The 69922-nt window shown below is 40.3% G+C and overlaps 4 protein-coding genes, 1 long non-coding RNA gene and 1 pseudogene across 27 annotated transcripts in view; 3 read left to right on the forward strand and 3 right to left on the reverse strand.

Moving 5' to 3' along the window:
* Positions 1-963: 963 nt before the first annotated feature.
* On the reverse strand, positions 964-6669 carry LOC113605253 (uncharacterized). 2 transcript variants are annotated; one of them, XR_003427126.1, is made up of 3 exons: positions 6382-6669; positions 4948-5023; positions 964-994 (listed from the first exon to the last, which is right to left on the reverse strand). It is a non-coding gene; the product is annotated as an uncharacterized LOC113605253 (long non-coding RNA). The 2 variants fall into 2 exon arrangements; XR_003427125.1 differs by lacking the exon at positions 964-994 and having other exon boundaries at positions 4898-5023.
* Positions 6670-6854: 185 nt separating this feature from the next.
* On the forward strand, positions 6855-37488 carry RBM39 (RNA binding motif protein 39). Of its 13 annotated transcripts, XM_027078429.1 has the most exons (19): positions 6997-7353; positions 7974-8037; positions 8264-8336; positions 9779-9828; positions 13137-13208; positions 14482-14676; positions 17282-17347; positions 17443-17496; positions 20804-20921; positions 21430-21582; positions 23967-24104; positions 26382-26447; positions 28587-28791; positions 29333-29410; positions 33128-33178; positions 35245-35326; positions 35813-35918; positions 36357-36435; positions 36524-37488. In XM_027078429.1, exons 9-19 carry the CDS (start codon positions 20859-20861, stop codon positions 36622-36624), a joined length of 1122 nt encoding a protein of 373 aa, XP_026934230.1. In that variant the 5' UTR covers positions 6997-7353; positions 7974-8037; positions 8264-8336; positions 9779-9828; positions 13137-13208; positions 14482-14676; positions 17282-17347; positions 17443-17496; positions 20804-20858; the 3' UTR covers positions 36625-37488. The 13 variants fall into 13 exon arrangements, with proteins under 13 accessions (XP_026934219.1, XP_026934221.1, XP_026934220.1 ...); XM_027078427.1 differs by lacking the exon at positions 13137-13208; XM_027078428.1 differs by lacking the exon at positions 8264-8336.
* On the reverse strand, positions 24527-25662 carry LOC113605017 (60S acidic ribosomal protein P1 pseudogene; annotated as a pseudogene).
* Positions 37489-39591: 2103 nt separating the features above from the next.
* ROMO1 (reactive oxygen species modulator 1) lies at positions 39592-41213 on the reverse strand. The gene is made up of 3 exons (XM_027078433.1): positions 41097-41213; positions 40779-40909; positions 39592-39785 (listed from the first exon to the last, which is right to left on the reverse strand). The coding sequence occupies exons 2-3, from the start codon at positions 40907-40909 to the stop codon at positions 39677-39679; spliced, it is 240 nt and encodes a 79-aa protein (XP_026934234.1). The 5' UTR covers positions 41097-41213; the 3' UTR covers positions 39592-39676.
* On the forward strand, positions 41137-57044 carry NFS1 (NFS1 cysteine desulfurase). The gene is made up of 13 exons (XM_027078432.1): positions 41137-41354; positions 41971-42080; positions 42796-42912; positions 43898-43981; positions 47056-47208; positions 49399-49492; positions 50180-50314; positions 52839-52996; positions 53404-53509; positions 53589-53670; positions 54307-54390; positions 54805-54894; positions 56298-57044. Exons 1-13 carry the CDS (start codon positions 41255-41257, stop codon positions 56359-56361), a joined length of 1377 nt encoding a protein of 458 aa, XP_026934233.1. The 5' UTR covers positions 41137-41254; the 3' UTR covers positions 56362-57044.
* A 4702-nt stretch (positions 57045-61746) lies between these two features.
* The window catches only part of LOC113605258 (RNA-binding protein 12), a 38588-nt gene continuing 30412 nt past the window's right edge, over positions 61747-69922 (forward strand). For 2 of the 10 annotated variants that reach the window (XM_027078444.1, XM_027078443.1), the window contains exons 1-2: positions 61825-61936; positions 67290-67374. The gene's annotated coding sequence lies outside the window, so the exon portion shown is untranslated. Of the gene's footprint in view, positions 61937-67289; positions 67375-69922 lie in introns of all 10 variants that reach the window. The other 8 variants (XM_027078438.1, XM_027078439.1, XM_027078437.1 and 5 more) reach the window with 8 other exon arrangements.

A 69922-nucleotide genomic window follows, 5' to 3' on the forward strand; every position in this document is an offset into this window, starting at 1 on the left:
CTTTTACAACCACTGCACGCAAGTCATGTTCATATTGCACATATTCCAACTCTGATGCTTCATTTCTATCTTGAGTTAGGACCTGGTTATTTGGAGATGTTTGTGCAAGTCATGTCTCTTTGGGCCTCCTCCAGAAAATGATTGTTAAGGAACATCTTTTCCTGCTCCAAAACAAAAAATTCTTTTTGAGTCTGTTAGAAACACACTTTCAGAGATGCTGCCTTTCTGGGCTATTCATTTTCATTCACTCGTATCACAGAATCACATGCTTTTCATTCAAAATCACTGTGGGTTGATGCTTCTTTTGTTTTTCATCCGTCATTTTCAAGGTATATCTCCATCTTGTGATGCCTTGTCAGCAGGATCTTCCTCTCCATTGCTAAATTTGCTTAAATTCGAAAACTTCTGCAATGTTATGTTTGATTACATTTCTTTTTGCTTCCGTTAGCAGATGTTTTAAAACAATACTCTGCCTCCTAATTTGCAGTGTTTTATCCACGTCTCTTGTTGTCAAATCAGAATATTTTGGAATAAAATATATTGCTTTCTCTGGTCCTCTAAGCTTGCTTATGCCATTCCTTCACTTTAAGTAAAATTAATATTACCCAATTTGTATGCATTTGTCAAAACTCATATATTGGTAAAATTAAGATTTTTGCATTTCACTGTATGTAAAATTTACCTCATTAAAGAAAAAAAAAGAATTGTGAACTAGTAAACTCAGTTTAAAATATGCAATGCTGAAGAGTTTAGGGATGATGTGTACTGATGTCTGTAATTTTGAAAAGAATTAAAAAATTAAGCTGGGGCTTCCCTGGTGGCGCAGTGGTTGAGGGTTTGCCTGCCGATGCAGGGGACGTGGGTTCGTGCCCCGGTCCGGGAGGACCCTGCGTGCTGCGGAGCGGCTGGGGCCGTGAGCCATGGCTGCTGAGCCTGCGCGTCCGGAGCCTGTGCTCCGCGGCTGGAGAGGCCATGACGGTGAGAGGCCCGCGCACTGCAAAAAAAAAAAAAAAAAAAAAAAAAACAATTAAGCTGGATAGAAGGATGGAAAGAGGGATAGGTAGATGAATAGATACGTGGTAAAGCAAATATTGAAAAATGTTAAATTTAAAATAATTGGTAGGCATACATTCTATTCTCTCAACCTCTCTGTTTTATAATTTTCATAGTAAAATGTAAAAAAAAAGCAAACCTCAACTGCTCTGATGACCTATGTCAATCAGCTCTTTGCAGAAAATTCTGTGATCACTTCCACCAGTCTGATCCCATCGATTTATTTCATCCAATTCAAGTAAACAAACAAAATTTAGAGGAATAAATGGGATAATGTATAAAAATGGTTTATACACTGTGAAGAGCTATATAAACATGCTATTATTAGTTCTATGACAGTCAAGGCACTGAGCTTGCATAAAATCTTAATACAAAACACTATCTTGAACATAATTTTGTTCCTTCAAGAGTTCTCTAACTAATCTAGAAACTTTTGAAGGAAAGAGACTGTTTTTTATTTATTTGGTACTCGCAAATTGTCCACTGAGTGCCAAAAATTCAGAGGGTACTAAATAAACAGAGAATGAATCAGTAAATGGTACATTTCACAGATCGAACTCTAAAAGAAGAGGGGAGGGGCAAGATAGGATTAGGGTATTAAGAGGTACAAACTATTATGTATAAAATAAATAAGCTACAAGGATATATTGTACAGAACAGGAAATATAGCCAACATGTTATAATAACTGTAAATGGAGTATAATCTATAAAAATTTTGAATCAATATGTAGAACATGTGGAACTAATATAATACTATCAATCAACTATACCTCAATCCAAAAAAACCCCACAAACCTCTAAAAGAGTATTTTATTTATTTATTTTTATTTTAATATTTTAAAAATATTTTCTAATTTTAATTATGCTTTATTATTTGACCTACATGCTATTTATGATTGTATTAATTTTAAATACTTTTTTTTTTAAACCCCACATTTGTTTATTTATTTTTTTGGCTGTGTTGGGTCTTCGTTTCTGTGCGAGGGCTTTCTCTAGCTGTGGCAAGCAGGGGCCACTCTTCATCGCAGTACACGGGCCTCTCACTGCCCTCTCACGCGGGCAGATAAAAGAGTACTTTAAATTTTAAGTTATATTTTATTGAATTTCTGTCATTTTTATTTTCAATCTAAAATAGTGTTTTGCGGGACTTCCCTGGTGGCGCAGTGGTTAAGAATCCGCCTGCCAATGCATGGGACACGGGTTCTATCCCTGGTCCGAGAAGATTCCACATGTCGCGGAACAACTAAGCCCGTGCACCACAACTACTGAGCCCACGAGCCACAACTACTGAAGCCCGCACGCCTACAGCCCATGCTCCACAAGAGAAGCCACTGCAACGAAAAGGCCACACACCGCAACAAAGAGTAGCCCCTGCTTGCCACAACGAGAGAAAGCCCATGCTCATCAACAAAGACCCAATGCAGCCAAAAATAAATGAATAAATAAATAAACAAATAAATAAATAAATACATTTTGCAGGAGTTCCCTGGTGGCCTAGTAGTTAGGATTCCGGGCTTTCACTGCCATGGCCCAGGTTCAGTCCCTGGTTGGGAGACAGATCCTGCAAGCCACATGGCACAGCCAAAAAATAAATGAAATAGCGTTTATTTATTTATTTATTTTTGGCTGCGTTGGGTCTTCGTTGCTCCGTTATTTCTCTAGATGCGGTGAGTGGGGGCTACTCTTTATTATGGTGCGCGGGCTTCTCGTTGCGGTGGCTTCTCTTGTTGCGGAGCACAGGCTCTAGGCGCGGGCTTCAGTGGTTGCGGCACACGCGCTCGTAGTTGTGGCTTGCGGGCTCTAGAGCACAGGCTCAGTAGTTGCGGCACACGGGCTTAGTTGCTCCGCAGCATGTGGCATCTTCCCAGACCGGTGCTCAAACTCGTGTCCCCTGCATTGGCAGGCAGATTCTTAGCCACTGAGCCACCAGGGAAGCCCCTTGCACAATCCTTCTGTTCATCGGATGGACGGGGGGACAAATAAGTGGCTGGTGATGTAACCCTGCAACGGCTCATCTTTTAATGACTAACCATTTACAAATTTATGCAAATTCCTTTTGGATATGTCACTACAATGACACTGACATTATGGCCAGTAGACAGGCAAGTATTTGAAACAAATGCCAAATTCAATCTCTAAGTAGATTTATTAGAAAATCAAGCACAAAGTGGGGGTGGGGGGAGGGGCATGATTTGATCTGCTCAAATCAGGCAAAAGTCATATGGGTGGCAAAATTACCTCCATCAGTATGAAACGGGATAGAGTTTCTCATTGTTATGGAAACTTAAGGCGGGGCGGGGTGGGGGGAAATCTCATTGTGCCCTCAGTGGCTCGAGAATTGCTGGAATCTGTCTGGGAAACCATGCAAACACAGTGTTTGGTCCAGGTCAGAAACTTGGCCAATCAGGAACCTTGGTCCGCTAAGATAATATCTGAATTCTCTTGGAATGTTAAACTCAAAAATAGTAAAACCCTTCTATGTCCTTTTTATACAGGTAAGTTTAAAGTCTTAAAACTTTCATATTAAGGTTAAGAATAGTTTGTATGTATCTGTATTTAAATTGTAATGTTTAGGGCTTCCCTGGTGGCACAGTGGTTGAGAGTCCGCCTGCCGATGCAGGGGGCACGGGTTCGTGCCCCGGTCCGGGAGGATCCCGCGTGCTGCGGAGCGGCTGGGCCAGTGAGCCATGGCTGCTGAGCCTGCGCGTCCGGTGCGAAAGGGGAGGGGCAAGAAGGGGAAAGGCCCCGTGAAACCCAAAAAAAAAAAAAAAAAAAAAAAAAAAAATTGTAATGTTTAGGAGCTTCCCTGGTGGCGCAGTGGTTAGGAATCCACCTGCCCATTCAGGGAACACGGGTTCGATCCCTGGTCCTGGAAGATCCCACATGTCGCGGAGCAGCTAAGCCCGTGTGCCACAACTGCTGAGCCTGCACTCTAGAGCCCATGCTCTGCAGCAAGAGTAGCCACCGCAATGAAGAGTAGCCACCGCAGTGAAGAGTAGCTCCTGCTCACCGCAACTAGAGAAAGCCCGCACACAGCAACGAAGACCCAACCCAGCCAAAAATAAATAAATTAAAAAAAACTGTAATGTTTAAGGGAACTTGGCATACTAGAAATTCAAATAAAAAATGTGTGATTGAGTAATTGACTTGAGATTTGTGATTTTAATTGGAAAGGTATGAGACTACATTAGAATAGTTTAAGAAGTTTTAAAACTCACTTTGTGATTTTAATTTTTTAGATTTAGAAGAATTGTTTACATACTTCGGAAAGTTTTAAAATACTAAAAAATAATACATCATGTTAAATTGATAGCATACTAAATTTGAAGAAACTTGCCTAACATAAATGGGACTGAGTTTTTGAAGGGAGTTTAGTCCATTCAACTGGAATTTAACTCAATATTAACAGAAAAAGTGAAGATGATTCTAAAATTTTATTTAGTTAGATTCATAAATAAAACAAATTTTCTAAGTCAGTCTTAAAGACTCAAGGAAAACTGGATAAAATGCACTTACTATATAAGTTGAATATTAGTTTTTAAAATGCAAGTGTGAAAAATAGCATCCCCTGTCCATAAAAATCATACGTGGACATTAAAAAACTCACATTGGCAAAGTATATTTAATTTTCAGCCAAATTCTCAAAATTATCTGTTACCTCCCTTATCCCTGGCACTTAGTTATGCTGTGGTCTCCTCTTCATAAGTTTTAAGATAGAATGATATTCTTGGTGCTGGTGATGATTTAACCCAATGAACATCACTGCAAATGACTCGAGAACAAAATGATGAAAGGGCAATGAGTCCATGAGCCAGACAGAGCGAGAGAGGTTTTGCAAAGAGAATGAAAAGCATATTATGTTTTTAATATTTTCTTTTAAATATATAAAAATACTTTTGTTTTAGAGACTGAGTTTTCCAGCAGATGTTTCTTGATTGTGTGCTCACTTGCCAGGTTCACTCTGATATTCCTGGAACAGAAAACAATTTAAGGGATATTCAATACTCAAGTGACTTAGAGCTTAAATCCTTTCTCTTCTCAAATAAGAAGTCTAGAGGTTAAGGTCGAATTCTGTCATGTTCCCAAACAAAGAAAAAAATTAAGAAGGGGCTACCACCTATGCTTTAATATTGGCACAATTAACAAGTCACAACACTTAAAGGGAAAAGAAAGGCAAAGGCTAGTTTGTCTTTTCTGATATATTATGCGTCAATATAATGTGGTGATTTTCAACATTTAAAAAACGGACTTTCCTGGTGGCGCAGTGGTTAAGACTGTGCTCCCAATGCAGGGGGCCCGGGTTTGATCTCTGGCCCGGGAACTAGATCCCACATGCATGCCGCAACTAAGAAGCCCACATGCCTCAACTAAGAAGCCGGCAAGCTGCAACTAAGCAGCCCGCCTGCCGCAACTAAGACCCGATGCAACTAACTAAATAAATATTAAAAATAATAAAATAAAAAATGAAAAGAGGATCTGAGTTTTTAGGAAAAGAAGGGAATATTACTAATTATGCAAAATCTATTAACCCTCTTAAAGAAACACCTGAGTGGAAAGTTAATCCGAAATGGAAAGCCTCTCTATACTTTCCTCTAAATAATTTTGTTTAGAAATAACAGAAGTTAACTGTTTTGAGGATTAAATATTTGCCAGGCATTTTACAGCTATTACCTCATTCAATCCTCACTATACTATTAGGCTTTCATTCATTCATTCATTTATTACGTGTCCACCCGGCTGGGTATGTGGCTAAGCGCTGAGAATTCACTAGTGAGCATTATCGGCCTATGTCAAGATCAAGAAGTTAAGTAATTATACTATACTCTTCACAGGAGGAAAGGGAGGGTAGGCTCTGAGAGGTTAATTTACTTGCCCACGGTCACACAGTGCTGAAGCACTCATTTCAAATCTTTTGAAATCTTTGCCCTCAATCTTTGAGGGCATTTCAAATCTTTGCCCTCAATCATTAAGCTGTCAACAGACTTCAAGATTTTCTCCCTTAAAAAAAAAAAAAAGATTTTCTTCCTCAAGATTTGTTGCTTTTAAGTTATCTTTCCAAGTTTTTTCAAGCATTTTTATCTTAGAATTAAAAGTCTTATAGTCAATGATCTCTCTGCCCTCAGCTTTTTCACCGTGTAGACCAAAGAACAAGCGGTGAATGTACACTCTAACTGCCAGGCATCTGGGAGACTTCAGGGGCGAGAAGCCAAGTTCCAGGGGGATGGGGGACATTTTTGAAGAAACAATAGCAACCCCGACACAAGGCCAGACTATAAATTCGAGGGTCACAAAGCTGGTCCACTGTCAAGAGAAGCAGTGTTTTTTCACCTTCACTTTGCCTTTTTCCACTACTTCCAAGGCTGTTTTGAAGCTCGACAGTCGCCGCAGTGCCTAGTCCACCGGCTCCACAAAGCCGAGAAATCTAATTTTTTATTCTACACCCTTAGCTCCCTACGCCTGTACGTCTCTTTTCGACTTCTCTCTCACATGCTTTTCACTCCATCTTCACCCCGGCGGATAATCTATACATGAGCGTCTTCGTTTTATTCTATCGCCATATGGACTAGGTTGCTTTATGGCGACCTTGACAGACATCTAGACGGGAGGCTCGCGGGAGGGGTGGAAAGCCGTCAACGCTGAGGGAGAAACCTTCTGATAGTCGCTGGGAGGTGCCACGAGGGGGCGGTGACCACCATGCTCCACTCAACGGTGAGTTTTTTAGAAGATTGACAGGAAACGTACCAACCGTCTTTGCGCTAGCAACTTGAGCGATCTCGCGAGATGTAGACGCCAATCTGGAGGGGGGAGTCAAAAGCGCCTCTCTGAGTGGGGGATGGGAATATCCGTGGCGCAATCATTGCGCGAGATTAGGCCACGGTCGCTGGGCCCTATGGCTAGATCTCGCGATATTTCCGCTGCTCCGGACTGAAACTAAGAGCAGCTTCTCGCGAGAGCCCGTGCTGAGGGCTCTGTGAGGCCCCGTGTGTTTGTGTGTGTGTATCTCTGTTGGTGAATGTTAGTACAGGGAAGCCGCGGCCGCCATTTCAGAGAGCTTGCCGACGCTGTCGCCGGGGTGGATCCTCTGCTGCCGAAGCCGCCTTCCTGAACTCCCGCGCGGGCTCCTCTAATCCCATTGTTTCTTTTAGATTCTCTTGGGCCTATCCGCCCTCGGAGCCCGAAATTTGGGCCGGGTGGTACTGCGGCCTGGGCCTAGCGGCTTAACAGTAGCAACAGCGGCGGCAGTAGCAACCCCCCTCTTTCCGAATACGAGCACCGCTGGGGCCCCGAAAGCCCGCACAGGTAAGGAGGCGTCGCGGACCCCCGTATTTGCAGGGCTTTTCTGAGGTGTGGTTCTTTTCTGGGTTGAGGGGCACTCCTTAGGCGGTCTTAAGCGACGGGGTGGGGGGGGCAGGCTTTCGAGAAATGGGCTTCATTTCGAAGACCGCGCCCTTCTTTTTCGATCGGGTAGATTTCAGGGTTTTCGGGTGGCATGGGCTCCAGAGAGGCCTCGGGCAGATGGCGACCTGTCCCTTCGAGGCCTGCGACGACCGCGACCTCCCAACATGGCGCCAGCCGAATGCTGTCTTGGCACCGAACTCCTCCCAACCGAGGGAGTTTCCCTTTGCCCCTAAAATGGCAGCGCGGGTTTTTGCGCGGAAAGAGGAGCTTTCGTTCGATGCTCTCGGGTTGTTTTTTGAGGCATTACAGGCTTTTTAAAAATCGGATACTTAATCTGCTTTAGCGTGTTCGGTCTTGGGGACATTTCAGGTTTAATTGTCAAGCCTACTAAAGTGCGTCGTCCCACCTTAGTCGTTTTGTGGGGCGTCTCGGAAGTTTTGGAATATGTCCGGTAAGAAGGAAATTTAGCAAAATTTAAAATTGTTTACTCATTGAATTTTTCATTCTTATTCTTTACCTAGGCGTTCAGAGAAAATGGCAGACGATATTGATATTGAAGCAATGCTTGAGGCTCCTTACAAGAAGGTGAGAAAAAACAAGTCGGTGAGGTTTATCTATTTCTTAATTTAGCATTATTCACGAAACTACTGCTGAAATGTAAACTAACCTCCCCGGAGCCCTCTTGATTTATCTTATCAGAGATGCATTAAGTGTAACTTACAAAAGTAAATATATGCTATTGATGTAATAATATTGTGCAGTAGTTTCACTTCAGCGTGATGAATAAATGCCCATCTATCTCTCTTTGTAGACTTGCCTAACGATATCTCACCTCTACTCCCATGAATTCACCTTTGATTCCAGTGTGAACTGTCAATCATAAGGTAGTAATTGAGTGACTTATCGCTGTACCGTGGTCCCCTAGGTAAAATGACTCAACTAAGAATTACCAGCTCCAGTTTGGTATAGCAAAAAGGTGAATGTAGTGGTTTGGGAAAGCAGCAGGGGTCCAAGAATAACACAGCTTAACCAGTCTGTGGCAAGCAAATCTTTAAATAAGACAAGTCTTACAAGAAGAAATGGGTGAGATTTAAAAATTTATCCTATACATGAGACTGGTAATAGTCAATATTAAAACAGGCAGGTGATGATCTGCTCAGTTAAAAATTACCAAAATTCTTGGATCCCTGAATAAAACAAATTCTTAAAGCAAAAGAGGCAATATCACAACTTGAGTCACTTGATGACTGTTTTAACTGTTCTCCATATTGTTTTATTTTTAATTAGTCCCTGTCATATTTCACACACAAAACTACAAAGGAGTTATTTTGACTAATAATACAGTCTTTGACCCATTTCAGTATCACAATAAAAGTGTCTTTTCATTCTTTCACCAGTTGGTGGTGAAAATAGCAGTATGCATGCGTTATCACTGATGTCACAAACTGTAAGCTTTGTAAATTAGCACTTATACTCCTATAACTGATGTGATCAAACTTTAAAATAAACATTGCGCTAAACCTTTTAAAAATAATACATTTGTTTTTGGAGTGTATAGCTCGACCATGTGGTACCAATTTGGATGAATTCTTTAAAGCTTTGAATAGTGTATGTAGTTTTGTAATGCTTAGACTCTTGAAGCGCTACTTTCTATTTTAATGTTAAGATTCTGTCTTAGTTTAACATGGATGTAATTCCATGTAAACAGGTATGGAAGTAGGACTGGTCGATTATTAATTGACTTTCTTGGGTTCTTGGGAGTCAACATTACTAAAGCAGTGTGAATCCCTGTTTGCTTCAGGGCGAGATGTGTGACAGAGGTGGCATCAAGCTCTTACAGTCCCAACCCTCCAACGGAAATGGGCGAAGATCTCAGGAATGGCATCGGTCACAGGAAATCGATAGTGGCTGGCTGCTAGCATGGCCACATGGGGCTTAGGCAGAAATAGAGCCATGGTACTGACCAAAGGGGCCATAGCACATGGAATAAAACGCAACAGGACTTCATTCATGTTTTATAGAAATTCTATTTAACCACTTCAACACTGTAAATCTGGATAACTTACTATCTAACTATGTAAGAAAATAAAATTTGACGTGTTAATATGCATTTTTATTTTTGTATCTTGATGACTTAATTTGTAAGCAACAAAGTGGTTAAACACATATCCATCTAAATTTTTTTATAGCCTTCCATGTTAAACTGTAAATAAGTAATTAGTTTTAAAATTGTTTTGTATTTTCTTATTCCTATTCCCTTTACCCTTTGACAACTTGAAATGTTACCACTTCGTCCTCATGATGTTCTTCTATCAACCCTGCTTAGGATGAGAACAAGTTGAGCAGTGCCAACGGCCATGAAGAACGTAGCAAAAAGTAAGTTTTAAGAAGGGACTTGGGTTGGGGGGAGCTATATGTGATTGATTTTTTAAGTTGTATTCCTGTGGCTAAAGCATCAAACCCAAGGTTCTCTCCTGAAGGGTTTCTTTGCCTTTTTTAGAAAAGTAGGTTCTTTACTTTCTGGGATGAGACACTATTTGAGGATGTAAAACTGTGGACTCTTCCCTTAATTTCAGGAATTGGTGTCAGGAACTTTTTGGACACCTTCCCCTCCAAGTCCATCCATGACAATCTGCATAAGAGTTCTAGTGTTAGAGCTTGTCTTTTGTCTTAAATTTATTAACTTTGGTTTAATATTATTTTATCAATGTTATCAGTAAAACTGTTATATCCACTGAAGATAGTTAGAAAGAAGAAGGTAATAACCAGGCTGTGGAGAAGTATTGTTTGTCCTAAATTACTGAAAGAGTCAGAGCTGTGAATTATTTATGCTCCTTGATGCTCCTAAAGGTTCTTTTTGTAGTAATGTTATAGCACACTTAAGTACTTCTTAATGTTCCTCTTACATGGCTTTCGTCCTCTTAAGCTTTTTAAACTCTGACAGACTTAATAGTGAGAATGGAGTTTCAAAAAGCTATGAATATTTATGCGTGTCATTTAGGTTAAAGAAGTAACCCTTAATAGGAACTCTGATACAGACTAGTACAGAGTATGGTATACAAGAAGTCTAAATAGGTGTGCTTTATAAAATTTGATCCTGTTCTTGGAGTTTTCCTTCAGCTCTAAAATCATTTGAGTCTTAACATCACGTGCTCTGTATTATAAGCATTAAGACGTTTTATTAGCCTTCGTGATGTCATATTCAAACGTTCTGTCATGTTTATGACCCCATAATGCATAATGAAAAGTGATGTAGAATAAGCCACTTATTTGGTTCTTTTTGGTGCTTCCTTCTAAGAGCTCTAAGTGCTTCATAATATACTACCTCAATATCCTCACAAGGTAGGATAGGTTTGTAAGGTAGGTTAATATAATTTCATAAAATAGATGAGGACATAGACTGGATTGTCCAGGTTTTGCTACACCGATATTCTTACCCCTAGAATATTGTAATGGATCAAAATGATGCAATTTGTAGGACATGTCCTATATTTATTCTGTTTGGGTGGGAGTCTGTTATAGCTCCTCACTAATCATGTTAGGGGTATTGGGTTGGGTTTAGTCTTGAATTGTTATGATTTGAGGCAGTCAACCAATCTTTGCGTGGTGTAATGTCCTCTGATTTTAGACCTTTTACCAAAGTAAGTTTCCTAATTAATCGTTGTGATTTGCAATTCTGTAATCAAAAGAAAACCCAGGAAGGGGTAACCATATAAATTGAAATTATTCAGTCTCTAGATATCAGGCCAAGTGGATGGATAAAGATCTCACTCTTAAGTGCCAAAAGAATGAGGACCTACACTATAGGGCACATGCCTTCTTTGTTGTACCATTCTTACATGTCATTTCTTGCTACTAATACCATCTCCAGTTTATATTTGTTAATCATCCTACAACTAAGCTCATTAAGACTACCAGTCTTTTACAAGGAAGTTTAGCATTAAGCTCTCAATGACTGGTGCTTACTTAGTGGTGTTTATATATATAATGTAAAGAGTCCAGTGGGACTAAATAGAAGAATGGACAATTTAATTGGCCATAGGATTCTTTGTTTAAGGGAAGAACCTTTTCAAAACTACAGCTATCATCTAGTTTCTTTTTAAATGTACATATTATTTCTCTTGTCAGACTTCTCATTCTCCTCATTCTCAGTTAAAGCTGATAAAATAAATGACTCCCTTGGTCAGTCAGTAACTGTTCACCCATTTTTTTTCTGAAGGGAATTAATCTTTCAAATTAATTTAAAAGTTACCTAGAAAATAATTTTTGTATTTAGGCATAAATTATAAAACAAGCAGAATGTTCTTGTGTATTAGTTTTTAGTATAAATTAGGTCTCTTAACCAAAGGAACGTGCCATGTGCATTTTTCATCCTAAAACTTCATTGTTTTTTTAAAAGCCATTGAGTATTGGGATGTAGTTTTAAGGTAGTAAGAAAATGCACATTATGAGAAATTGAGAGTTGACTAGTACATGTTTTCTTTTAAAAAATAGTAATTCTCAGTACATACACTCAATTGATTTCAGGTAATAGTAAAAGGAACTAAGTTTAATATTAACGCAAATTGGTTGTCTATTAGCCTTCTTTCTGAAAAGCTATACTCCTGAGCTTGGCAAGACCTCAAAGTATGCCTTTTTAAGTACCCGCGCTTGCCTTCATGGGAGTATTATTTGTTAGTATAACCAGTTTTGCAAAGTCGCAACCAGCATCCATTCAGTTAAGCTCTTTTGGAATTTCTCAAAAAAGGATAAAAAACAATAAATGACACAGTTGAAATATATTGGCTACTGTGGTGTGGATTATCTATAAATTTTGGAATAAATGACTTTTCTATTTTTTTTCTTATTTTCCAGAGTACTTTGCATTTAAAATTTAGATCTTCTTACATGGAAGAGGTCAAATCCAGTTATAGCAAAACACCTTTACAGCAGAGGCCATATAACCAAAAAGTCCAAAGGCCCAGCCCAGTGGACCATTTACTTCAATGATGTTCAGTACAAAATTCCACTGCCACTAAAGACTTTGGAAAGTCCCTTTTAAGTTGTAACAGGATTTGACTATTAGTGTGGATTTTGATAACCCTTCTTTAGTTAACTTAATAAATGTTCTTTGAAGCTTCATCTTGTTATAGAGAAGTACACTGCTTTCTTGCACCCTTAAATTTTTGTCTGGGCTTTATAAAGAGGATTATATTTCTGAATGTCTTAGTATGTTGCTGTCTTTTTACCTGTCTGGGGTTGCCTTCAGATGTGGGTGGGGACTCATTTATAAAAAGTCCTAGGAAGACCTTAAGTTGAAATTAGCTCTCCAATTTTTGAGTCCTTTCCTTTGGCGCAATAAACTTTGGGCCTAAAAAGAGGTAATTTGGGAGGTTGGCTGCCTCTCTGCAATGGGCCATTATAAGCAGAGCAAAATTTTATTTGTCCTTTTTGTGGGGGATGGAGTTTTTACTTTGTCCCCTAATTGATAATATTTAGGATTTTTGATTATAGCTATCTCAGAATTCTTTAGTCTAAGAGATAGTTGCAGGTTTTTAGGCAACCAAGTTGGAATGTTATCTGTTGCCCTTCTGGGCATTGCTTTGATGACTTCTGTATAAGTAATGAGTGTAGCCTAATTTTCTGTCATGTGCTACCTAGCATATACATTTCTGACAGTCAGGTGGATTATCTTGAAATTTTAGACAAAGTTTCTGCCTCCTTGGAAAGCTCTACATCTCCTTGTGATTGGAGTGTGGGTTTCAAGATTCCAGAAGGTGGGTGTCTTCATTTTCTATTTTCAATGCACTCTAAGATGACCTGCTTACAGGTTCTCTGAGGCAGACTTCAATTGCTCTTGTGCTAACTTTGCTTTGATAAGGACTAAACAGTTAATTCAATTTCCAAATGATGTAGTTGTCAAAATGTTTCATAATCTTTTAGCCACTACAAAATGACATTTAAGTGGATAAGTTTAATTTGAAATGTCTTTCAATTTATATTGAAATATCTGAAGGCACCTCTAAAATTTGGGTGATGACAGAGGTACAGATTATAAAAATTATGGAATTGAGTGGGTGGTATGCTGTGAGGAATACAGAAATGAACAGGAAGATACATGACTGACTGGCTTTTTTACCTTTCAGAGCTTGAGAATTTATAAAGATTTATAAAGGTGTTGATTCTTCCTTTTGGTTGTACCCTACAGGCTTGTATAAACTGGCATAAAGATGGCATATTTCAATATCTGGTGTACTCATTGTAACTTGAAAAAGAAAGTATCTGAAGTGGTCACATTGAAGTCTGGGAGTGTCAGATTGCATTTTACGGCATTAGTTTTATTGTCCTTTGTCATTATTTGCAATAATTTTGCCCATAAAAACCGAAATAGTGATGCCTGTATGGCCCTTTGAAAGTATGTAATATTAATATGTGCAAATTGGGTCAAAATTGGCTTACTTAAGAGAAATTAGTGTATTTAATGGCAACTTTTTTATATGATCCAACACTAATACTTAAAGTATTCTATTATAACTTTGATTCTATTACTGTATGTTTTGGATTACAGTTATACTTAGTTGGCCAGATATGATAGAACTTTTAAATAAAGTTCACGGGACTTCCCTGGTACTCCAGTGGTTTGTGACTCTGTGCTGCCACTGCAGGGGGCATGGGGTTCGATCCTTGGTCAGGGTTAAGATATATCCTGCATGCTGTGCAGCATGGCCAAAAAAAAAAAAAATTTAAAAGTTCAGGTTTTGATTTATACCTACCAATAAGTTCTCTCCTTGTTAAAGCTTTAGCTGACTCTCAAGAAAGGTCATTATAGTCCCTCTCACTCAAATGATTCATTGTCAACTGGCTGCTGATTTTCAGTAGTAGAAGGCAAAGCTGGGGTGTTGTTTGCCTTACCTAGGAATTATTTTTCCATAAGTGATTATGTGTCATTGTATGATAGTAAAAATAGCAAAATATATCTGACCATAAAAGGAAGTATATTTTTTGCATATTCTTAAATCAGCAAGATAATGGTGACTTTTTTTTTCTCAGGAGGAAAAAAAGCAAGAGCAGAAGTCGTAGTCATGAACGAAAAAGAAGCAAAAGTAAGGAACGGAAGCGCAGTAGAGATAGAGAAAGGAAAAAGAGCAAAAGCCGTGAAAGGAAGCGGAGTAGAAGCAAAGAAAGGAGACGGAGCCGTTCAAGAAGTCGAGATCGCAGATTCAGAGGCCGTTACAGAAGTCCTTAGTATGTAACTATAATTATGATCATATTGGTTTGAGAGATTTTTCTGGGTCTACAGATAGCAGCGTAACAGGAGTGACTTGAATTGTGGAATTTTATTTTTCAATATGATTAGTTAAAAAGTATTAAATAAGGATTTTGGCATTGAAAAGTCCAGTAGAAATGCATTGTGTGGACAGATACATGTTTGTTTTACTAGGCATGCAGAACATTTTCTGTTACTCCATCTAAAAATATTACTGTGTGCCAATTCAAACTAAAGCACTAAAGTGCTTTTAAAAAAAAGATTTGATATTGTAGTGCCAAATATGTGAAAGCTTAAAGGTTTGTGAGCTATCACAGTATCCTTTACTGAACATAAAGTTTTTAAAGCTCAGATGGATACAAATTGCAAATATGTATAGTCAGTCAAATACATAGTTAACAATCTTGTCTGTGTGGCTGTTTTCAGCTGAAATGACAGACCAGTTGTGAATTTAGTGCATGCTTCTTGATAATGATCACACATCTTTGTATTTAAGGTGTTTTAATAGTAAGAACGCACTAAAACTGCTTTTGAAGGTTGAATCACTATGGAAATTCTGATGTGGTTAAACATGTTGGAAATGTTTTCGTTAATAGTAATTTTTAAAAAGCTAAAATGTATTAATGACTTTGGAAAGAGCCTTCTTGCAACTCTTTAAGCAGTTCAGTCTAACAATCCCTAGTGATTTATGATGGTCTTTCCTGTTAGTAAATATACTGTTGTAAACTGTGGGATACGTTAAAATTAACAGTTTTAACGTTAAAACTTGAATGGATTAAGATTGAATTCAAAGACAACAGTCCTGAATCAGAGCCTTGGCTCTTTAAATTGGTTAAACACTCTAAGAAACATTCTTAAGCTTTAGTTTTCTCATCTTTTAAGAAGGAGGTAACCACTGACAGGCTATTGAGTCTTCAATGAGAAGAGAATGTAAATTAGAGCACCCACAATACTGTTATTGATGAAATGTTTTGTTATTATTTGAAGCCAATAAAGTTAGTAATACTTGGAGTTCTGATTCAGGTTTTTCAATAAAAAGGATTCCACTCCTTGTTCTCTAAGGTCCTCTTAGCTGACTATTTTATAAACTTTTTAACAGCTTAAAAAGGACCACAATGTTATTTTACGTCTGAGTGCTTTATTAGAAAATATTTTGCTTTTTGTCCAATTGATCAAAATTTACTGCATTCTTTTTTACCAGAATGAACTAAATAGGGGGGAAGGATTGCTTTAATAAATTCTGAATATTATTATCTCTGATCAGTGATGAATACTTCAAGTCAGCCTGTGATTCTGGTCTGACTTAAACTCACTTGGTTCTTATGTTTGGTTTCAGGTGATTTTTAACTACCAAGGCAGTAACTGAAACTTTTATAATTGAAGGGGAAAGGAAATAGCTTATAGACTCTTATTTGTCCAGTAAATATATATTCTTAATGATCACTTTTAGTGTGCTTTGCAAAGGACCCATTTAATACAATTTTATTTGGAACTGCTTGGGTGTTATACGTGCACGTAGAGTCCATGAAAACAAATCCAAATGTGGATTGAAGACCACTATATATTTTCATTTTGCTACCCATCTGGTAAAGGATAGCAGGATGAGCACTAAGGGACATCTGATCTGACCTTTTAACTTAGTTTGGTCTTTCAAAATAAAAGGGCCATAAACTACTGGGCCATTTTAGAATATTGTAGACTACAGAATAAAGCTTTTTAAAAAGTTACTGTTGTGATCTTTTTCGAAAACACTCCTTTAATAATATCAAGTCCCGAAAAAAGAATTTTCCTGAGGGATTGATGAACTTCCTTCCTTCACATCTTTACCATGGACTATTTTGTCGAAAAGAACTGAGGTGTGTGACATGCTACATATGCTTATATGCAGTCTTGGAGACTTACTGTTAAATGAAAAAGTTGGGAGTTTCATGATTATGGAAAGAATTAGTTCCTTTATATTTTAAAAGAAACTCCTCAAGGGAATTCCCTGGTTAGGACTCTGCGTTTTCACTGCCTGGGGCCTGGGTTCAGTCCCTGGTTGAGGAACTAAGATCCCACAAGCCATGCGGTGTGGCCTGAAAAAATAAAAATAAAAAAAGAGTTCCTCAAACAAGAAGACATACATGAATATTGTATATGTATGTATATATGAGCACATGTATATTCCTTAGGAAGGATCTGCAAAGATGCACACCAAATTGTTAATTATAGTTAGTCCTGGTGTGAGGGAAGTTCAGGATAATTTTCACTTTGTGTCTTTTTTTTCCCCCTAAATCTCAGGAACGTATTCATAAATATGTAGTTCAAGAGAACTAGACTGAAAATTGAGCATTTTCAGAATATTAAAAATCTTGAGGCTGTAACCTTTGGTCTTGGCACCTCTCAGTGGTCCAGGATGGATAACTGTAAGAGCAGTTTGCCTGGGATAGAGTTAAGAGAAGAAAAAGTCTCTTTATTTCCTCTTCATAATTGAGGTGGAAAACAAGCAGCCTAAACAATGTTAAACTTGCTGGAGAGCGCATGAACGCGATCTTAGCAAGACCCTAACCCTGTAACTAGTGTAATTTTGTGTTTCCTTTTTAGCTCCGGACCAAAATTTAACAGTGCCATCCGAGGAAAGATTGGGTTGCCTCATAGCATCAAATTAAGGTTTTTAAACATACTTCTGAATTGTTTAAATTGTTTTTCAAGGAACTAACGTGGTGTACTTGTTTGGGTAACTTTTGAAACTTTTTAACTTGCAGCAGACGACGCTCCCGAAGCAAAAGTCCATTCAGAAAAGACAAGAGCCCAGTGAGGTAACTGTTGTCCCTATTTCTTTTGTTTTGTACTTTTAGCTTTTATAAAGTTTTTACAACTTATGTTACTGCTAAATTTAATGACAAATAGTAATTTGGATCATATTAAATCTTGATTCATTTTGCAGTTATAGTATTATTAATTTTTAAAAGATTTATTTAGTTTTGGCTGAGTTGGGTCTTCATTGCTGCACGCGGGCTTTCTCTGGTGGGGACAAGCGGGGGCTACTCTTCGTTGTGGTGCACGGGCTTCTCATCACGGTGGCCTCTCGTTGCGGAGCACGGCCTCTAGGCGTGAGGGCTTCAGTAGTTGTGGCTCACGGGCTCTAGAGCGCAGGCTCAGTAGTTGTGGCGCACGGGCTTAGTTGCTCTGCAGCATGTGGGATCTTCCCAGACCAGGGCTCAAACCCATGTCCCCTGCATTGGCAGGCGGATTCTTAACCACTGCGCCACCAGGGAAGTCCAATTCTAGTGTTATTATTACTATTTTTCTTTTTTTTCTTTTTTCTTTTTTTTTTTTTTTTGCGGTACGCGGGCCTCTCACTGTTGTGGCCTCTCCCGTTGCGGAGCACAGGCTCCGGATGCGCAGGCTCAGCGGCCATGGCTCACGGGCCTGGCCGCTCGGCGGCATGTGGGATCTTCCCGGACCAGGGCACGAACCCGTGTCCCCTGCATCGGCAGGCAGACTCTCAACCACTGCGCCACTAGGGAAGCCCCCAATTCTAGTATTATTAATGTGAATTTCTAAGTTTTCAATAACTTGCATGTGAGAAGAACAGAGCAGAAATTTCCACTTTAATGTGTAGATGTTACATGTGCTTTTATTTCCCTTTTATAGTAGCTAAAAATTTTTTTTAACATCTTTATTGGAGTATAATTGCTTTACAGTGGTGTGTTAGTTTCTGCTTTATAACAAAGTGAATCAGTTATGCGTATACATACGTTCCCATATCTCTTCCCTTTTGCGTCTCCCACACTCCCTATCCCACCCCTCTATGTGGTCACAAAGCACCGAGCTGAACTCCCTGTGCCATGCAGCTGCTTCCCACTAGCTAGCTATTTTATGTTTGGTAGTGTATATATGTCCATGCCACTCTCTCACTTTGTCACAGCTTACCCTTCCCCCTCCCCATATCCTCAAGTCCATTCTTTAGTAGGTCTGTGTCTTTATTCCCGTCTTACCCTTAGGTTCTTTGTGACCTTTTTTTTTTCCTTAGATTCCATATATATGTGTTAGCATACGGTATTTGTTTTTCTTTTTCTGACTTCACTCTGTATGACAGACTCTAGGTCCATCCACCTCACTACAAATAACTCAATTTCGTTTCTTTTTATGGCTGAGTATATTCTCTTGTATGTATGTGCCACATCTTCTTTATCCATTAATCTGATGATGGACGCTTAGGTTGTTTCCATCTCCTGGCTATTGTAAATAGAGCTGCAATGAACATTGTGGTACATGACTCCTTTTGAATTACGGTTTTCTCAAGGTATATGCCCAGTAGTGGGATTGTTGGGTCGTATGGTAGTTATATTTGTAGTTTTTTAAGGAACCTCCATACTGTTTTTCATAGTGGCTGTATCAATTTACGTTCCCACCAGCAGTGCAAGAGTGTTCCCTTTTCTCCACACCCTCTCCAGCATTTATTGTTTCTAGATTTTTTGATGATGGCCATTCTGACTGGTGTGAGGTGATATCTCATTGTAGTTTTGATTTGCATTTCTCTAATGATTAATGATGTTGAGCATTCTTTCATGTGTTGGCAGTGTGTCTAAAATTTTTTAATGGTAGCTGTAGAAAACTTTAGCCTTGACTCACCTTTGGAGTTAATAAATTTTAAGTTATTGAAATAACTTCTTGTGGGAAAGTAGTTGAAATAGTCATGAGTTTTATCATTTGGCTCCATTAACTTGAGAAAAGTATTTAATTTCCAAAATCGTAACCGAGTTGACTTGATTTCAAGTAGTAATATTATGTTTTTGAGTGTTTCTGTGAGGTATTTTACTCTTAAAAAAAGATAAGACTGATCTATCCAGTCTACCATTTTGGTTCAAGGAATGTTTTGTTAACATGATAGCATTGTTTTTTTGTTCTGGCTTCCCTTAAAAGGTACCTTTTAACTTTTGAGTCTATCTTCTTGTTTGACGTATTCTAACCCTAGGATTTAGTGATAGCCTTAATGTTCTTAAAGGCGCTCTTCGTAACAGATACTGAGTTTTTGTTTAATATTTAGTTTTCTTTCATGGGAAAACTCCCGTTTAGTTCTCATTCTTTGGATATAGTCAGCTTTGTACCGCTGTGTTACGGTAATAGGTTTAAAATTACTTGCAGATTTCTCAAGGGGATGTAACGTGAGTTTTGTAAAGTTCTTCCGGAGAATGTCCAGAACATGGTTAAGGAAGAGCATGTTTATGCTTACATTTTTAAGGATTTACTTAGAACCTTAATCTTAGTAGAATTATTTATAATAATGTCAGTAGACAATGTTATTTTTCCTTGACGTTCATTAAGTTAAATTTATCTCTTGTGCTTTTTTACTTTTCTCACATATTTGGGCACTTTTAGTTTCCTCTGTAAATTTAGAAGTGTACACCATCTATTTGTAAGCATGAGTAGATTAAATCCCACTATTGTTATTCGGCTAGATAATCTCTTGCTTTTCATTTTTGACTTGCTAATTGTTCCTGTCTCTGTATTCTACAACCATCAAGTATTTTTTCGGGTATTGAATTTGTAGAGTCTTAGTAAGACTGATCTAATTCTGATAAACAGCTGCCTCAGTATTCCATGTATCTATCTCAGTTTGTGAAAAAAAATTCTTAGAGTCAAATAGTTTTCATCATTTGGGGTTTTACTCTCAAGTTTGTCATTTGTGATTATGAAACTTAATTTTATTTTATGATTTCCTTTTGGGGAGACATCCTTTCTACTAATTTGGACCAGTCCAACATTAGTGTGGACTCAGGGGTTATTACTTGTGACTGTCATTAAACTCTCAGGCTTCTGATTGGCCCTTTATTATCCTGGAGAGAGTACCATTTGTAAGATTGAGAGGCCAGTGGACTTTGGTCCTGATAATGTAAGATACTATCAGAAGAAACATTTAGAAATTATCATCATATTGAAGGCATTGAGTCACACTGAATTATTTTATGGACATTTTATATACATCATAGTTAAAATGGGCTTGGGAGTAATGACAAACTGGTTTCAGGAAAGTTTATTCTGTTTACTGAAAATGTGCATTAAGAGTTATTTTAAAAGAATAAATTATAAAGTTAATTCTATATTCTTTACCCCTGTTAGGGAGCCTATTGATAATCTGACTCCTGAGGAAAGAGATGCAAGGACCGTTTTCTGTATGCAGCTGGCAGCAAGAATTCGGCCAAGGGATTTGGAAGAGTTTTTCTCCACAGTAGGAAAGGTAATCTAAGCCTATTTACAGAGCTAATTTAAGTAGAAACTGCAAACAACATTTTAGCAATTGTCAGTGTGACAGATAAAATTAGAAAACATCTAAATACATTTTTTTGTTTGGTGGAATTTAGTTAGGGAATTTTTTTTTTTTTTTTTTTGGCTGCATCGGGTCTTAATTGCGGCATGCAAACTTAGTTGCGGCATGTGGGATCTAGTTCCCTGACCAGGAATCTAACCTGGCCCCCTGCATTGGAAGTGGAGAATCTTAGCCACTGAACGAAGTCCAGGGAATTTATTTTTGATACCATTTCTTTTTGCCTCACTTGGAAGTTAATAGTGTTGGAATTGATGTATGTTGATAAATGAATTGGGCCTACAAATTTACCTATTTAAAAAAATCTTTTTAATGGCTTGCTTTGCAATATCATTGATGTGCCTCTTTTGTCTTTTGAAATTATTATACTTACTGCGAATGGTTGCACAAACAGAACCTAAAGTGTGTGTTTTCTTTTTAGGTTCGAGATGTGAGGATGATTTCTGATAGAAATTCAAGACGTTCCAAAGGAATTGCTTATGTGGAATTTGTCGATGTTAGCTCAGTGCCTCTAGCAATAGGATTAACTGGCCAGCGGGTTTTAGGAGTGCCAATCATAGTACAGGCGTCACAGGTAACTTTTTTCTTGGTTAAGAATTTGATCATTGGTAGTGTTAGAAACTTGTTTCTTAGAGTTGTGTTGTAACGCCTTGAGCCTTACACAATCACCACTTCCTACCATAAGTCAGATGTTCTCAGGGTAGCTTTTTAAAAAAAAAATTTGCCTTGATTTCTTTGATAATTGTGTGTTCTTAATAACATCCTGTTCCATTTTAATGTAAGTTGTAAATACTTATTTCATGGAAAAGACTTGGGAACTTGTTCTAGAATTTTACTGATTTGTGATGACTTCTTATTTGGGGATAGAAGCATCTAAGAACATGTTTTCCCCTTCCGATCTTTTAAATGGAATGGTTTTGACATTTTTAGTAAATTTAATATTTTCACTGTTTTAAAATACATACTTGCGAAAGATTTTATATAATGTTAAGAATAGTTTGAACAGCTAGCTGTTAGTTCTAGCATTTCTTGAAAGTAAGATGTTTCAGACTAATTTGGAGAATGTTTTTTAAGATAATCCAAATTACAATTTAATTCCTCTTTGCTGATGCTCCACAATAAATGAGTGTTGCCTTTGTAAAAATGAAATTAGTGTTAATATTTTAGTTCATTTAGGTATGGAAAAATTGGGATATATCATTCTACTGAGTATATATATATATATTTTTTTGTGGTACGCAGGCCTCTCACTGTTGTGGCCTCTCCCGTTGCGGAGCACAGCTCCAGACGCGCAGGCTCAGCGGCCATGGCTCATGGGCCCAGCCGCTCCGCGGCATGTGGGATCTTCCCGGACCGGGGCACGAACCCGTGTCCCCTGCATCGGCTCTCAACCACTGCGCCACCAGGGAAGCCCCTTTATTGAGTATATTAACGTGAAAGTAGTTTTTTGATTTTTCATCAGTACCTTTTTGTACTAAGAAACAAGTTGATTTCTGTGACTACCTGATAACTTAGATTTTTTAAATGGAGAATATAGGATTTAAAGAATTTATTTTTGGCCTTGCTGAGCGGCTTGTGGGATCTTAGTTCCCCCCCAAGGGGTTGAACCCGGGCCATGGCAGTGGCAAAAGCGCCGAGTTCTAACCACTGGACTGCCAGGGAATTCCTGAGGATTTAAAGAATATTTTTTGAGCGATACAAAATAACAGTTGTTATGTTCGTGCCTTTTCAAACCCCTGAAACAAATACTCCTTACAACTGCTGAAAAATCTGGTTACTCATCAAGCTTTTACATCATTTTGTAGTTAGGCACAAAATTTGTAACCAGATCTTAAGTGAAATTCCAGTTTCACTGTTAAGCTGTAACTGTGGTCAGATTACTACCTTCTATCTCTAAAAGACGATGGTAGGTCCTACATAGTGTTTTAGCAGTATGTAATATTGGGTACTTATCATTTGATCATATGTCACAGTAAGAAAAGAATTGTTAGGAAGCAGGCTGGGGGGAATCATTGCTCAATTCATTTCCCATGATGGAGGACAAACCTAGTAGTGTGTACGTTGGCCTGGCAAAGGGCTCAGAAGAATCACATTGATAAATGAGATTTTGAATTCATTTAACTTTAACCTCCTATTATGCCCCAGTTTGTTAAAGGAGTTTGTGTTAGAGTATAAATTGAGAACTGTTTCCTTTGAGAAGTACTTGGTATGGGAAAAAATGACTGCTGAACTGAATGGTTTACTTGGTTTGATTTATATTGATGTTAATCCTTTTAAGATGGACAGCCAGTTGGTGTACTGTACGTTGAGTAACAGTGATATTGAGAGCACATGAATAATGAGTGTATTTAACACTTCCAGGAGATAATCTTGTATTTCCACATTTGGCATATCTGTTACCAGGATGCTGCTTTAGACTGGCATAATGTAGGGTTTTTTTTAATTTTTTAAAAAATTTTATTATTTAATTTTGGCTGCATTGGGTCTTTGTTGCTGTGTGCAGGCTTTCTCTAGTTGCGGTGAGCGGAGGCTACTCTTGGTTGTGGTGCGCGGGCTTCTCATTGCGGTGGGTTCTCTTGTTGCGGAGCACAGGCTCTAGGTGCTCCGGCTTCAGCAGTTGTGGCACGTGGGCTCAGTAGTTATGGCTCGCAGGCTCTAGAGCAGTGGCTCAGTAGTTGTGGCGCATGGGCTTAGCTGCTCCGTGGCATGTGGGATCTTCCTGGACCAGGGCTCGAACCCGTGTTCCCTGCATTGGCAGGCGGATTCTTAACCACTGCGCCACCAGGGAAGTCCCCAATATTCTTTTATGTATGACTTACACTTAGCATAATTTGATATCAGTTGTCATTAAGCAAACCTAAGGTATGAGTGGGATTTGCTACTCTGCTCAAAATGGTATTTATTCATTCTTAAGTGGATGTGTGATGTGCCTTATGTGTTGTCTTAACTAACTTGTAGGCAGAAAAAAACAGAGCTGCAGCGATGGCAAACAATCTACAAAAGGGAAGTGCTGGACCTATGAGGCTCTATGTGGGCTCGTTACACTTTAACATAACTGAAGATATGCTTCGGGGGATCTTTGAGCCTTTTGGAAGGGTAAGTCCCAAGTTTTTTAGTGGATCCTAAATCTTGAAACAAATGTAACTGCACAGTAATTTATTTGCTTTGTCATGTTTCTAAGAGATTAATGTTAGGATTGGAGTGGTTCTATAAAGTTTTTGAGACAACTTAGATCAAGATAGTTTCCCTGAAGATAGCATTTGAAGACAGAATCTGTCAACATTTGTAATGCTACAGTGAAATGCATAGTATTAGCTTCAATTATTAAAAAATCGACCTGAATGATAAAATGTACTGTGCATTGGAGCAAGAGATTTTTTTTTCTTGGTTTGTTTCTTAGGATAGTATTTCTTACTGAAAATTTAAGGGTATATAAGCTTCTCTGTACTTAATATGTAAGGAATTAGAATTAGACTGTTTATGCCCATTTAGTCCTCTTTTTTTTTTTTTTTTTTTTTAAGAACTCAGCTTTTTATTGAACGTGCTACTAAAGAGGTTTAGTCAAAAAGACCAAAGCTCATGTCATCATCAGACTCTTCAGATTTCTCTTTCTTTGCTTCCACTTTCTTCTCAGCTGGGGCAGCAGTGGTGGAGGGGGCAGGACCTCCTGCTGGTGTAGCACCAGCTGCTGGGGCAGGTCCACCTGCCCCCACATTGCAGATGAGGCTCCTGATGTTGACATTGGCCAAAGCCTTTGCAAACAAGCCTGGCCAGAAAGGTTCAACATTTACATCGGCTGCTTTAATGAGGGCATTGATCTTATCCTCCGTGACTGTCACCTCATCGTCGTGTAGGATGAGGGCCGAGTAGATGTAGGCGAGCTCCGAGACGGTGCGGGCGAGGGCTAGGCAGGGTCTGCCGGGCACGGTGCTAGTTGCTGGATGAAGTGAGGGCCTCACCCCAACGCGGCCTTAGCTTCCTCGGAAGGACTGAGCACCTTAGCGGAAGCTGAGGAAAAGGTTTTTCTTTTTTTTTTTTTTTATTGAGATAAAATTGACACAGCATTGTCTAAGCTTAAGGTGTACAACATAGTGATTAAACTTACATGCATCATGAAATTATTACAGTAGGTTTAGTGAACATCTGTCATCTCATACAGATACATTAAAGAAATAGATAACAAATTTTTTTCCTTTGTGACGAGAACGTTTAGGATTTACTCTTGAGCCTTAATTTATGGTATACAGCAGTGTGGTGATACACTACATCCCTAGTACTGATTTATAACTGGAAGTTTGTACCTTTAGACTACTTTCATCTAACTCTTCCCTCCGCCCTCCACCCCCGACCCCTCACCTCTCTGTTAGCCACAAATCTGATCTTTTTTTCCATGAGTCTGTTTTTGAAGTACAGTTGAATTGCAACACTAATAGTTCCTGGTACACAACATAGTAATTTGATTTTTTTATGCATTTTTTTCAAAAGAATCACCAGGGTAAGTCTAATTCTCCTCATTTTAGAAGAGATGTTAGAATAAATGTTACTAGTAGGCTGTGCTCTGGTTTAAAAAATTCATTGTGTGGCCATGAATAAAAAGCTTGGTTCCTGTCGTACCTTGTCCACTACTTAATCTTTATGGCCCTTGGATACACATTTCGTTGTTTTCTTTCACTACCCCACTCAACCCCTTTGTTAAACTGTTTTATGTGTCAATAATGATAAAGTTGGGGTGTTGTATTTTGTGGGTGCTTTATATTTATTGGAAATATACACATATTAATGGTGCACAAATCATAATTGTATGAGTTGGTCAGTCATTACAAAATGAATACGTTCTTGAAACAACCAGAACATGAAATATAATATGTGGGTGCTGTTTTTTAATTGTTCATGCTTCCTTTGTATGACCGAGTTTGTTGGGATATTGTGATGTAGTAAATACAGTTCCCTCAGTTAAGGTGAACAATCATTGCTTTGTAGCATATTCACAGTGTTGTGCAACCATCAACCACATCCCATTGTTCTTAGTTATTCCAACATTTCAGGCAATTTATTGTGTCTGGCATAATTGAGAATTAACATTTGGTGTATTTTAGCAAAGGGGAAGAAAAAAGATTGATTTAGTTTTTAACATTGTATTCTGCAAAGGATTTAAGATTTTTAGTGGGTTTTGATGCAAAAGACTTCCCAGTGCATAACTTCGTGTTTAGGAAGTTCCTCGGCCTCTAGAAAGATTTTTTGGGTATGAGGGATTGTGATATGTTTTCTATTATGTTTTAGGGGGAGCCATTTTAAAATCATGTTTCAAGGGGTAAAATACTTTTGCACCCCTTTTTCATTTATATAAATAATAATTGTGGTTTTCATTTTTAGATTGAAAGTATCCAGCTCATGATGGACAGTGAAACAGGTCGATCCAAGGGTTATGGATTTATTACGGTAAGCAATTAACCATGATTAACATGACTTAAAAGTTTTTGATTTGAATAGCGTAGTGTAAAGCTTTATTGGTTATTGATAGTGGGGAAGGAGGTAAGGTTAATATTTTCAAGTGGTTTAACTTATTTTGCTGTTAGTAGCCAATTCTTAGTAGCTAAAGGTGTCCACCAAATGTGAAACTTAAAGCAGTTTGCTATCATTCTGTTTATGGTCAGTTTGGTTAGCCAACTGTTCATGTAATTGAAGTCATTCACTCCTTTAGGATTTCTTCAGTCTCTTTTGTGACACAGGATGTTAGTTGCATAAAGGTCTCTTGGAATTCTCTTACTTTTTATATGGACACGTCGGACAACCATGACCAGGATTGCCTTATTAAAAGTGTTTGTAGCTGACCGTTGAAGCCCAGTGCCTGAATAGGGTATGAAGTGGCAGCTTGGAATAATTGTGAATAATTGTGAATGGAGGTGCCCTTTTAAAAGTAAATATTAATGTTCATGATGCAATCCAGTTACATGAGAACAGTTTTTCAAATTATTTTTTAACCTTGGAAAGTGCTGGAAACACATTTTTAGTTTAAAATACAGATAGTTGTCACCATTGCTGCCATTATACACAAAAAAATTTTAAAAATATAGAGATCCCAGATTTTATCAAGAAATTACAATTGTGTCTTATAACCAAATTTAGATAAAATTGAAACCTATTCTGTAGTGATAATACGTTCCACCGTTCAGTGGGATTTTATCTACCTCAGTGTGTGTTGGTGAAAAGAAAAAAGTTATAAAACACCAACATGCTAATTTGTTACTAGTAACATTAGCATGATCTCCCCTTCCCCCCAAAAAAAGGTGTTCAAGGGATTTTACATGCAACTTACAAATATTTTCTCCTACTGTCTAAAGTATTTAGTGTTCTATGTTCTAGATTTAGTGCTTGAATATTTGCTCACTGGCCATATTTTCACTAGAACACTACTAAACGTCATGTAAACAATGAAGACATTTTGCAGAGCATTTTAATTTTTTAACATAAATCAAGTATGAACTATTTCCTATGATTTACTGATTTGTATGCAAAGCTAGATTATGTAGGGACTTTCCTGGTGGTCCAGTGGCTAAGACTCCGAGCTCCCAATGCAGGGGCCCCAGGGTTTGATCCCTGGTCAGGGAACTAGAGCCCACATGCCACAACTAAGAGTGCGCATACTACAACGAAGCTCCTGCATGTGGCAACGAAGATCCCGCCTACCACAACTAAGGCTTGGTGCAGTCAAATAAATAAAGAAATATATTTTTTAAAGCAAGATCATGTAAATCTACATGGTTCTGTTGTGTGTGTAAATGTTTTTATATTTTGTAACTACTATCTGTAATTGTTCCCATCTCAATAATGGAAAAAAATTATTTTTAAACAATTCAACATTCTGATGAAAGATGAAGCTGTGGAATTAGAATATAGCCCGTTCTTCCATTATATTAAAACCAGATTGTGTGAATTAAAGTTTTATTGTGTCTGCATCCTGAAATTAAGACTAATACTTAACTGGCAATAAAACAATGACTCAGAATTTTGTATTAAAAATTAAGTTTTGTATTAAAAACCTGAGTTGAACTTTTTTTCTTTTTCTTTTTTATTTATTTATTTTGACTGCATTGTGGTATGTGGGATCTTAGTTCCCTGACCAGGGATGGAACCCATGCCCCTGCAGTGGAAGTGCAGAGTCTTAACCACTGGACCACGAGGGAAGCCCGAGTTGAACTTTTAATTTTCCTGAATAGTGTACTTTTAAGAGAGAAAAGAAGCAACATTTTAATTTATTCCAGCATATTAAAAAGGGTTTTGATGTTTGAAAAACATCACATTTTGTTTTCACATTTTGTTACTGAGATTCTTTATTCCCAAAGACAGGTGTCATTACTTGATAATGTCTTGCCCTTTAAACCACCACATTAATAAATCTAATATGCGTAAACGTTGGTGGTCTGATAATTTAGGTTATATTACTTATAGCTTGAACTTGTTACTTTATCATCCTTGCAGATGTAATTATTGAATATACTAGCTTTAATAAGTAAGGGTTTCTTTACCTTGCATATGTAAATAATTGCTGGACTTTTTATCCCCCTCTCAATTGTATAGTTTTCTGATTCAGAATGTGCCAAGAAAGCTTTGGAACAACTTAATGGATTTGAGCTAGCAGGAAGGCCGATGAAAGTTGGTCATGTTACTGAACGTACTGATGCTTCCAGTGCTAGCTCATTTTTGGACAGTGATGAACTGGAAAGGACCGGAATTGACTTGGGAACAACTGGTCGTCTCCAGTTAATGGCTAGACTCGCAGAGGGTAAGTTTATCCTAGTGTTGTGAATGATTTGTTGATACCGTAATGAGAAAGGTAACCATGCAGACAAATAAATGGAAAATTATTTTTTCTTATTTTGGTGTTGACTGTTATCCTTGGGCGGCACATGTGGTTTCATAGGTGAAATTCATTGCCTTAATTATAATGGAATCTACTTTATGATGGTGCTTTTTGAGTACCACAGCATATGTTACAGGATTTCTTTTGCTTTCTATTATATCCTCATACTTCAGAATAAATTTATTTGCAGTGCTTAATACTATGTCCTGCCTGTACAGTTGGCCTCCCATATCTGTGAGTTCTGCATCTGAGTACGGAGGGCAGACTGTATCACGCCACTTTATATGAGGGACTTGAGCATTTGTGGATTTTGATACCCGAGGAGATCCTGGGAAATCTCACCTGCCCTGCTACCAAAGACCACTGTAATTTGTTTTAATGAAGTGACTTCCGTATTAAGCAACCAGAAAACTAGGATTTTCCCACTCTTAAAGCAGGGACGTTAAGACCTATTCTTTTACAGGTACAGGCTTGCAGATCCCACCAGCAGCACAGCAGGCTTTGCAAATGAGTGGCTCTCTGGCATTTGGTGCTGTGGCAGGTAGGAATTGAATCTTTTCTATTTGAAATCATTGTTTTTTCACCTAATTCGAAAATTTGCCAAATTTTTGCATTTAAAAGGACTTACTGAGAATTCAATTCATCAAGTACTTTTAACTTACAGATTTCAAGAGTTCATGTAAGGAAGTGGTGATACAGGACATAATTATCCACTCATAATAAACTGTCAGGGTATTTTTGAACCCTGCATACCAATTTTTAGTTGAAATTGCTGTTGTATTTTGGGTTTGTTTTGATTGATTGATTGATTGATTTTTTTGGCTGCATCAGGTCTTAGTTGCGACATACGGGATCTTTTGTTGCAGCACGTGGGCTCCTCTCTAGTTGTGGCATGCGGGTTTTCTCTCTAGTTGTGGTGTGCAGGTGTCAGGGTGTGTGGGCTCTGTAGCTTGCAGCATGCGAGCTCAGTAGTTGAGGCGCGTGGGCTTAGTTGCCACGTGGCATGTGGGATCTTAGTTCCCTGACTAGGGATCTTACCCGTGTCCCCTGCACTATAAGGCGGATTCTTTTATCATTGGACCACCAGGGAAGTCCCTGTAAGTTGTTAAGTCTCTTTAAATCTGTCACTTGTATTGAAGACCAAAAAGTTTATATTGTTTCAAAGGAAAAATAGTTTCTGTAATGTTTTTGTTTGGAAAGCTACCAGAGGCCTTTGAATCAAGCTTTATTTAAAATAATTACAGTGTTAAGAGTGCAGAGAATACTGCTTTCCTAATTAGAACATACTACAGTTGATCCTTGAACAACATGCGTTTGAACTGCAAGGGTTTTACTTACACATGGATTTTTTTCAGTTGTAAATACCACATGGTTAAATCCATGAATTTGGAAGGACTAAGGATATAGAGGGTCTACTATAAGTTACATATGGGTTTTCAACTGCTCAGATGGTTGGTGTCCCTAATCCCCAAGTTGTTCAAAGGTCAACTGTAATTTGAGATTTTGAGTTATAGAATGAAGTGCCTGGAGAGGTGAGGAAAAGAGGGAGAGAATTGATAGTTTCTTACGATTATGTAACAATGGGTTTAGTTTATGAATCACATTGTTTTCTTCTCTTTTGTGGCTCAGGTACTTGAAATTAACCCAAATCTATGAGCTAGGATAGTATTAAATTTTGAGATGTTGAAGTCTTGCTTTTAGAATATCTGAGAAGAACCGTTTGTAGTTTGTACTTTAGATGACAAGAAACACTAACCCAAGAAAGTATGGCAATATAAGATCATGGTACTGCATCTGAATATATAAAAAGTTCTGTGTGGTTGCTTCATGATTTCCTTTTCAATTGAAAAGCCATTAATAGAGAGGATCGTTTCTGCATCTGCATTCTTTATAGGGGGCACTTCTGTGTTTTCCTTTTTTTAGTGACTATTCGAAAGTTTGTGAGTACTTTAGGGTCTTGTGCTTCCTTTCAAACCGATATATTTTGAAATCTGATAGGTAGTTCTTTAAAATTACTGACAATCATGTTAGTGTATTCATATGAGAAGGAGAGTTATAACTATTAATGCATTTCTGTATTTATGAATAAATTATTGTTTTGATTTAAACAAGTATTAGACATTTAATTTCTTTGCAGTGAACACGTAGTCATAGAATGTCACGTACTGTAATTGAAGATACTAAAGGAAACCCATCACTTCAGAAATATATCCTAGTCTCTGGTTTGACAGTTAACTATTTTACCTGAAAACTGTATCCGTGTGTTGCTTCCCATTGTTCAGGTCATTTTTTCAATAATTTAGAAAAATGCTAGAGTGTTTACCATATTCTAGATATTTCACTAGAGGCTGGTGCCTTTAGGGATTTAATACAAATACATATGATTCATTTCTAAACAATCTTCTGTTATATCCTGGCTGCTGTATCAAATGTGTTGATTTGGTTTGTAAACAATATCTTCGCCTATAGTTTTTCAGTGTTAGACATTATTACTTCCCTAAGCCATTATTTCTCTTACGATGAATGAAGAATGACTGTACTTCCCTGGGCACACTTAACTGGGTAGTTTATATTAAGGCTGAAAATTCTAAATGTCCATGGATTGCTTAAAATAGCCATTTAGTTAATTATTTGTTATATTCCCCCTTTTTAGTGTTGATAGATGATTTTAAAGTTTCGTACTGTTTTCTTAAAACTTCCAGTAAATTGCTATTACTACTGAATTACTAATCAGCACTCTATTTTAAGGTAAATATTTACATAACTGGGTATTTTTCTTCTGTCGTTAAAACCTTACACATTCCTTGTTAAAATAAGATGAATCACTGGTGTTGATGTCAATATTTGAGGCCCTTGTTGCCGAAGTTCTTAAAAGTTGTTTTTTGAAACCAAGAGTGGCCTATCACTATATCCACATGTCTTTATTCTGGAAGTTTAACGGGTCTTTTCTAAGATAAGTTAGTTCTTATCTGTATGAAACCCATGCTTTGTTTCCTAACTTGTTACAAATGACCTGAAGAACCATTTTTGAAATTTTGATTTATATACACTTAATATAGCATGGATTTCTGATACCTATACATTTTTTCCCATTTTAGGGAAAAAAAGACAAATTGCTTTATAATTTAAAGTTTATTGACAATGTTCCTATGGTCATATCTTCAAGTTCCTTCAGTATACACCAGTTACATTTCTTCAGCTCCCTGGGATGCCAGTTTTGAGCACCTAGGACCCAGGTATTCTTACATCCCCATGTGACTTGGGCTGCAGATCCCTTTTCATTTTTGCCTATGTTTTATGATCATTTTCTATACGCAACAAGAAGCCCAAATGGTAATAAAGTATTGCAGTTGAATCACGTGTTACTGAAAATTAGGTTACTGAATTCAAACAATTTCTATGTTGTATATATATCTATAACTTTTAAACTGCAAGATACCTTTGGATACTGTGACATTTTCTTCACGTTTCACACTTGCTGCTGCTTTCACTTGATGGCAGCTTTCTCTTAATTGGCCTTCTCATGTAGAATTTTAATGATTATATGAGAAAATATATTGGTAGAAATCACCATTCTGTTTATTTTTAATACAGACTAGATGGTTAGATTTTTCTTGTACTACATATAGTAAATCTGATGAGATTTCATTCCTGCCTCATTAAATTTCCAGAATAGGCCAGGAAATCAGACCTAATAAAACTACCACCTTCTGGGCTGGACATGACAACTTAAAAGAACTTAAATAATATATACATATGGTTAGAATGGGGTTTTTCACTACTTAATCGGTAGATTATTGAAAGTGTTTGACGTGTACTGTTGCAGTATTTACTCTTTCACCATAAACTTCTAAAGTTTAAAATGCTTACTGACACTGATAGAACAATAAATAGTTGAATATCCCAAGTACTTGGAATTGAATTCTCAAGATCAGGGTTTTCATGCATTTTTCTGACCGGTGTGCTTCCCTTTCCCCATTTCCCATTATTCCCATGTGAAGAGTAGTATAGTGGAATGCCTTTGAGATGTGGAAGAGTTCTAGGAATAGGAATAGAGAGGCATAAGTTTCCTAGGATAGGAGGAAAGAAAAAGGCCCCACAGCCTTGTCAATGAGGAATGGGGAAGGAGGTTTGGCTGCCAGGTTTTACTATAAGTTCATTTTGATAAACCCTGCTACCATAGTCCTCTTTTATTAATGCTTTCCTGACATTTACCCTGTTAGTTGAGGCTCTTCATTGTTCCTGCACTGAGCTGTAGAATTCTCTTTTGTTATAGATTTGCAAACAAGACTTTCCCAACAGACTGAAGGTGAGTTGAGTTTTTTATTTGTTTTTGAAGTGGATGTTAATGTAGCAGGACATAGTTGTGTATATATATTTTATCATAATTATTACTGTAGTTTGTATTTTGGGCCCAGTTTTGTCAGAATGACATACAGTGTCATTAACAGTAAGCCAGAAGGCCTAATCCAAGTCATTACAATTACATGAATAAAGATGATAAATGTCCATGCTTTTTTTGCTATAGCTTGCTTAGAATTATTTTCAACTTTGTATGCCTATCTTTGTGTTCTGATTGTACATTTTATATAGATGTCAGAAAATGAAACTTGTCATTTTGGTAGACAAATCTTTTAGAACATGGAGTCTGTGAACTTAATATAAGGTTAGGAAAAACTAACTCCAGTGATTTGTGTAAGCAGTACCAAGCAATGAGATTATCCAGAACTAAATTGCATGCAGATTTCAGAGATTGTGAAACAATTTATAAAATAGGCTATTTTCTTAGTTTTCAATTATCAAGTAAATCTCTGCCACTTAATATAGCATTTTGTTGCAGTAATTTGGTATCTTATAGGATATACTTAAAGTCGTTTAGGTAAATGATTCTGTATGAAAAAGGTCTTTTCTTGTTCCTTGATAGTCAGGAATTAAATGTGTATCTTAATTTTTTCAGCAAAAGAGACAATTGTACTCAATCTTTTTTTTTTCCTAACAGATTTTTAAAAGTAGAACTGGTGGATTTTCCTCTTAGTTATATTTCTATGCTGAATTCATTGTGTTCTGCATTCATCTAGGTTGAGCTGGAATATTTCCATGATATATTTTCTAATATTTTTCAGTATTCATAGCATACAGTGACCTTCTAGTGTTTTTTCCAAGCATACTTCATTCCATTTGTTTATGATAAAGGTACACAGTGGGCTTCATTTTTTTATTGTAATATAAGCACACTTGCATCTTTAACTTTCTTCAGTAGAATTTGACGTTAGTTATCTTAGCATTTTTATTTTCATACAAAGTTTTATGAAAGACAAATACTTGTTTATTGAAGTAAACTATAAAGAAGCAAAAAGTACTTGTTACTCTATCAGAAACTATCTTTTTTATGATGTATTTCATGCACAGCCCTAGTTTTTATTCAGTGGAATGTTTCTTATACTTACTCAGGTTATTGTTCATTTTAATTACCATAATTTCTAATGCACTGTTTTATCCATAGCTTTGTTTATTATTGTTATGTATTGGAATGAAATTTGGTCAAATATTATGATTACGGTGAGTTCTGTAACAGCTACTGGTAATGTTTTCTAAGTCACATAAAAGCAATGGAGCAACTGTCTTGGAAAATGCACTTCAAACTTAAAACCAACATTGGTTTAAATTTGCTCCTAAGTATTAGTGTCCAGTAGTTTTTTATTTTTAACAATGACTATTATAGATACATATTACTCTTTTTAGTGTTTTCTCCTGCTAGAACAGACCTAATCATTTAAAAAATATTAATTTGATGTTGTAGGTTTTACAGTCCTAAGATGTTAAATCTTAAATACTTGGATGGTTTTATGTATATTATTTTTAAAACTTCATCCTTTTATAATGTTTATATATTTAAAAGAAAATATGTAACTATATATTCATAGGCAGAAACATAAGAAATAAAACATGGTATAGATTTAGTTGGCATTTTAATATTGTATTTGCATCATCCCCTGCTTCTCAGGGTATTAACTCCAGCAGTCCTACGAAATCAGTCTTGTTTTTATTTTCTTGTTTGTATTATTGATATTTGTCTAATTGAATGAATTTTCACTACATTTAAGGTTTAACTTCCCTTCTAAAAACAAAAGTCCCAACTTAGGATCAGCTGTCTCAAATACTAAGTTGCCTTAGCTTTCTGGCAGCTAAAATGGGGTATTGTTATATACACTGATGTTTGATAGCATTATTGAATATGGTGAATTAGTGAAGTGACTGACTACCCTAGTTTCACCCTGTGGGTCCAGTGGTTATATTGGGCTTTGTTTTATTCATAGGGATATTCTGATGCATTTTCCATGAAACTGATTTCTCCCTTTCTCTTTTTTTTTTTAGCTTCAGCATTAGCTGCAGCTGCCTCTGTTCAACCTCTTGCAACACAGTGTTTCCAACTCTCTAACATGTTTAACCCTCAAACGTAAGTAATATACTTTGGTCAAGTTCAAAAGGGTATGCTGTGAAATCTTTAATGTTTAACTTGTCTAAGTTAACATTTAGCATGTTTTCAACATATTTCATAGTTCAAACACTGCCACAATTTTGATCCTTTTAGTATAATTATTTTTCTGCACATTATGAATTATTTCCCTTGAATGTGTTTGTAAGATTGGAATTCATTTGAAAACTTTGTAGATTTTATGTTTTCCATTTATATCTAGTAGTTTTCTGTGAAGTTTGTATCAGTATTTATTTGTATCACCAGTATACAAATATACTTTTCTTAGTCCTATGAAATGGTGATAAACTTGGTATAAGTATCTTTGAAAGATGTCAATTAACCACTTAAATGTTAAGCAAATGATTTTTAAAATAACACACTTAAGATTTTTTAGACAGATTGGAATATATGTGTATCATTTTATAAGTTTGAGTAGTGTCTCATAGATTTAATACTTTGTTACAGAGAAGAAGAAGTTGGATGGGATACAGAGATTAAAGATGATGTGATTGAAGAATGTAATAAACATGGAGGAGTTATTCATATTTATGTTGACAAAAATTCAGCTCAGGTATTTTGTTACTTTCTTGTGTCTTAATTTTCACACACTTGGGGCATATTATGATCACTGTTTTTCCTTAGAGCGTGTTGGGGTTTTTTGTTTTCTCCTGAGAGAAGCTTTAGCATACTGACTAAATACACCCCCTACGAAATAAAGACACTTTTAAAATAGTTCAGGTCATCATGTAGCATTATTGTTGCTGGTTAGTGTTCAAAGGTTGCCATGAAATTCTGGCACCTTGATTTCATTCTTCAGCAGCTTTCACATCATAGAAGATAGTAACAAGGCCAGTTTTGGGGATGATGAAGTATTTTCAGTGAATTTCTAGGTTATATATATTAGCTAGTGGAAAAGTTATAGAGCAGTTTTTTTCTATAGGTAACTTGAATAAACCTATTGGAATCCATGTTGTATATCACACCTTTAACCTTTTTTGTTGTATTTTAGGGCAATGTGTATGTGAAGTGCCCATCAATTGCTGCAGCCATTGCTGCTGTCAATGCATTGCATGGCAGGTGGTTTGCTGGTGAGTTTGACCTTTTTTCTGAGTGATTGTTTTTAATGGTCTAATCTAAGTGAAGAAGCTAAACGACCATATGTGTTTCTTTCAACAGGTAAAATGATAACAGCAGCGTATGTACCTCTTCCAACTTACCACAACCTCTTTCCTGATTCCATGACAGCAACACAACTACTGGTTCCAAGTAGACGATGAAGGAAAATATAGTCCCTTATGTACATAGCTTTTTTTCTTTCTTGAGAATTCATCTTGAGTTATCTTTTATTTAGATAAAAATAAAGAGGCAAGGGTCTGCTGTCATTTGTATACAGTTCCTGTTACCTTGAAAAAATAAAAATGTTAACAGGAATGCAGTGTGCTCATTCTCCCTAACTAGCAAATCCCACTGTATACAAAGCTGTTCTCTTGTTCTGCCTTTTAAATGTACATGTAGAAAATTACATTAAGGATCTATAGGAATAGCTCTAGGGGAACAAATGTGCTTAACATAAAAAGGCAGACAGGGATGTAATGATGTTTTTAATGTTTCAGAAGCCTAACTTTTTACACAGCAGTTACATTTCACTAATGTTGATATTTGGTTAATGGTTTAGCAGAGGTTTCTGGAATACATAGTTTATGGAAATTCAAGACAGCTAAAAGGGCTGTTTGATTAACATCTCATCTTGCATTCTGATCAACTGGCAAGAAAAGGAGATTTCAAAATTACATTTCTGGATGGTATCTTTTCAATTAATGTATCTGTAAAAGTTTCTTTGTAAATATTATGTGTTCGGGTGTGTCTAAGATTCCAAACAAAATGATCCCTGCATTTCCTCAAGATGTTTAGTGACAGTCTGGTAAGCAAAGCAGTCTGAGCAAGAAATAGGAAATGCAGAAATAGGTTTTGTCTGGTTGCATATAATCTTTGCTCTTTTTAAGCTCTGTGAGCTCTGAAATATATTTTTGGGTTACTTCAGTGTGTTTGACAAGACAGCTTGATATTTCTATCAAACAAATGACTTTCATATTGCAACAATCTTTGTAAGAACCACTCAAATAAAATTCTCTTAAAAAGGCCACAAGAAATCTTCATTTTTGAAATGTTTTAAAGTCACAGAAACTTGGAAATAGAATATTAGTTTCTTTGACTTTTTAGTTGCCTCTTTGGGAAAATTCTTAGTGAAACTGTTGCCCTCAAGTTGTCCCTCTACATTCCTCTGTATCAGTCTTACTACCGTACTACTTATTTAGGGTATTATATCAAAACTGAGGAACTTACCAAAAGAAAACCAAACTGATTTGACCAGGCCTCAAACCTGGGCATCCTTAAGTCTCTCCTACGTTTTCTGGACGTATTTGTGGGGGAAAAAAATGCCTTGTTATTTAAAAGCAAATACTGGAGAAAATGGTATAAGTTCAAACTGGTTTCCCAAATTGATTTAACTGCATTTTTGAGCTTTAACTTTACTTGGGCAGCAACCCTTCATGATTTGTACTCTGAACTCTGCTTCAAGTTTTTGTGTCTAGGTTGAATCTTTTGAGTAGGGGATGTTGCTGCTAATTGCTCCTTCCAATACTGATTTCCTCACCTGCCTGAATTTCTGTTACTACTGTATTGATTTGTTAGGGCTGAATCATAAGTATTACAGGTTTATTCAGATATCAAGATAACTCAGTTTGAATTTAGAGGCATCACAGTTTTCTACCAACCCTTTTGAGGGATGTTTGTAATTCCCTTACTTGCTTCAGTTATTTAACCTGAAGAAAAATTTCAAGATTCAACTTTATTTTTGAACACCAAGCAGCAGTGTTATTGGGTGGCAGAGACATACATAATGCCAACTTTTTTCTTTCCAGATTATCTCCTAGTAATTAAAAATGTATTCTTGGATCAAGTTACTATCAGGTTTGTTCTGTCATTCCTTTCTAGGGAACTGGGCCAGCAAAGGTGCCTTCAGATGTTATTTAATCTCATCTGTTAAGACGTGGCAAAAATTTGCCCACCACCAAAGAATGAAATTTGGGTTGTAGGGCTTCCCTGGTGGCGCAATGGTTACGAATCCGCTTGCCAATATGCAGGGGACACAGGTTCGAGCCCTGGTCCAGGAAGATCCCACATGCTGCAGAGCAACTAAACCACTGCGCCACAACTACTGAAGCCTGTGCCCCACCAGAGAAGATACGACAATGAGAAACCCGTGCAAGAGTAGCCCTTGCTCACCGCAACTAGAGAAAGCCCGTGCACAGCAACGGAGACCCAACATAGCCAAAGCTAGCTAAAAGAAATTTGGGTTGTAAATGATGTTCAAAGCAAATTTGTTAAAAGAGTTCAGTCAAATAGAAGATAGCTCAAATGGCTATTCGGAGTGAGATCCTTTAATCAATTCCTGAGACAACATCCAATTTGGTTGTGAATTTTTTAGGTGCTGTAATTTCTGGGAGTGTCCTTGATTGCAGTTAGATCTGAGTGTCTTTATGCCCCCCAAATATTCCAGTGTAGTTTATTATAACATTTATTACCATCTTCTTAATGATTGAGAAATATTTGAGGGGAACTCGGCAATATCAAGGAATATGTTGCTTGTACAGGTGAGGGAAACGAAACTACCTTAAGCCAATTAATAGAATGGGGGGGGTCAGTTGGTAAAGTTTACATCTTCACTGGTGGCTGGTTAGAAAATTATCTGGGATTCATGAAGCTGAGAGGTTAGTTGGTTTGAATTTGTTCTTTTTTCTGATCAAGTCATATCTGAAGGACAATTTTTAGGTGAACAATGTAATAGCTAACCTTGTGACCTTAAGGAAAATCTAGACTTAACATTTTAAAGGTGAAAAACTAATAGCATCAACCTTAAAGGGTTGAATAATAAGGATTTATTAGAATCTATGAAAAGTCCCAGGTATGCAGAATCATTCTAAACTTTTTTTAAAAAGTACTTATGGCTGCGCTGGGTCTTCGTTGTGGCATGTGGGATCTAGTTCCCTGAGCAGGGATCAAACCCGGGTCCCCTGCATTGGGAGCACCTAGTCTTAGCCACTGGACCACCAGGGAAGTCCCCCCAACTTTGGATTAACAGAAAGGTCTTGTGAAACAAGACACCAAACCTCACTAGCTCACCTGCAAGGATCTCTAACCGAGCTGGGTAACAGGCTGAGAGAAAAAATGCTTCTAACAGAAACTCAGAATACTCAGACTTGTTTTATTATAGTACATGGGCTGGGAATGATGGGAGGGGGTGGATGTTGTGGGCAACCACTGCTCTGATTAGCACCGGATGCCCATCCCAATGGCCATGAATGTGCCAAAGGTGCCGCCACTCTGCATCATGGTTTTCCCGATGCCGCCCATCAGCTCCCGACCCCGCATTCCGATCCTGAGAGGAGGAAACCAAGATGGGGCCAATTGGGAACAAAAATGCAGGGAACATTAACTGCCCTTTTACAATTTGTGTTTATAATGGGCACTGCTGAAGTCTGGCAGGATATTTTCTCTTCCCATATGGGTTGTGTAATGCCAAGGAAAAGGGTCCGTTAGGGTCTCTAGGTGGATTCTGATGAATGTATCAACTGACTTCTGTTTGTGGGAGGCAACAGAAGCAGTATAAAGTACATGGACAGGGAAACCATTTTTTTGTGCTGGTTTATGATCCAGTAAGACATCTGTCTTTTAGACGGTTTCCTAGTGTTAAAACAATGATAGGGATGTCAGACGTGGGTTCAAGAACTAAGAATGCAATTTACAGGCTGTGTCAAGTGTAAAATGAGGAGCACAGCATTCACAGCCCTGTCGTGATAACAGGGCATTTAGCACCGTGACTGACAGTAAGTGCTCAGTAAATGATAATTTACAATCTGGAAAAATGGGAATAGTCTCTTTTATGTGTGGAAATGACAGGGTGTAGAGTTTATCTGCTTAATTTCTACATCCTGTTCCCAGTAAATTTAATCGTTTGTTTCGCTATGCGCAATTGGAAATAAATATAACAGCAGGAAGACGGTAAGAACAGCCTTTTATTGAGCACTTAACACGTGCCAGATTGTGTGCTAAGTGTGCTCTGATTTGAGCCTTATAACTCTATATGATGTAGAGGTTACTGACCTCATTTTACACTTGAAACCCAGGCTCCAACTTGCCTAAGGTTACAAAATGAGTAAGGGGCCATTGAGTGGTTTGAGTCAGAGCTCATATTCTCAACCATTCAGGCTTCCAACCTGTCCTCCCAGACTGAAGGTGGTTAGGAAATCAGTCTCGCTCGTTATAGGGCAGCGAGGGAATTGGAAAGAAGTAGGCTCTATTCCAGCGGCAGGCCGAGTGGGGCGGGAAAGTCCGGTAGTCCCGCCCAGAGATCACGGCCCATGCCCCTCACCTGAGACAGGAAAAGGTGCCGAAGAGCGCCCCGGCTGCCATGCCCACGGCGCAACCCATCACAAAGCCCATCTTCACGCGGTCGAAGCAGCTTGGCTGTGACTGTCCATAGGGGCCCACGGCCACCGGCATCTGCGGAGTTCGAAGGCTTGGGGAGTGTGGGCCTAGCCGCCAGCCCGAGTCGGGCAGGGGGCGTAGGAGGTGGGGCAGGGAGCAGGCCGGAGGGTTCGGGGAAATCCGGGAAGGAAAAGAAGGGTGTAGCCCGGCTCCATCACCCGCTGAGCGTTCGAGTCCCCGCGCCACGGTGCCCCCACCTTACCTTGCTCGCGGCCTTGGTCGCTCAGCTCCACGTCTCACACGGAACGCAAGGCGGAGCGCACTCGCGGCCAGAGGAACCGCTTCCGGGGCGCGGAGTAGTACTTCCGGGGGCCTGTAGCTGGGGACGGCAGCCGCTTCGGGCGCAGGGCTGCCACCGAGATGATGCTACTGAGAACCTCTTGGAGGCTGGTGGCCGCGGCCGACCCCGCCGCTCTGTGGCCGAGGGCGAAGGCACCCACTCGGGGGCTGCGCCTGCGCGGTACGCTCCGGGGCTCGCTCGCTGCCACTTCCCCGGAGGCGAGGATCTCTCCCCTGGGCGTGGGGACGCACCTGCATATTCAGGAGCCTCCCTCTTCCGCCCGCTACCCAGACCCTCTGACCCTTCCTCTTGGCTGCACCCCTCAAACTTTCTCATGCCGGCCCTGCGAACGGTTGACTTCGCCGCGCGCCCCCCTCCCGCACTTCAGATCCTTCCCTGCAGGCCCTCAGAGCCCTTGATGCTCGGCCTTCGGACCTTTCCTGGCCAAATTTTAGAGATGCCAGTCGTCCAGCCAGTAACCTTTGAAGGAGATCTTACATACCGTCTCCACATTCCTTCTCAGTGGCTTTGCCCTTTCAGAGGTCTCCTCACTCTCAACTATGCAATTTGAATGTTGTCTCAGCACCCCCCTCCAAGAACCCTGTCTCTCTCCCTTACCTCTTTTTACAGTTGGCTCAAGTTTTCTGATGTTTTGTTTCCTTTTCCACTGAGATTCGACCTCAGCACCCCTTAAATTTATCTCACCTCCATCCAGCTTTTACCTTCTGCTGTCTTGGATGCCCTGTGTGCAGAGTTGCATCCTCTCACGTGGCCACTCCGTTGTATTTTTTGTCAGTTGTAGACCATGCTCCCCAGTCTGCTGTTCCCTCAGATGCAGCCACTGCTCCGGAGGCGGAATCAGTGCTGCGACCTCTGTATATGGATGTGCAAGCTACAACTCCTCTGGTAAGGATCGAGGGGCAGCTTTCCCCAAGCTGTTTTTAGGAATTATATTGTAGAAGTGGCAATGCACAGAAATGGCTGAATCCCTGTAGAAGTAAGAGCCATTGAGAACTGTGTGTTGGGAAAAGCAATGAGCCAGGAGTCAGGAGGCTTAAGCTGTAATCCTCTAGAAATGGCTTTACTACTTACTAGCTATTGATCTTGGACACATCACTCAGTGCAGGCACTCTGGTAGTAGTTAAAAGCATAGGCTCTGGAATTAGCCGGATTGCTACTTACTACGTGAATTTGGGCAAGAATTAAATAGGTTAAAAGACATAAAGTAGCCCTTAGAACAGCGCCTGGCGCATGATAAACACTTGAATATTAATGCACGTTTTCATCAACATGTGGACTCTGTCATGTCCTGGGCTCTCGTAGATCACATTTCTTGGCAGGAGTGGAAACACCTGCAGACACGGCTATCAGAACAGGGCAATGTTTGTAGATTATCTGAGCAGATGGTAGAATAATCTGATTTAAGATGGGTTGGTAGGGGAGTATATTAGGCTAACATTTGGTTAGTACCTGAGGGGATGGAAGAATGTTTGAGGCCTAATCTAGGCAGGGTCTGAAGGGTTGGGAGTGTGCTGAGGCAGGTTGGGCAGGTCTCAGGGGATGGAGTGGGGCCCGAGTAAACTGTGGGCTCAAGGAGACTGATCTATTCTGTTATGCTCAGGACCCTCGGGTGCTTGATGCCATGCTCCCTTACCTAGTCAACTACTATGGGAACCCACATTCCCGGACACATGCTTATGGCTGGGAGAGTGAGGCAGCCATGGAACGTGCTCGCCAGGTTAGTACAGAGGACTCCAGGAGGTTCTGATGTCAGAGGGTCAGTGGCCTGTGGGAGGCATGTATTTTTGTAGCTGTGGGTGGAGGTGGAAATGGCTTGGGGCTCTCTCAGGAAGAGATTCAAAGAACAGGTCTTTGGAGTCCCTCTGAAGGCATTTGATTAGTTCCCACGTTTCCTAGCTAAGTGACCTTTGGCAAGTTATCTGATTTCTCGAAGCCTCAGTTTCCTCACACTGAAAATGGAGATTGGGAAGGGCCTGGGTTCGATCCCTGGTTGGGGAACTAAGATCCTGCAATCCGCCCAACATGGCCAAAAAAAGAAAGAAAGAAAAAGAAAATAGAAATTGTAGTAGTTCCTACTTCTTGGGGTTATTGGGTGGATTAAATCAGACAATTCTGGTGACGTGTTTATATATTTATTTATTTATTTATTTTTGGCTGTGTTGGGTTGTCGTTTCTGTGCGCGGGCTTTCTCTGGTTGCAGCGAGCGGGGTCCACTCTTCATCATGGTGTGCGGGCCTCTCACTGTCGCGGCCTCTCTTGTTGCAGAGCACAGGCTCCAGACGCGCAGGCTCAGTAGTTGTGGCTCACGGGCCTAGTTGCTCCGCGGCATGTGGGATCTTCCCAGACCAGGGCTTGAACCCATGTCCCCTGCATTGGCAGGCAGATTCTCAACCACTGCGCCACCAGGGAAGCCCTGGTGATGTGTTTATTAACATGATGCGTATACATGCTAAGAGCTCAATAAGTGCTTTTTCAAAAACACCAAAGTTATTATTTTGTATTGGGCTGGAAAAGAGCCTGGGATCTGGGATGTAGCTGAGTATATCCCCTTGTCTGATTCTAATGGGTACAGAGCTGCTTCTTGAGCAGTTGATAGAATACAGTGGAGCTCTTCTTGCTCCAGACCTTTGTCTTAGTTGTCTCTGCAGCTGCATTCCTGCCTAGGGAACTGATGCTACTTATTTTTGTTTCTTGGCTTGCAGCAAGTAGCATCTCTGATTGGGGCTGATCCTCGTGAGATTATCTTCACTAGTGGCGCTACTGAATCCAACAACATAGCAATTAAGGTAAGAGAAGGGAACCAAAGGGCATATCTGGGCTTTCCTGACCTGGGAGGTGGTGTCCTGCCATCATTTAGGCTCATATATATTTCCCAGCTACCCACTTTCACCCTATTGTGAAGAAAATACAGACACATACTCTTTCTGATTTGTTGCTTCCTTCAGCCCTTTGCAGTCTACTCTATCTTAAGTCTTTGCTCCTGTTGAACTGAGTTCAGTGAGGTAGTTGCATAGGAAAGGAGGTGGCTCTTGGACCATCAACCATGTGGTGTTTTGGACGGCAGCTACTTCAAAGAGTAAATAATGGTGACTCAACCCTTTTCCCCATCCTTTTGATCTAGTCACAGTGAAGTCCAGAATACACTTGTAATTGGATATATTTCTCTGCTTCTTGTTACCAGCTTCACACATATCTGTGATTTCAGGGCTGCCTTCCTCTCAGCCTTCCCTTTCTTTCTGATGAGATCTGTCTGCAGCAAGTTCCTCCTGTTTTCTTTAGATGTCCCCGTTTTGTACTGGTTGCTGTGGTGCCTTCTGCAGACATTCACTTGATCACCCATTCTGAGATTAGTCACTCTATCCTTAGGACCTACCGATCTTCGGTGCTAACAAAAGTAAAATTCCAGTCTCAGTAGTCATGTCGGTGTTTCACAGAACATAAACACGTCTGACTGGGTCTGGTTGCCAGGGTCACTTGTGTAAATACCAAGGCTCTGATAAATTGTGGGCTGCTGTAGGTTCAACTCTGGCTCTACCCTCTCTCACCACTGTCTCTCACCTGTGTTGCCAGTATGGCTTTTTCTGACCTTGGACTGAGTAAAGGAGGCCTAGACATGGGCCAGGTTCCAGAGTCATCAGTACTCTGCCTGATCCCTTTAGAAGGAAGGTATCCTTCCTTGGGACTGCAGAGGCCACAGAGCCAGGGGTGTGGTCTCTCCAAAGATGAGAATGGTTTCTGGAATGGGGAGCATTTTCAGAACTTAGAAAATGTTTGCTTTGAAGGTTTCCGCAGATTCCCAAACCTAGAGGCCAAGGATTGCTAGACTAGTTGCGACAGCTTTCCTCTGGTCTCCTGGACGGGTAGAGTAAATATCTGTCTGCTATTAGAGGATTCAACACTTTGGGTAAGTGAGATAGGAGGTGGGGAGGGAACTTCTAATGTTTTCATTTTTATGTTCCTTGTCCTCAAGAACATACAGTTTTTATGTAGTTATAATTTTGGCCTAATTAGTTTCATATTCTGCTTTTAAAGTAGTATTCTTATAAGCTCTGGGAGGGACTGGGTTGCACATTTTATTTATTTTAATTTTTTTAAAAGAATTCATGCATATGTGGTGAGATTTTTTTTTTTTTTAACCCTATGGAAAGGTTTAAAATAAAGTGTAGGTCTTCCACTTCTTCCTCCCCTATTCTGACCTCAAGTCTGTTTAGTATTGTTCTAGAAAACAAATTATACATACATATGAATTTGCTTTTAATATTTTCACATATTGTAGCATGCTACATTTATTCTTCTGTAACCATTAATAACATATCCTATGTTTTTCCATTTCAAACTCGATAGTTTTTAATATAACTAACTATATTCTTTTTCATGGAGTTGTGTTATTGCAGTTTACTGTTCATTTCTCTGTTGTTGGTGTTTAATCTTTCTATTTTTTTAAGGATTGTAAATATAACTAAAGCATATTTTATCTCTAAAGCTTCATCTATCCTTTGAAATATTTCCCTAAGGCAGGGGTCCCCAACCCCCGGGCCATGGACCGCTACCGGTCTATGAACCAGGCTGCACAGCAGGAGGTGAGTGGCAGCCGGGCGAGCGAGTGAAGCTTCATCTGCCGCTCGCCATCGCTCTCATTACTGCCTGAACCCTGCCCCCACCCCCCACATCCATGGAAGAACTGTCTTCCATGAAACCGGTCCCTGGGCCAAAAAGGTTGGGGACCGCTGCCCTAAGGTAAATTCCCAAAAGAGGAATCACAGTAAAGAGTGTGAATTCAGCTTTTAAGACATTTTTGTAAATGATTTCTGAAGAGATTATAGTGTAAATAATGCTATCAGCAAGGAATGCGTCTATGAGTTTCACTTCTGCACTGCCAGCTTTGGGTATCACCATATTTGCATGTTTTGTATTTAAATAGAAATAAAAGAGACAGACTTTTCCTGGGATGCAAGGATAGCAATGTTCCCCATTTTCCACCTATGGTACAATAAAAAATATATTTGGTCTTTGTCCTGTGTTCCTGGCACAGGGCTTCTAAAACCTTGCAGTTTCCTGAATGCTAGGAATGTGTTTTGTTATTCATAACAAGCCCCTTTGCCATACCTGAGTTTCTGGTGATGAAGTGATTCATGGTGGGCCCTTAGATAGTTTCAAGGGGCATGCTGGCCACTCCAGAAGGACCAAGAATGTGATTAGAGAGTTGTAACTTTCATCTGGGGAAGAGAGGGGGGCTGGAGATTGAGTCCAGTCATATGGCCAATGATTTAATCAGTTGTGCCTGTGTTATGAAACCCCCATAAAAACTCTGGAAAACAAAACTCAGAGGAGCTTCCAGGTTGGCAAACTCATGGTTGTACTGGAAGGTGGCATTCTTAGATTTACGGGGAGAGGGCATGGAAACTCTGTGCCCCTCCCTGCCCCAGAACTCACCTGTGCATCTCTTCCATTTGGCTGTTCCTGGGTTGTATCCTTTGTGATAAAGCTATGATAGTAATATAGTGTTTTCATTGAGTTCTGTGAATCACAGAGAATTATTGAACCTTAGGGGACTGTGGGAAGCCCTGTATTTGCAGCCAGCTGGGGAAGTATGGGTGGGTGACTTGTGACACCTAGGCCTTACGGCTGGCATCTGAAGTGGAGGCAGTCTTGGGGGACTGAGGCCCTTAACCTGTGGGATTTGCGCTAATTTGGGATAGTTAGTGTCAGAATTAAATTGAATTATAGGACATGCAATTGGTGTCAGATGATTGATGTTGGAGCATACTGCCTTTGTCCACTTACTCCCTACAACTAGGATGGAAGTCACTGCTGTCTCTCTGAGTATATTCTTCTTCCTTTCACCACTGCCAATTTCTAGGGGGTGGCCAGGTTCTACAGATCACGGAAAAAGCACTTGATCACCACGCAGACAGAACACAAATGTGTCTTGGACTCCTGCCGTTCACTGGAAGCTGAGGGCTTTCAGGTCACCTACCTCCCAGTGAAGAAGAGTGGGATCATCGACCTGAAGGTAAGAGGGACAAAATAGGAGGAGCCTGGCTTCAGCCTATAAATCTATCTCTTCAGCCTCAGCTGGAGCTTGAAGGACTAGATCTAATGGTGATGGAGGGGTTTAGAGAAATATGCCTTGCAGTGTGACTCAGAGTATGTTCCCCTTGAGTGTGTACCATCCTCCTTTTTTGCTGAAGATTTGTTTCTCAGCTTTTTTGGTGCTTCCTGGTCTGTGTGACAGCCATCGCGGGAAAGCTCTGGCCTCCTTCTCCCTGCACTGATGTTTCTCATCCTTCAAAAGAGTAGGTGTAGTTTTTGTGAATAATATTTCCCTTTTTGGCCCATATCTTTATATGTCAATTTTGGGTCCGAGTATCTTCTCCACCAAATTTTGGATATCAGCATCCCTAGACATCCCTAGACAAATCCATCCCTGGACAGATCCCTGTGATGTGCAAATAGAGATAATTTTACTATTTTCTTTGCAACCTGGAGGGCTTTTATTTCTTTTTTTTTGCCCAGTTGAATAAAAGTGGTGAGAGCAGATACCCTTGTTTTCTTCCTGATCTTAGATGAAAGCTTTCAGCATTAAGTAGGATGTTAGTCCCTGCCTTCAAGGAGCTTATATTTTAGTGAAGGGGACAGTTAACATGTAAACAAACACATAAATGAAATAATTATGAATTGAGATATATGCAATAAAGGAAGTAAACAAGAAACTGAGAGAAACATAACATTGAGAACCTACATTAGACCAGTGTCAGGGAAAGTATAATAGATGTTGGGAGGTTGATTACTAGTTTCTTTAAGACAAATATTTTAGTCAAATGTGGTCCCTACCTCAGTGTTGAAAATAGTAGCCTTGTTTTTTACTACTTACTTTGTTCTTTGCTGCTTTTTACTCTGACAACCTTATGTAGGAAAGGCTCCCCCTCTTTTTTTTTATTAAACTTTTAATTTTTAAATAATTATAGATTCTCATGCAGTTGTCAGAAGTAATACAGAGAGATCTCATGTACCCTCTATCAGTTTCCCTTAATGATAACATCTTACAGAAGTATAGTATAACATTACAACCAGGATATTGATGTTGATCCATCTTGCTCTGATTTCCCCAGTTTTACTTGTACACACTTGTGTGTGTGTTTAGCTCTATGCAGTTTCATCACATGTGTAGTTTCATTGTAACTATCACTACAATGACGCTTCATGGTCTTTTTTTTTTTTAAGATTGATTAATTAATTAATTATTTTAATTTTGGCTGCGTCAGGCCTTAGTTGTGGCACGCAGGATCTTTGTTGAGGCATGCAGGATCTTTCGTTGCGGCGTGCAGGCTGTTCATTGTGGTGTGCGGGCTTCTCTCTCGTTGCGGCCTGCGGGTTTTCTCTTCTCTAGTTGTGGCACGCAGGCTCCAGGGCGCGCGAGCTCGGTAGTTGTGGTGCGTGGGCTTAGTTGCCCCATGGCATGTGGGATCTTAGTTCCCTGACCACGGATCAAACCCACATCAGATCCGCCTGCATTGTAAGGCGGATTCTTTACCACTGGACCACCAGGGAAGTCCCATGGTCTTCTTTTAAAACCACTAATTTGATCTCCATTTCTTTAATTTTTTCTTTTCAATAATGTTACGTAAATGGAATAATATAGTACGTAACCTTTTGGGATTGACTCTTTTAATTTAGCATAAGTCTTTGGCGAGTCATTTAAGTTGTTGCATGTCTCAGTAGTCTGTACCTTTTTATTGCTGAATAGTATTCCATGTAATGGAAGTACACAGTTTCTTTAACCATTTACCTGTTGAAGGACATCTGGGTTGTTTTTAGGTTTTGGCTATTATGAATAAAGCTACCATGAACATTTATGTGTCGGTTTTTTGGTGTGAATTTAAGTTTACATTTCCCTGAGGTAATGCCCAAGAGTGCAACTACTGGGTCATATGGTAATTTCATGTTTAGTTTTATAAGAAACAAAAACTACCAAACTGTTTTTCAGGTGGTTGTACCATTTTAGGTTCCCACCAGTAGTATATGAGTGATCCAGTTTCGTTGCCTCCTCGCCAGCATTTTGTGTTGTCACTATTTTAATTTTACCCACTCCAGTAGGTGTGTAGTGAAAGGCCCCTTTTCATCAAGACTAAGCTTGCATACATTCTGAGTTAGGGAGGACTTTGTTGGTACTATATAGTTTCCTTACTCCTGATGTTCTTAGGAACTAGAGGCTGCCATCCAGCCGGATACCAGTCTGGTCTCAGTCATGACTGTGAACAATGAGATTGGAGTGAAGCAACCCATTGCAGAAATAGGTGAGTATCATGGGTGGACCCTGACGCTTGCCCACCACTGAGATCCATCTGAGGAGCAGGACTGGACTAGGATCTGTAACACTTTATAGAATGAGGTAAGGAAACCAAGAGAGAGAGAGCTTCAGTTCCTTGATCAAGGACATATTGTAAATAGCACAGCTAGTATTTGAATCCAGGTGTAGTACCCTTTATGTTGTTTTCATTTTATTGCACTTGGTGCAGAAAACAAAACAAAAAACCTCCACCTTTTTTCTCTTCCTCTTTTACCTTTTTTGTTTTAGAACATCTCTTTACTATGCTCATAGAGCCAGAGGCACTCGCCCTGTAACCTCTTAGGTACATTAGCAAATAGATCTGTTAATCTTTGCTTCTTTTAAATCAAAAGGATCTAAAAGTTAATCTGATATATTGAAAGGCCAGTGTTAATGAGGTAGGAAGAGTCTTATGAATCAGAATATCGGGGGTGTTTTGATTGGGTGTTTTGCACTTGCTCTTGTTTATTCTAGTCAAGGACACTAGAGCTGAGAATGAGAGACAGAGACAGAAAGAGAGAGAAGTGATTTACTATGTGGCTAGTGGCCAATGCCATGTATAATTTTGCCTTAGATCTCATGGTACATTGTGGGACCACTGCCAGGTTACTTACTAACATTGTGCTCTGGTTCTTCCCCTTTGTTGTTTTCTCAGGGCACATTTGCAGTTCCAGAAAGGTGTATTTCCATACTGATGCAGCCCAGGCTGTTGGAAAAATCCCACTTGACGTCAACGACATGAAAATTGATCTCATGAGCATCAGTGGTCACAAAATCTATGGTCCGAAAGGTACTAGCCCCTCTAGAGTTCCTCCTCTCTGGACCTCCCGGCAAACTCTTTGACAGGTGTTCCTGGGACTCATTGGGCACTCTCTCTGCTCTCAGAGGAAATTGTATATTCAGAGTGCCCTGCAGAATGCAAGTGTCATTTAGCAATAGCTAGGAACATGTGCTTATTGGTAGCTTCTAGCAGTTACTATATAGCAGGCCATTCTTCACTGGTCTCTTTAGAAAATACTTTCATGTAGATGTTAATTTGGTTGAGGAACAAAGGTTTTGTCATATCAAATGAGCTGGAGAAGTCCAGTTATCTTGTCTACCCCACTGTGATTTGCAGATCAATATTCTTTGAGTTCTTCATTCCCTCGTGTCCTGCTTTAGCCTTAGGGGAAGATTGTATGGGCTTTTATGTTTCTTGGTGTTTGTTCCTAGTTTTAGTAATCTTTGCTCCTATTAATCTCTCAAGGATACTTGTCTGTTTCCTATGGTCCTATTGGCCTAGGAATGTTTTCTAGCTGGAATTCTGCCTCTGCACCCCAATCTTTGGGAAGAGACTATTGTCCTCTATTTTATGGAGGTAGCCATCCAAAATGAACAACTCCTTCTCTGTCTCTTGGGTGAGGGCCTGTGGTGGTTGGTTATGCCAGTACGCTTGCTGTGTCTGCGAGGTGTGTCATCTGGATGTACACCTTGTGGAAAAAGCTGTGATAACTCCTGGAAGTATATAAGAGGGGCTTCTTCTAAAGGCTCCCAGAGGTTGTAAAGAGTGTTTTTGTAAGCCCAACAGGTGGTCTATCTTTAACTAAAATTGGCTTATTGGCTTTTTTTGTACATAAATCTGTTTTGATAAAATTAACTCATATTGAGCAGAAGCTCTGATCAGCACGTAAATGTGTACAGGTATCCCTCACTATCCAAACTCTTGCTTGTTGAACTCAGGATCTAAATAGATTTAGATAACATTGTATCCTTCACTATCCAGATGTAGTATCTGAGCACTGACTCTCTGAACCTGGGAACTGCAGAGATTCAGACAGTGTAGGATACTTGAATTTGATTTGATTTTAATGGGGAAATGAAATATTTCTTAATAAATGCAGTTTGGCACATAAATTATTTTAAAACTAGGGTCCTTCATAATAAATTTGGGAACCATTGCCTTACTTGCTATGGTACCTGTAGTCTCTGCCTCAATAAGTCAGTAGTTGTTCTGTGAGGGAGAAGGTGACCTTCAGCAAGTGCTCACTCTATTCAAAACCCTTGGCTACTTAGTGAATATCTTTGTACATTCATGCTCATATTTTGGTATGAAATTCCTATAAACAGATTTGCTGAGTCACAAGTTGTATACATTTTTAAGTTTTGATAGACCCTAGGAGATTATGCTAATTTTTACTTCCATTCTGACTTCTCCCCTTTTTTTCCCCTCAAGGTTTTAATTTTTTTTTAAATTAAAAATTTTTATTCTATTTAGACAAGGTAATATGGTTCAAAATTCAAAAGCTGCAAAAAAGTACACTGTGGAAAGTCTCTCACCTCTGTCTATAAGCCATGCAGTTCCCCCTAGGGAGACAGTTTCTTGAGTATTTTTCTAGAACTATTTTATGCATTTATAATCACATATATGGGACTTCCCTGGTGGCACAGAGTTTAGGAATCTGCCTGCCAGTGTAGGGGACACGGGTTTGAGCCCTGGTCTGGGAAGATCCCACATGCCGTGGAGCAGCTAAGCCCGTGCACTGAAACTACTGCGCCTGTGCTCTAGAGCCCACGAGCCACAGCTGCTGAGCCCGCGTGCCACAACTATTGAAGCCCGCGCCACCTAGAGCCCATGCTCCACAACAACAGTAGCCACCGCAATGAGAAGCCCGCACACCACAACAAAGAGTAGGCCCCGCCCACCGCAACTAGAGAAAGCCCATGCACGGCAACCAAGACCCAACGTGGCCAAAAATAAATAAATAAATACATTCATAATCACATATATAATTCCCCCCTTCCCCTTTTTACTCAAACAGTAGCATACTACACTCATTGCATCTTCACCTAACAATGCATCTTTAATTTTTTTAAACTAAAGTACAGACATTATTCACATTTCACCAGTGTTCTAACAATGTATCTTGGAGATTTTATAGTGGTAGTACAGGAGCTTCCTCATTCTTTTATACACCTCCTTTGAATTTCAGGCATGGATGTACCATAATTTATTTGCCCATTTTCCTGATTATGGACATCTAAGTTGTTTCCAATTTTTTGCTATTATGAATAATGCTGCATTGCATGATGTCATTTTATACATGCATAGGGAGCTACTTTAAACCATTTTGGCTGTCACTCCTTCTGGTACAAAATAATTTTGATAAATATTATGCTTTTGCTGCTGTTTCTTCTTTTCCCCCAATCTTTTTTTTTTGAAAAATGTCAAGCTTACAGAAAAGTTGAAAGAATATTTTGACCCCTTTGAAAAGTGATATTTTGTTTCATCTGCATTTTCCTTTTTCTCTTTTTTTGTAATAAACTTTGTTTCCCAGGGGTTGGTGCCATCTACATTCGCCGCCGGCCCCGTGTGCGTGTGGAGGCCCTGCAGAGTGGAGGGGGGCAGGAGCGGGGCATGCGGTCTGGGACAGTCCCAACACCCTTGGTGGTGGGGCTGGGGGCTGCGTGTGAGGTGGCACAGCAAGAGATGGAGGTATGCGGAGAGCAGTTCCCTCCCACAGATTCTTCCCCTGTGCTGGGTCTCCTGTGTTGAGGCTTCTGGGCATGACTGGGTCAGATCTTTGCCAGAAGAGGAGGTTTAAGAAAACCATCTTTGTGCCAGTGCTGCTGGCATCTTATTGAGGGAGGTGTTATGGGCTCCAAAATCCAGGCCCTTCAGTAATTATCAGCTCATTTATTCTGGGTTATTGAAACCATCTGTCCAGTTATTGAGCATCTCTGTGCTCAGTGCTGGGGATACAGTGGTCTCCATGAGCAACACAGGGCAATAGGTGGGTCAGATGCCCAGTCACTTCTGGGCACCGGGCAGGGCTCCTCATCCTGTGTGTTTCTGAGCTGTTAATGGTCACTATGCTTAGTCCTCCCTTGCCTGCTCCTCAGTATGACCACAAGCGGATCTCCAAGTTAGCAGAACGACTGACACGGAAGATAATGAAGAGCCTTCCAGACGTGGTGATGAATGGGGACCCTGAGCACCATTACCCAGGTACAGACGTGCCCATTCTGTCCCCATCTGGAAGAGCTGGAGACTCTGAGCCTTCTCTCATAGTAATTCACTCTTCCAGGCTGTATCAACCTCTCCTTTGCATATGTGGAAGGGGAGAGTCTGCTGATGGCACTCAAGGATGTTGCCTTATCCTCGGGAAGGTGAGTTGGATTGGATAGACAGGGACTGTGGCAGGACCAGTTAGTCTGGCTTTAAGTGTTAGGTTAATAAGCTTCCCATTGTGGAGATGACAGGCACAAGAGCTCTTAGTTGAGAGTAAAAGTCATTTTGTAAGCACCTATTTTTAGCTGACTGGGCACAGGCTAAAGTTTGCCACCCTAGGAGGGCCTCCTGTGGTAGAGTTTTGTGCCTTTTGTGGTCCCAGGAGATGCATGTATCTGTTCTAGTGTTATTCTGGTAGTTCTGTTACAGGCCTCCAGAGTTCAAGGATGCTTCAGAGGCCACCAAGGGTTTAGCTGCTGTCCAGGCCTGTACAGATAATGCATTTGGTTGTAGGGGAGTGAGCACCTGGTGCTCTGCTGCCTCTTGGTGTCACACCTAGCTCACGTGGTATCATGCTCTGTCATGCTTTGGCAGTGTCCTTCTCAAGGAGGTTATCCTTCACAGGGGCCAGAGCAGCTAGCAGCGTCTGGCCCTTTCGCTGTGTCAGATTAGAATGTCTCTTTTGTCTCCATGGTATGACTCCAGGGGTCTGGGGGTGGGAGCAAGACTGGAGGTTTGTGGCCAAAAGCAGATTTATTGCTGAACTGAGCAAGGCTCTGTGTCTTTCTCCTCAGCGCCTGCACCTCTGCATCCCTGGAGCCCTCTTACGTCCTTCGAGCAATTGGCACTGATGAGGATTTAGCTCACTCTTCTATCAGGTCAGTCATTTGAGCTGCAGCATTTATGGAAGGCATCCTCTTTTGTATTATTCTTCTCCTGTTAGAGTCTTCCTCAATTTAGTTAAACTTATCCCTTCTTCATTCTTCATGAAAGTTTCTCGAGCAGTGTTTTGCAGACCTTATTGACTGTCACCTGGGAAGTCTGTGAAAGATGAAGAGGTCTGAGTGCCACACTAGAGATTCTGATTCATTAGGTTTGGAGGAGGAGCAGGAAATTTCTAGAGTGATTCTCAGGTGGCGCACAGACCATGTTCGCAGAAACTCTGCCCTCTAGGGGAAGGACCATGTTCTCTCCATGTCTTTTGTGGAGTAGATCCTCATTGAGTATTTGCTGAATGAATTTACCCTGGTGCCACAGGTCTGATGCAGAGCTCCTCTCTGTGTCTTTTTCAGGTTTGGAATCGGCCGTTTCACTACAGAGGAGGAAGTAGACTACACAGTGGAGAAGTGCATTTACCATGTGAAGCGTCTTCGAGAAATGAGGTATGCACTATTGTACCAGAGACCCTTTGGAAGAAATTGCTGTGCTGGCTCCTCTTATCCTTAGGCTGTGTATTCACACTGCCAGAAATTAAAGTTTGAGAATCCTTGAATTTTAGGATTTAGAGATACCACAAAGCAGGAAAGTGGATCCTCTTGGCTACTTGTTTTCAGAGTATGAAAAGGTGTCTTTAAAAACTAAAGAACTGGACTTCCCTGGTGGCGCAGTGGTTAAGAATCCGCCTGCCAATGCAGGGGACACGGGTTTGGGCCCTGGTCCGGGAATATCCCACATGCCGCAGAGCAACTAAGCCCATGCGCCACAACTACTGAGCCTGCGCTCTAGAGCCCGCGAGCCACAACTACTGAAGCCTGAGCGCCTAGAGCCTGTACTCTGCAACAAAAGAAGCCACCGCAGTGAGAAGCCCGCGCACCACAACAGAGCCCCACTCGCCACAACTAGAGAAAGCCCACACACAGCAACGAAGACCCAACACAGCCAAAAATAAAAATAAATTAAAAAAATTTTAAATAAATAAATAAATAAAATAAAATAACGGGGAATTCCCTGGCGGTCCAGTGGTTAAGACTCTGCACTTCAGGGCTTCCCTGGTGGTGCAGTGGTTGAGAATCTGCCTGCTAATGCAGGGGGCACGGGTTCGAGCCCTGGTCTGGGAAGATCCCACGTGCCGCGGAGCAACTAGGCCCGTGAGCCACAACTACTGAGCCTGCGCGTCTGGAGCCTGTGCTCCGCAACAAGAGAGGCCGCGATAGTGAGAGGTCCGCGCACTGTGATGAAGAGTGGCCCCCACTTGCCACAACTAGAGAAAGCCCTCGCACAGAAACGAAGACCCAACACAGCCAAAAATAAATAAATAAATAAATAAATGTTAAAATAAATAAATAAATACTCCTGTTCTCTGTTCAAAAAAAAAAAGAAAAAAAGACTCTGCACTTCCACTGCAGGGGGCACGGGTTCAATCCCTGGTCAGGGAGCTAAGATCCTACAAGCCATGCAGCCAAATAAATAAAATTTAATTAAATAATGAAAAACATCTGAATTTATTCAGTTCTTTAGGGTTTTTTTTGTTGTTTTTTTTTGGCTGCGTGGGGTCTTCTTTGCTGCGCGTTGGCTTTCTATAGCAGCGGCGAGCAGGGGCTTCTCTTGTTGCGGAGCACAGGCTCTAGGTGCACGGGCTTCAGTAGTTGTGGCACGTGGGCTTCAGTAGTTGTTGCTTACATATAGCTGAGAAAGACTTGATAACCTCTTGTGTTGGGGTCTATCAGGGCAAGGAGGTAGAGGAGAGACAAGAGCAGATGGAGGCAAGTCAAGGCTTACAGCCTAGTAGCCAGTGCTGGCTGCTTCCTAAGCCTTCACTCATCCAAATACCTCTTCTCTTTGGCAGCCCTCTCTGGGAGATGGTGCAGGATGGCATTGACCTCAAGAGCATCAAGTGGACCCAACACTAGAAGAGTGGGCCTCTGACTTTGTGCTGGCCTGGCATCTCCTGCCTCATCAACCCATGCACAGCCAGGTGCCTTGTTACCCCCAGTGGCTGCTCCATGTTCACACCAGAATTGGTATAGCCCGGTTGACTTCAGCATTGGCCTGCTTCCAAGACAGAAACATGAGAAAACTATCTTTCTCCAGCCTCAGCTCCTTTGGTGGGGAACACTACCCATTTCTCTCCAGGAGTCCTTCTGTGGTCTTGTAGTGAGTGGATGTTCTCATCCTGAAACAGGAGGGACATTTGCTATGAATGATATTGCTACTGCTTGGGGAGCCCATACCCTTGGTGGGGGGAGCCCAAGGAACCAGAAGAAGGCTCTTTGTTCAGGGACCCTGATGCTCTACTTGGACATTTGAGTTGTTGCTTACTGCTGCTCAGAGAGATTGACTCCTTCAGAATCAAGCATAATCATCTACGATTTCATCTTTTTCGTGGCTCCAAAGGCTACCTTTTCATATTGACTATAGACTGAACAGCAAGTTTCTTAGAAGGCTTGTCTCCTTTGTGTTCTTGTCCTTCTTTTCTTTTGACCTAATGGAGCCAGAAATACGTGTATGACTCTACCTATTATTGTACTAATTTGTTTCTTTTAAAAAAATTGTTAATTTGCAAATTAGAGAAATAAAATCACCTTCCTCTATTTATTCTGTGACTTTATGAGAGGCTCAGGGAGAATTCCAATCTGTACTTGGGAATTGTGGAGTAAGACTACCACTCCACTTGATTTCCATAGCTGAGTCTGCTTGCCTATCTCTTCCGTCAACAATGTGCATGCCTCTCAGGTGCCTGACATTATTCTGGATATTGGGGATAAACTGGTTAACAGGATCAAAAAGGACCCTCATTGAGCTTTCATTCTAGTAGACAGAAAGTAAGAATTAAACAAAAAGGCTATTATAGATTGTGATGAGTGCTGTGGCAGAAATAGAGTGGTAAGGGGAAGTAATGGAGAAAACCTACCATGCTGGGTGTACCAGGAAAGATTTTTTTGAGCAGGTGTTAAGCAAAAAACATGATTTCTAGCCATCGAAAGAGCTAGGGATGAGTGAGGAATAAGAAGGAACAGCAAGAGCAAAGGGCCTGAGGCATAAAGAAACACGGTGTGTTTGAGAAACTGAGAGAAGGCCAAAATAGCCAGAGTAGAATTTTTCCATTTGTGGGTCTGAAACCACAGGTGGGATGTTACCAGCACTAGAAAGGGTGAGAGAAAAAATTTTAGAGTACATCACACAGATATTTTTAAAAATTTTATTGAAGTATAGTTGATTTACAATGTTGTGTTAATTTCTGCTGTACAGCAAAGTTACTCAGTTAAACATATATATACTCTTTCTCATATTCTTTTCCATTATGGTTTATCACAGGATATTGAATATAGTTCCCTGTGCTATACAGTAGGACCTTGTTGTTTATCCATCCTATACATACTAGTTTGCATCTGCTAATCCCGAACTCCCAATCCTCGCCCCCCCACCCTTGGCAACCACAAGTCTGTTCTCTATGTCTGTAAGTCTGTTTCTGTTTCGTAGATACGTTTATTCGTGTCATATTTTAGATTCCACATATAAGTAATATATGGTATTTGTCTTTCTTTTTCTGACTTACTTTGCTTAGTATGATAATCTCTAGGTCCATCCATGTTGCTGCTGATGGCATTATTGCCGTGGAGTGCGGCGATGGGGCTGGCAACGCAGGTGATAAAAGAATTTACTGGGTCAGAAGTGAGGGTAGAAAGCGAGATTTATTGAATACACTGCAAGGGAGCAGCAGGCGAGACCAAGAGGAGGTCTGCTGGGGGAGAGAAACTGGGCTTCTTTTATGGTCTCTTCTGGTCACCCTTGGGCGTCAAGGGCATTTGTCCCTGGGAAGGGGCCCTTGGGGCTTGGGGACCTCCCTGTGGCGCATGGGGCCTTTGAGTGGGGGATGGCCCTCCCCCTTGAGGGAGAGAGGGACAGTCGCGTTTCCAGTGGCCACGTTGCTTGCGGTTGAGACAAGGCCCTAGAGGCTTGGAACATTCCCAACTGAAGAGCCCTGGTTGGCTGCAGTGGAAGCAGGAATGGGCCAGGGCGGCTGTCCCCTTTGGTTGGCTGGGACAAGCCATGGGGGTGCCCGAAATGGACAGCAAGCTAACAATTGCGGTTGCCATGTATTGGGCCTGCCGTTTGTTTACCTCTTTCATCTTCCCATTTAGCCCTTTGGACTCTCGAGGCCTCCTCCCGGTTATTAAAGACCTTGAAGGCCGTATCTAATAGGACGGCAAAGGGAATTTGGGGTCCCTGTTCAAGTTTTTGGAGTTTTTTTTTTTTTTTTTTTGTGGTACGCGGGCCTCTCACTGCTGTGGCCTCTCCCGCCACGGAGCACAGGCTCCGGAAGCGCAGGCCCAGCGGCCATGGCTCACGGACCCAGCCGCTCCGCGGCACGTGGGATTCTCCCCGACTGGGGCACGAACCCGCGTCCCCTGCCTCGGCAGGCGGACTCCCAACCACTGCGCCACCAGGGAAGCCCAAGTTTTTGGAGTTTTGTCTGATATCAGGTGAAGCTTGGCTGGTAAAGTGAACGGCCAGAATAGCTAGTCCCTCTGGACTCTCAGGGTTTAGGTTTGTGTATTTATGCATAGTTTCAGCTAAGCGGGCTTGAAATAAGGTAGGGTTTTCAGAGAAGTCCTGGGTTATTTCATGAAGTTTGTTGTAAGTTACTGGCTTGATGACAGCCTTTTTCATCCCCTCAATTAGGCAGGTAATCATGTAATCTCAGTGGCCTTGTCCTTATGTAGGCCCTGTGTCGGTGGCCTGATATGTCCAATTTGGTTCTGTGTCAGGGACAGCCCCAGGTGGATGGGCATTGTCAGGGGTGCAGGCATGTGCTTCATCTGCCCAAGCCCACCCTAGGGACCAAATACAGGACTTTTCCTCTAGGGTACAACAGGTGGTCAAGACAACATAGATGTCCTGTCAGGTCAGATCGAAAGCCACCGTGAGTTCCTCTGAATTCCCGAATAAAATTGGTGGGGTCCCAACCAAAAGATCCCAATTTAGTTTTGATTTGTGACAAGTCAGACATAGGCAAGGGGATGTGAACTTGAATAGTGCCCTTTTCTCCATTGGCCACCTCATGGAGAGGCAAGAGATTTTCAGGGGGTTGAGGGTGTTCAGATATGAGGCACCTGAACGGGGGTGGGAAGGTGAGAGGGTGTCGGGATAGGAATGGGGAGCGGTAGGAGGGGAGTGGGTTAAGAGGAGTGCGTGGGAGATTAAAGGAGGGATGTTGGAGAATATCTGTGTCAGGCTTCGAGGGCAGAATCTGGAGAGGCATATGCGACAGGTTTGTCATAATTTGGGGTTTTGTGACAGGGCCATGAAGGCCTGAATGTAGGGGACCTCAGAGTCCTTCCCGAGTTTTGACAAAAGAGATCAAGCTGCAGGATGGTGTTATAGTTTAGGGACCTGTTGAGAGGCCAGACCTCCTGATCTGGAACCAAATGTCGGAGAGAGTTTGGAAATCAAATTTAATCCAATCTTTTTTTTTTTGGCCACACTGTGCGGCTTGTGGGAGGCTTTGGGGATCTTTGTTCCCAGACCAGGGATTGAACCCGGGGCCACAGCAGTGAAAGTGCGAAGTCCTAACCACCGGACTGCCAGGGAACTTCCAAGTCCAATTTTTAAGAATACATCCCAAAGGTGAGTCAGCAAGAATAGAGGGTGTTAGACCCATATTGGACCTTAACCAGGCACAGTGTCTACCGAAAAGGCATCTCTAGAGACTTACTGGTAGCGCAGTGGATAAGACTCCACGCTCCCAGTGCCGGGGACCCAGGTTCCAGCGGCAACTAAGGAGCCCACGTGCTACAACTAAGGAGCCAGCGAGCCGCAACTAAGGAGCCTGCCTGCTGCAACTAAGACCAGGCACAACCAAATAAATAAACATTAACAAAACAAAACCAAACAACAAAAGGCATCCCTAGAGGGAAACAGGCCTCATGCCCTGTCCGCGAGGGACCTGAGGTTGCACTCTAGACTGGGGCTACCCCCGAACAGAGGACCTCTTGAGGCGCCTTCTGTCTGACAGAGGCTTCCTGAGGCCCGGCCGATCACCCCAAGACCAGGAAGGGAAGTGGGTCTCGGGCCAACCCAGAGGGGGAAACTCACTGGTTTTGTGGCGACTCGTTTGAAGTACCTGGAGATGTTGGCGGATCAGGATGGACGGTCGTCAAGGGAGGATGTAAAGAGAAAGGGGATCTCACAGTGTGCCTGGATTTGCCCCAACGAGCTGCTGCTGCCGACTGCGCCAGCCGTTGGAAGTGAGGAGTCCCAAGGCTAGGGCCAAAGGACACTGCCACCCCATCGGGCAGGAATGGTCGCTCAGTATGGGACCGGGTTTTAGGTCTTCGGAAGAGTCGCCTCGGCCAGGACGCTTTAATCCCCGGTCTCCAGGGACCTCAGACCATAGGCAGTGTTGAAGAGGCGAAAAGACCGTTTCCAGAACGTACCCCTTAGGTCGACAGCGAGTCGGAGTCCCGTCCTGCAGGCCTTTACCTCCCGCCGAGGAGTAGCCCAGGCTGGGGACCTTCAATTGCCTGGAGTCAGTAGGCTGATCGCTACGTGGTGGAAGACAGATCGGAAAGGGCAGAGAGAGCACCCTACCCGCCACCAAAATGCCGCGGAGTGTGGCGATGGGGATGGCAACGCGGGCGGTAAAAGAATTTACTGAGCCAGGGACTTCCCTGGCAGTCCAGTGGTTAGGACTCTGCGCTTCCACGGCAGGGGGCAGGGGTTCGATCCCTGGTGGGGGAACTAAGACCCTGCATGCCGTGGTGCGGCAAAAAAAAAAAAAGAAAGAAAAAAAAAGGAATTTACTGAGCCAGAAGTGAGGGTACAAGTAGTTGTGGCACACAGGCTTAGCTGCTCCTCAGCATGTGGGATCTTCCCGGACCAGGGATCGAACCCGTGTCCCCTGCATTGGCGGGCGGATTCTTAACCAATGCCCCACCAGGGAAGTCCTGGATTGAAATTTTTAAATGGGAAAAAAAGAATCAGATTTTGGTTCTTCTGTCAGGGCATCATCAGTAGAACTAGGCACCATTTTGTGGTCCATTTAATCCTCAATACAATTCTGCGAGGTAGGCAGTATTTCCCTCCTTTCGCAGAGGCTCGAAGAAGTGAAGCAATTGCACGAAGCCCAACGCCAGATACTGTTCGGATTCCAACAAGCAGCTTCACTCCCTTAAGGCGGAACTAGCAAGCAAAAGTCGCCGAGCTCCTCTGCCGCAAACACAAGCAACTTCCGGGAGCTACCCGAGAACCTCCGCGCGCTTGCGCCGCCCCACCCCGCCCCGTGACGTCAACCATTCCATCCCGCCCTTTCTGGAACGCGGAGCTGCGGAGCGGGCCGGCGGCCATCTTGTGAAGCGGCGAAAGAGGTGGTGGCTGCTCTGGGCTCCGGGAAGCCGTTCGGGCTGGGGCTACCGACCGCGGGGCGGAGGCACTCGCGCGGGGGGTAACTCGGGTCTGGGTTCGGGTGCCGCGCAGCTCTCCCCGGTAAGACTCCCGCAGCCTCGGAACGGGCGGGGCTGTGCGGGGCTCGAGCCGCCCCTTGGTGGCCCGGGGCGGGGCCTTCGGAGGCCTCGGAGCCCGCCGCAGTGAGCGCCCTACGCTGAAGGGTCGGGGCATGGCTGCGAGGGGCCTGGGGCGCCGCTTGTGCCTCTCGGTCCTGAGAGGGTGCAAGTAGGACACAAGAGAGGAGGAGCCTGCCTACCGAAGAGGGGACGAGGCCGTAGCGAGGACGCCCCCGTGGTCTGAGAGGGAGGAGGCCAGAACTGGGTGGCCCAGCGGCCTGCGAACGAACGGGAACTGCAGTGAAAATACACTACATCCCGAATGAGCAAGATTCTTTATGCCCCCACGTGGGGCAGAGGTTAACTGTGCCCCGAAGTGAGGAGATACTCGTAGTGAGGACACTCCCTCCACCGGAAGTGGAATGGAGGCCCCGGTGGCCTACCAGAAAAAGGGGACTACAGTCTCTGGACACACGTGGGGGAAAGGAGCTGTAGTCGGTGCTCTCCCGTGAGTGTAGGAAGGAAGTCGGAATTGGCCGCCTTCTTGGCCTTAAGGTGGAGGCGGTTGCAGTGAAACGCTTCCAAAGCCCAGCGTTGGGGCGGGGCTTACCCTCCGGGGTGTCGTTAATTTGAGAAGCCGGCCCCGGTAGCGTGGGGTGAGTCCGCCTCCCGGGCCTCTTGGTCCCGGAGTAGGGAGGGGGCTGCTAAGAGCATCACCTTTACGCGTCCCTTGGGAGAGAGCCTCCAGCATCGAAGAAGGAGGAGGTCCAATGGGATGTGGAGGCTGAGTGATTTTGATGGAGAGTGAACTGAGTTTCTCTTTTGAAGGCTGGAGGTGGTAGTTTTCGGCCACGTGAAGTGGGTGAAGGGGCTTTGAGAATCTGCAGGTTAATGACGGGGATGGTCACTAGTGCAGGAGGCTTAGCTGCTAGATTGTAAGTGCATGGACTGTATGTGTGCTTCCAATGTGTGATTTATAGTGAAAAATTTGAGCTCCGGTGAGGGTTACTCTCGGTTATTCAGCCCTGAACCTGCCGAGAGTTGTATACTGAAAATAGCAGGCTCCGTAAGAGAGGTTTCTGGACTCTAAAACCCTCCTTGACTCCGGATTCCCAGAGATGACCTAATGTAAATTGGGATAGTTGGCAGGAACCATTTTATATTATTTAAGACTAGGGTGATGCCAGTCAATATAAGCTACTAACAAAAAAATGTGATTGCAACTGAAGGTTTTGTTGAAGGAGAGACTTGTGACGAGTATTTCTTTTAGAGCTTCTTGCTTGAATGGTTGTAAATGGTATAATTTTTGTAAAATGCGGTACTAGCAACATGAATTGCCTTGGACTTTGTTATCTAGTTTACATTGTTGATGCATTTCAGAGCCTTTGCAGTTGAAGAAAAAAATCCTAGAAGTCTGGATGTATAGGCCGTTCCTGTTGAATTTTGTTTTTTAATTATAGAAATATAATACAAGACTGGTTGTATTTGTTTTGAAATTTGGTAGTTTTGATAGCGTGGAGGATTCTGGATTTAGTGGAAGGAAATTGTGCTCAGGCATTTTCCAAGAATATTAAAACAATTGGGAAGAACTGTTACAGGTGGTTAAAAAAATTTATGGTAATTAATATTTGAAGAAAAATGTTTGGCGTGTTTATATAAAAGTTGAGGATGTGCTTAGTATTATTGCTGGAAAAAATGACGCAGGGAATGCATTTTTATATCGTTTATATGCTTGATTATATATTGATTATTTTGTTTATGGATTGTGATGCATAATTTCAATTTTTCTTATGTTCATATCTGTTAGGTGAAAAATGTGAAGCTTTAGAAACCATTGTGGTAGTTACTTGGAACATACTGTTATGTGCTAATACCAGAAAACTTCAGGCTTCTTTCACTTTCTTTGACATACCAAATGACTTGATTTTTGCGTGAGTTTGGGGGTTGTTGGTACAATCTGTGGATGTGAAACTTGATTTTGTGGGCCAGTGTGTTCCAGGTGCTGAAATCCACCGACAACGTTCATGCTGTTTTTATTCCATTTTGTAGATGGTCACTCCATCATTTCAGTTGAATATTTTCTTCTGTAGATGAGGTAGGAAGAACTGTCAGTAACCGTTGCACAAAAGATGTTTTTAGATATCCCTCCCTAAAATGCAGGGACTGTCATCCATTTCTGTAATCTTCTGCCTGGCCCATAACTGCTTGATGAATATTTGTGAATAAGTGAATATTGTTAAGTGTTTTAGGTCAACTAAGAAAAATCAATCTTTAGTTTTATCAGATTTTACTACTACCACACATATACATTTTGGTTTGCATAGAGTTTAGTTCATTAAGTTTAAAGCCTTAAAACCAGTAGTGAGGGTGAATGTGGTTGGCTAGGTTAGAAGAAATATTGTTTCTTTGAAGTTTAAAGCAAGTAAACATTTTTGTTGGCATTTGGGGGGGATTGAAAAATAACTTAATATTGTAGTGTTTTTGGCAAGAGAATAAATACCTTATTTAGAAATGTCTTTTGATTTGCTGTCTTTGAGTACTGACTGGAGGTTAATGGGAAAGTTGAGTAACATGCTATCAAAGGTTTATATCTCCCTCAGTGTCAGAAGAATTGTTTTATTAAGAATGGTCCCAGAACCTGAAATGTGTTCCATTTGGGGATGGGGACAAAATCAAGTTGATGAAGCTGTGTTTTTTTCCGTAATGCATACCATAATATGATTATGCTGCTTGTAGCATTGTGCCCATTATGATTGGTTCTCTGTTGCTCATCTCTGTGGTGAACATTTGAAGGGTGGTTGTTTCTTTTGAATCTGAAGAACTTAGGTCTGCTGTACCCTGGTTCTTGTTGATCAAAGACTTACTATTGAACAAAGTTAAAATTCACTTTTGGATGTTTATTACCAAATGAAGAGTGGAAATGGTCAAGTTCTGATTTTTGCCTTGGCTTCCTGGTAAAGAGGATTGTTGTCAGACATTTTATCCTGCAATTCCAAGTTTCTGGAATGGCTAGTATTTAAGAAAATCTGTCTTGTCATAATAATATGCTAAACTTTTGTAGTAGCTTTTTGTAACTGTGCATATATCTGGAATTTGTAAGAAACAAAGCCACTATGTGGCTTAATTTTCAAGATAAAGTGCAAAAGTATACTAAAGCTTCTTGTCTTCGATCTTCTGAAGTACATCAATGGATTTAATGGCAAATCAAGCCCATTTTCTCTTTCCGTTATGCTCTCTGAATAGGTAAAACATGTATTTTAGGTGTTTTGTTGCTTAGGATTGTTTCAGTCTTATCTTTCTAAAACTCACCAAAGTTTAAAGGTGAGTGGAGTGAATTTTTAAAAGTCACTGGAGTGACTGGTATCCTACATTCAGTTGCTAGCTGACAGAACGCAGGAATAAGTAGGTTCCTGGAAAATAGTGATACTTCTATTAAATTATTGTGCCCCTTTCGTTGAAACAAAATACTTTTGTTGAAAACAAAAGTATTTGAGTTCTCAATTTCTATTTGAAGGAAGAGCCATAACACCAAGAGTTGTGAAGTTCTGGCTGCTAACCTGAGCTTTCTGTGTACTTTGCTTTGGCATGGGGTGAGGTGTATCTTCCCTTGTGCTGAAATAGAAAAGATTAACAAATTTATGACTAGATTGATTTTGTACTTTAAATTGAATGAGTTGAACTAGGAATTTGCTGAATTCAGCTGGGCCTTTCACCTTTTCTCCTTGTTTAGTAATTTCTGGCAACCCTGTAAACATTTTAGGGAGTAGACCTAGAATGTTTTCTTTGGGCTTAACTGGCTGACCCCGAACTTGTTCCTCTCCAGTGGACATATGGTACCTTCTTGGATCTGGAAGGAAAGGGGCTGAGGAACCTGTTTCCCTTACCTTCAGGCCATGGGTCCTGGCCCCACACCAGACCTTTTGAATTGGAATCTTCAGTAGGAGTCATCACAAGTGTTTAACTAAAAAATTACCCTGATTCTGAGGCTCATAGAGTTAAACTTGTACATTTAGAGAAAAAATATTGCAATAATTTATGCTCTTCCCTGTTGAGTGTAAACTTTATGTAAAGCAAGCTTTTTTCTGTTTTACATTTCCCTTTGTGACCCATTAGATAAACTACTAGATGTGGCTTGTTTTTAAATGAAGACTTAAAATTCTAGATTTAATTTAATTTAAATTCTAGATTTAATTTAATCAATTGATCTAGAGGATCGATTGTACAACATTTAAAAGATTAACACAATGCTCTGGGCTTCTGAAGGTGTTGCTTATGATATACAGCATAGCTTTTTGTGGCAAAACACACTGTTCTTTAGTAATTTGAGTGGTTGTCCAGGTGATGTTTAGCTTGTTCTTTAGAAAAAGTTTGGAGTAATGCTAAAACGTTTGAATATGTCTTTCTGGTGATGAATATTAAGCTCAATGGTGGTATCTTGATCTTGAAAGATAGTTAAAAATAAGCATCATCATTCTAAGTAGGTGTCTATGGGTAATCTTATACCTAACAGTGACAATTTTCTTCTACTCTTTTGAATATAGTTGTCTAATCATTTGGTCATATAAATTGCTTGTAAATTGTTCATAACTTCACTAGTTTGGGAGAAATTCCAGTGAAAGATGAGTGACCTGTTTTTACTTTGGAAGGACTCTTAATATGCCGGACTTTTTTTTTTTTTTTTTAATAAGTTTCTTGGAACCATTTTGGTGTTAGAAGAAAAAGCACTCTTCTTTAATATATTGAACTCTAGTGGTTTTAGCCAGGAATTAGTCCTTATAGGCCAGACCTTTCACTTCACTTATGTTTTTTTTGTTGTTCGATTGCTATTTTGGTGCAAAGGAAAATATGTTGAAAGAGTAATTGCAGTAATTTCCATGAATATCCTTGAATTGATGACTTAATTTGTCCAGGAACTGTTACTATGTGAACTTGTGCTTTTTCATCAAAAATTTGGTGGGAACCTGAGGAAATAGGTCGCCGTTGGACTTGTGTTATGGAATTTTCTGGACTGGTTTAATCATCAAGTGATTAAAGCAATTACCAGCTGTGAAGCCGATCTTTATGACTGTTTTAGTTTTCGATTGATTCTTTCTTGGGCTAATTTATGACACATTCTTGATGTATGTAAATATATAATGCTTTGAGAGAAAGCAACTTGAAAGCAACCAAATAATAAACGTGTGGGATTTTGGTACGTCTTTTTTTTTTTTCCTAATACATTGTAATGATGTACTCCAGTGGTTTCAGACTCGCCCTTTAATATACAGTTCAGTGTGGCCTGTGCGTGTTTTGTGTTTCCTGCATTGATTTTTGCCTCCATTTATTCTCTATTGCAGTCTAAAAGTTGGTTTTAATTGGTTGCCCACAGGATTGACTTGGCCTCTACTTCTTGTTAAGAAAATACATCTCTTGTTTTATCAGGTAAGAGATTTTGAATAGAGGGTTTATTTTTATACAAAATAAATTGAGATAGCTTATTAAATAACATGAAAATATGTGTAATAACTAAATTGTGGGTTTTTGTTTGTAATAAGCTTACTTGAGGGATGGGAGAGGGGTGGACTGGGTGTCTTGAACAGTTGTTGCTTCCTTTGGGAGTCAGTTTTCTATGGATGCATTTCTTCTGCTGAATTCCTGATTATTAGGCAGTAAGTAGCTGTTTTTTTTCCCTCAGTAGCATTCTAGACTAACTACAAATATGGGTGCTTGTTATTGGTACGGTTTTTTAATATTCCTTTGCGGAATAGGTATAGAAAATGGGTCATGTTTTAGAGTACAAATTGACTTTAGATGGAACCTTAGTGATTGGAACCTAACTTCTTGTTAAATAACTAAGGTAGACTCAAGCAAGATAGGTTGAAATGACTCATCTGTCAAACAGGTACTTTGTAGCAGAATAGCATATCTTACTTCACGTTTTTCAGAACCTAAAAACTCTTCCTGTTTAGATGACTTTATGAATAAATCTTGTGCACTGCTTTGGTTTACTCAGCCCTTTTCTAGATGGTAATTTGGGCAGACTTTCAATATCATGTTTTCACATGTACCTTGTACAGACTTTCACTAAATCCCTTCCCTCAGCTGCAGATGGTTTGAAGACTTAATTGTGTAGGTCACTTTAGCCCTGTGCTTAATTCTTGGGACCATATCAAATTTCCATTTTATTGTGCTAATGCAAACTAACATCTCTCTCTCTCTTTCTCAAGTTTTGGGGATCTAGATTACCCATGATGTTACCCCCAGTTAGTGATTAAGTGATTTTTGAAGTTGAACGGAATGCTATCTCATCTTTGCGTACAGCCAATATTCTAGAGTTAGTAAGGAGTGAGAATTTGATTCAATGAATCGGAACCTTCTTGATGAACTTCTTAAAGACTGCTAAATAGTAAATAAGGGCAAAAGAGTCTGTTGGTATGACGTTTTTAGTATTAATTTTTCTTGTTGACGCTTGCAGACCAAAAATGGAAAGCTTCCCCCGCCCCTTCCCAAATTTCTAATGTTTTATACAGTCTCGTTTTCTGTTTGCCAGTCCATTTTTCTGGATTAAGTTTGAAGGTGGCTTTTATTTTTGTGTATGTGTGTGTGAGAAAAGTGTAAAAGCCAAACAATATGTTACTCTTTTGTGTGCAGCAAGTGTAATATTGAGATATAATTGCAGATTTTGTTGCCTTAAATTAGTATTCATGTAATATTTGACATTGAAAAACTGCTTTCACGGAGTTACAGAATTCTTGGAGCAGGAAACTTTGCTCTTCTAATGTTCTCATTTGAAAGTGATGAAACCAAAGCTCAAATAATTCATAATTTTGCTAAGATCACAGAGCCAGTTTAATATAGGTTTATATTTAAAAGTTGATTTTAAAAATGGCTTGGATAACACCCTTTGTTGTTAACCATATAAATTTCAAATTAATTTTTTTTTCAGTCGCAAGAGTTTGTTTTGGATTACTTTATACATGGCTGCCCTTCCATTTACTCTTAGAAACCATATGAATTGAAATACTGAAATTGTATTTAAGTCTGGGAGAAACTTTTCTTTTTTGATTATATCAAAATGGACATTATCTACAGAGATTAGTGAGTACCCAGAAATTCCACAGGAGTTATTTTGGGTCACAACCACTGAATAAAGTTCGTACACTAGTTCAAAAATAAAAAAATCCCTCTTTTTCATTATCAGCCCTCCCCTGTGGGATAAACAAGACTTTTTATTAAATGGAGGGCATGAGAATGAGTCTTTGGACCTGGGTTTTAATTAAAATAGCCATGGTGAATGGCACTGTAACCAGGTTCTACTTTTTGGAATGATGACTACAGGTAACTGATATTTTGGCTGTTTTACTCAGTATTTCTTCTGGATACTTAGTATGTATTAACCTTATATGTAATACATAATTCCATATGTCATTTTCTTTAATAAGTAAAGCTATTTCTTTAACAAATAAAGTGGTTTCATCCTAGGATGAAATATGAAATCAGTTCTCATTTGAGACTTGAATCTGCTTTAGTGTTAAGTATTATTTGAAATTCAGTATTATTCCCGCTTTGTTTCCGTTGTTTTGAGATTAAGCCATATAAAATGATACCAATAATTCTACAAAGTTGTCAAAAGTTTATAAGGAAGATGCTGAGCCAGTTTTAAATATTAACTTTGATACATCCTTTGTATCTTTTCCCCTGTAGATTGTTAAACTTTGTTTCCTGATTTGACTTACACATTTCTTTTAAATCTTATTGAATAATTAGTGGTCTGAATGATGATATAATTGGTGATTTTCTTGTCCTATGGTTGTTTTTCCTGAAATTTTTGAGTCTTGGGGCTGAACTTCTAAGTGTTTTCAGAATTAATGCCTTTTGGATGTTGAAATTGGGTTTTACATTGTAAATGGCATATAATATTCAGTTTTAGAATATCCAAATTTAAAGAACGACATTGCTCGTGATAGTTTGAGGGAATACTTGAGGGCCT

The sequence above is a fragment of the Aethalodelphis obliquidens genome, unplaced genomic scaffold (assembly GCF_003676395.1).
Source record: "Aethalodelphis obliquidens isolate GAN/ISIS:26980383/991018 unplaced genomic scaffold, ASM367639v1 scaffold42, whole genome shotgun sequence".
NCBI classification, from domain to species: Eukaryota; Metazoa; Chordata; class Mammalia; order Artiodactyla; family Delphinidae; genus Aethalodelphis; species Aethalodelphis obliquidens.

Bases quoted from the DNA above. Each gene is read 5' to 3' on its own strand.
- NFS1 (XM_027078432.1), top strand. From the start codon at position 41,255: ATGATGCTACTGAGAACCTCTTGGAGGCTGGTGGCCGCGGCCGACCCC. The intron at 42,081-42,795 runs GTAAGGATCGAG...TGTTATGCTCAG, and splicing joins TGCAAGCTACAACTCCTCTG to GACCCTCGGGTGCTTGATGC. The intron at 54,391-54,804 runs GTCAGTCATTTG...TGTCTTTTTCAG, and splicing joins TTAGCTCACTCTTCTATCAG to GTTTGGAATCGGCCGTTTCA.
- ROMO1 (XM_027078433.1), bottom strand. From the start codon at position 40,909: ATGCCGGTGGCCGTGGGCCCCTATGGACAGTCACAGCCAAGCTGCTTC. The intron at 39,786-40,778 runs GTGAGGGGCATG...TCCTCCTCTCAG, and splicing joins GGCACCTTTTCCTGTCTCAG to GATCGGAATGCGGGGTCGGG.
- RBM39 (XM_027078418.1), top strand. From the start codon at position 7,987: ATGGCAGACGATATTGATATTGAAGCAATGCTTGAGGCTCCTTACAAG. The intron at 17,497-20,803 runs GTAACTGTTGTC...TACCCCTGTTAG, and splicing joins AAAGACAAGAGCCCAGTGAG to GGAGCCTATTGATAATCTGA. The intron at 24,105-26,381 runs GTAAGTCCCAAG...TTTCATTTTTAG, and splicing joins TCTTTGAGCCTTTTGGAAGG to ATTGAAAGTATCCAGCTCAT.